Source organism: Orbicella franksi, chromosome 14 (genome assembly GCF_964199315.1).
Source record: "Orbicella franksi chromosome 14, jaOrbFran1.1, whole genome shotgun sequence".
NCBI classification, from domain to species: domain Eukaryota; kingdom Metazoa; phylum Cnidaria; class Anthozoa; order Scleractinia; family Merulinidae; genus Orbicella; species Orbicella franksi.
The window spans coordinates 1291168-1363256 of record NC_138158.1 but is presented as its reverse complement, the minus strand read 5'-3'; the positions used below and the strand labels follow the sequence as shown (position 1 = coordinate 1363256).

At 38.1% G+C, this 72089-nt stretch overlaps 3 protein-coding genes and 1 long non-coding RNA gene across 4 annotated transcripts; 1 reads left to right on the top strand and 3 right to left on the bottom strand.

Moving 5' to 3' along the window:
- Positions 1 to 22216: 22216 nt before the first annotated feature.
- Positions 22217 to 26784, bottom strand: LOC145468588 (uncharacterized). The gene is made up of 5 exons (XR_014042232.1): positions 26757 to 26784; positions 25846 to 25975; positions 23469 to 23571; positions 22892 to 22973; positions 22217 to 22254 (listed from the first exon to the last, which is right to left on the bottom strand). It is a non-coding gene; the product is annotated as an uncharacterized LOC145468588 (long non-coding RNA).
- Positions 26785 to 27781: 997 nt separating this feature from the next.
- On the bottom strand, positions 27782 to 40794 carry LOC145467964 (uncharacterized). Its single transcript, XM_081451616.1, has 10 exons — positions 40746 to 40794; positions 39365 to 39536; positions 38362 to 38486; positions 37583 to 37735; positions 37015 to 37349; positions 34378 to 34654; positions 32904 to 33238; positions 32160 to 32442; positions 30076 to 30211; positions 27782 to 28323 (listed from the first exon to the last, which is right to left on the bottom strand). The coding sequence occupies exons 2-10, from the start codon at positions 39475 to 39477 to the stop codon at positions 28125 to 28127; spliced, it is 1956 nt and encodes a 651-aa protein (XP_081307742.1). The 5' UTR covers positions 39478 to 39536; positions 40746 to 40794; the 3' UTR covers positions 27782 to 28124.
- Positions 40795 to 44649: 3855 nt separating this feature from the next.
- Positions 44650 to 47828, top strand: LOC145468864 (hemolymph lipopolysaccharide-binding protein-like). Its single transcript, XM_081452556.1, has 3 exons — positions 44650 to 44729; positions 44942 to 45012; positions 47055 to 47828. Exons 2-3 carry the CDS (start codon positions 44949 to 44951, stop codon positions 47483 to 47485), a joined length of 495 nt encoding a protein of 164 aa, XP_081308682.1. The 5' UTR covers positions 44650 to 44729; positions 44942 to 44948; the 3' UTR covers positions 47486 to 47828.
- A 1193-nt stretch (positions 47829 to 49021) lies between these two features.
- LOC145467925 (uncharacterized) lies at positions 49022 to 69349 on the bottom strand. The gene is made up of 14 exons (XM_081451560.1): positions 69130 to 69349; positions 68352 to 68504; positions 67785 to 68119; positions 66342 to 66618; positions 64014 to 64348; positions 63252 to 63534; positions 56645 to 56780; positions 55609 to 55732; positions 54524 to 54611; positions 53504 to 53527; positions 52162 to 52291; positions 51299 to 51401; positions 50723 to 50804; positions 49022 to 49636 (listed from the first exon to the last, which is right to left on the bottom strand). The coding sequence occupies exons 1-13, from the start codon at positions 69224 to 69226 to the stop codon at positions 50781 to 50783; spliced, it is 2109 nt and encodes a 702-aa protein (XP_081307686.1). The 5' UTR covers positions 69227 to 69349; the 3' UTR covers positions 49022 to 49636; positions 50723 to 50780.
- Positions 69350 to 72089: the final 2740 nt, after the last annotated feature.

Below are 72089 nucleotides of genomic sequence, written 5' to 3'. Positions count from 1 at the left end.
AGACTGATAGAGTAGCCAAGACCGCCTTACGCGCATCGTGATTTTGACCAACTTCGGCTCAATTTGCCGCAACTTCGGGGATACTTTCCAGTCTGGGGAACTCTACACTAACTCCTGATGGCCTTGGTTTGCAGTAAAATGGACAGAGCAAAAATTTTTGAACGCTCATTTTCAAGCTTCTTGGCCAAAATATAGCCCCACTTCTTTTTAAGAATGATAGAGTAGCCGAGACCGCCTTACGCGCATCGTGATTTTGACCATCTTCGCCTCGATTTCCCGGAACTTGGGGGGATATTTTCCAGTCCCGAGGACTCTAAAATAACTCCTAATAGCCTTGGTTTGCAGTGAAATGGATAGAGCAAAAATTTTTGAACGCTCACTTTCGAGCTTCTTTGCTGAAATATAGCCCTACTTTACTTTAAGACTGGTAGAGTAGCGGAGACCGCCTTACGCGCCTTGTGATTTTGACAAACTTCGGCTCGATTACCCAAAACTTGGGGGATATTTTCCAGTCCCACGGACTCTAAACTAACTCCTGATGGCCTTGGTTTGGAGTGAAATGGACAGAGCAAAAATATTTGAACGCTCACTTTCGAGCTTCTGGGCCCAAATATGGACCCACTTTACTTTAAGACTAATTGAGCAGCGGAGACCGCCTTACGCGCCTCGTAATTTTAACCAACTTCGGCTCGATTTCTTAAAACTTGGGGGATATTTTTTAGTCCCGTGGACTCTAAACTAACTCCTGATGGTCTTTGTTTGCAGTGAAATGGACCGAGCAAAAATATTTGAACGCTCACTTTCGAGCTTCTGGGCCGAAATATAGCCTTAGTTCACTTTAAGAGGTGCCCTCTGTAATTTTCAACTATGGCCATTTGGACCAGAAAAAATCAAATTCCTCAAACTTTCTCAGATGAATGGTCTAGATAAGTGTTCACAAAAATATAACTTTCAGTTCAATTCGATTCGTATTTTAGCGCTGGGGCCACTATCTTGGTTTTGCCCCTCTGAGAGGGCTTTTAGTGGCCATTTTAGGGCACATTTTTAACAATTTGCCATACAAAGAAAACGATCTAACTCCGGGTAAAAACTCTTTATTCGAGACAAGCAAATGTTTCTTGTTACATTGAGAGGCTGTTTTGGCAATTTGATCATCACCTGATTTTTCTACAGAATTTTAAATTTCTTCCCTTTCGGACTACTCATGAAGCGCCATAAGAAAGGCGAAGTTTAAAGGAAAATATCGCCAAAAGTACATCACTTGAGATCCCAAAACTACCCTCCACTTAAAGAGCAATGTCTCACCTGTAAAAACATGCAATAAAATTTTGGGGCAGTTAAAACTGTAAAATGTTAGAAGAAGAAGTTTAAGCTGTGTTTTTGTCAACAAAGACCGCCGCCCTAATTAGCATAATAACGTGAAAATAACGATGCACAGAGAAAAAAATGATATATTCCACTTATCTCGCGACATGTCGACAACTGGATGTTCCACGATGCCTCATTTTATATTTCCAGGATGAGAAGAAATGGCACCATTAGGTGTTCAAGAGTCTTTATTCGGTGAATTACACATACATCAGACCGATTTCTATGTCATCTCCTAATGTTCATAATAAACTCTTATATTTCGGCCATAACTCTTTTAAGAGTTAAAATATTTATTACACTTGGGGCAAGCTCTTCGTATGGTAAGAAAGGACAGAAGAGGAGAAGAAGACCCTGCCCGCATCGTAGCGAATTCTGAATCAGTGCGTCCAAATTTTGGACGCAAAATACTGACTGGCTGAGATTCTAGAACGTTGATATGGCGACACTTTCCACCTTTCCACCGGTGATCGGTCTCCACCCGTGGGGGACACGGGCGCACCGAAACACCCACGGCCGGAGATTGGGCCTATGTTCAGAGCCACTTGTGCCGAAATTTCAGAATATTTTATTTTGGACTTAAAATAATGTTTGGCTGAGATTGATGCATTGGCATGGTGACGTTATCCAACTTACAGGACCTTATGCTGTGTGGCTGAGCGACCCACCGCGCAAAACATTTTGTCCTCCCTCGCCCCAACTTTCACGCGGTCAAACTAAAGGCACTTTTGCCTTCCTTTGCTTGATAGTTTTGTGAACACTTTCAAACACTGGTATGACTATTGCAGCTTATGATCGAAGGTAAGCATGACGAGTTTGATTTCAACGAAGGTGGTATAAACTCGTAAAGTGATCTCAAGCTGTAGTTATTCTTTTTCACCACGGTTTTTGCTAGGGTAAAGTATTTTCTGCGATTGTAATGCTCGCCCTTCTGATCGATTTCCACTCGTGTCGTGTGATCTCAATGGCTCAGGTATAACTTTGATTATTTCTTTCACGATCCGCACCATTCCACTCCTGGAGAAAATAAATACAGAGTGGGATTAAAGTCATCCAGCCGAGGGGGGCGGGGGGACTCCCATATGAAAAGGTCGTACTCTTCCTTTAGTGCAAGGGGTATAAACCCGGGGTTGCGGGGGAAGGGCGGGGGGGGGCTGCTCCAAATGGTATCGTTTTTCAGGCGTATTGATCATAAACAGGGTATCGATTTTGGCCACTTGTCATCATAAATAGGGTGTGGTTTTTGCACTCTAGTCTTGAATTAGGTATGTTCTTTTAGAAGAAGCTACCTTTTCATCATTATCGATAAGACCATCGACAAAAGCCTTCATAAATTATGTTTGAGGCAACTGTGTCAGCCACAACAGTCATAACTATGATATCCAATTTTGCTCAGGCCCATAAATAGGGTAGGTAAAACACAGATTTTGGTCATAGATAGGGTAAGGGTTTTGGGAAGCGGGCTGCACACCCTCACCCAATTCTTCCAGAAGTACCCCCTCCTCCCCCCCCCCCCCCCAGGGCGGGCTCCTTTGCTGAGCAGGGGTTGGAAGTAAAGCTTATTCCATTTAAAGTGGTACTACGGTTATCAGTTGAGTAAGGCACATCAAAAGTTTGGCGACCAGGTTTCAACGTTCAACTTGTGTTGTTGTTACGGGCAACTGGCTTTATTTCTAATAGCAACCTGTCAACCATTGACATCATTGGCAGCAAAGCACACGAAATTGCAAGTGACAATATTTTTACCATTGGAAATGAGGAAAGTTGCCTGTGGCAACACCGTAATTTCAAGTCTAAAACTTTATCACCAAAGCTCCGTCGTGCCTTACTTAACTGATAAGCGTATTACCTTTTAGGGGTCAAAATAAAACTCAAGCCATTCCCAGGTTGGTCTCCTTTAAGGGTTCAGTCCAAATTTTCTGACGAGCATCCTTGACCTGTCCCCTCCGGGTCATACAGATCATTGGACAGGTGGCAGTTTCCCCTTGAAAAAATTTTGAGCAGAAGTAAAACAACAGTTACATGTATTGCCATAAAATAATTATTATTTTTATTATTAATAATTTAAAGGTAATAAATTCATTCTTGTTGATTTTAAAAAAGTAGTAACCGAGGATGATTTGTTAAACATATTCTTGTGATGCAAATTGAAAATTATGGAATAATTTATTGGAATACACAGCAACACTATAGTGGTGAAATGCTGGATGCAAAAAAACAGAAAAAACTCCTGAACTGGAGAAAACTGGAAACATATTCTCCCAACCACTGCATGAATTTCACCTAAACTTCTGGAGTTTACGGGTCAAAACAGCTCTAAGTGTACCTTAGTCAAACACAGTCTAATTTATTATAAATTTTATACATATACACAAATATATATTAATAGTGGTGAAATTCCGGATGCACAAACCAGTAAAAACTCAATCAGAGAAAAACTGGAAACATATTCTCCAAACCACTGCACCTCACTTAAACCTCTGGGTTGAGGCTATGAAAACTCTTGCATGTATATGATTAATCATTGATGAATAAAACTAAACCTAAGCAATAACAAAACAATCCCAAGTACTGTACAGAACGGGCCAGCATCAAGGGAAGAATAATTATCTTTCAAGGATACATGTTATAAATAACAATGTAAAAGGACATTAATATCATGACTAGTGCATCAAAGGTTCATGTAACTTAGCTGGCTGCCAACACCTGAGTGAGATTGTGAAAACTCAAAAACCCAGTTACCCTAACCTTTACCCAAATCCCTGGTTCTTTTCCCTGACCCAAACCCTAATCCCTGACCCATACCCTGGTCCAGACCCAAATCCCTAACTCTAACCCATTAGACCCAATCCCTAACTCAAACCCTTTCCCTTCACCAAGTACCAAGACCAAATTCCTGGCCCAAACCTTAACCCTAATCCCAATAACCAAAACTCCTTGCCCTTGGAACCCTAAACCCCCAACAGTCCCAATCCATCCCAGGTCCCCAAATTTTGAGTTCTCACAGACTAACTTTCATGTCTGTCCAGCAGGCTAGTCATAAAAATTCATGGCCAATTTAATTTCTTTACTGTAAATATTTGACTTCTTATAAATGACAAAAGTAACTTGAATCAATACTGCAAAAAGCCTAGGGCCTAACAGCTGACCAGAACTTGTACTTTACTTTGGATAGTTAAAAAGAAATTTTCTCTTCAGCAAAACAAAGTTTAATTTTATTCTTACTAGCATTTTAAAACTCATGAAAACTGCCAAGTATCAGGTAGACTTGAATTTTAAAGAAGATTTAAATCATGCAAAAAGGTTTTTGATTCTTTTTTTTTTTTTCAATGCATACTGGAACATGTAGAACTCTCCATGAGTTACTAAGAGCATTAGTTGTTGTTCAGGGTTATGTTATGATCAGCTTAGCTTATGTTAATCAAGAAGAGTTCATACTGTCCAGATGTTTCCTTTCGAACTTCTAATGATAATAATTAATATCAATTGATTAATCTTGTGGTTTAAAATTTAAGTCTACCTTCGATTTAATGATCTTGATATTCACTACGCAGACTCAGACAGAAATCAAGTTATTGACATAATGAGTTCATCTTGTCCAGTTTTGCCAACAAGCTTAATTGTCATGTCTGTATCAGTTTCTTTTCAGAAGACAAATCTAATCACATACAGAAGTGGGTCTTTAACATCAAATGAAATTTCTAATTTATAAGAACTCTTCTGAGCTATCCTTATATATCACAAAGAATAACTTTCAAGAGTCTATTCAAAATTATAGCTTGCAGGAAGCTAAAATTTTTGAATAGAAAAAATTCATCAAGCTATTATTTTGAAATAATTGCATTCAAGCTATCATTTTGTTAATGATAGCATTAGGCTATTATTTCTTAATAATGCTTGACTGTTACTGTTAAATATTAGCATTTTAAGCTATTTATTTGACTTTAAATAAATAGCTTTGTTGCTATTATTTGTAGAAAACAAGAATATTAATTTTTTAGAATTTTCATTTGATGCACAACATAAATCTTTATGTGACTAATTGCTGTCTACTGAAAAGAAATAGCATGACAAACATAATTAATAATGAAAATAAATTAAAAATTATAAGTCCTCCAGAACGCTTTGCATTGTCTTGATTGTCTGCCGCCATCTTCAGTGAGTCATCATCAAGTTGCTTGTCCTTTGTGTGATCCAGTGATTTGCCTTTCTCCTGTCCAGCAATCATCTGTGATCATTGACTGAAAATAACAAAACGAAAATCACCATATTTGCACACGTGACTTTTGTTAGTGAGTAAATTGTTCTCAGACTCATTTCTTGCAAATGGGCATAAAATCATGTAACTAGGACTGCCTGTAAAACATATAATGTTTCTGCACAGGAATAAATTTCTTCCCTTGCTTGAGAAATGTTAGAAACTGTTGATTATGGAGATTTTAGCATTCAATTATGTGTACATATGCATCTACATGTACATAAAATTTAGAAGGTCTAAGTAAACAATGTTTACGAGTCAAAAAGTATATAACTGTTAGCAACATAAGGGAAAGTATCAAAACAACAAACAGGTACTTACTCTTCATATGTCATCCTGCACTGTGTCACCAACACCATGATTTGCATAATAGATTCAGCTCCTGCAAATTTTGTTGTTTGACCATGGCCTAAGAAGAGAGAGAATGTCGTTACATTTGGACGCCCTTGCTGTCCTCTCTAGTTTATTGTGGCATCTGTGATTGAGTGTCGATCAATACCCTCAATTGATACTCTCGATGGACACTCAATCGACACCTTGGTTGACACTCAATTGAGATCTTGGTTGACAGTTGGTCGGGAGTAGACTAATTTCAATTGATGCATATATGTTGGTCAACACTCAGCCGACTATCATCTGGCTGTTGATTCAGTGTCGAGTAAGTATCGGTCGAGATGTAAATCAAGGGTATATATATATCCAGAGTTTCGTTCGACACTTAACCACAGGTTCCTTTGGTGCACATGATCCATTCATGCTTGTGCTTGTGTTTCAATTAATGATAGCTGAAAATTAGTTTTGAAGGGATCCTGCATGTATAATAATCATAAGGACCTATTTTTGTGAAGAAAAAATATTTTAACTAAAGGGCTTCAACTACATGTAAAAGAATACAACCTTTAGAAATGGAAAGAACATTCAATGCAATTAGCAACATTGTTGACATTCATGTAGCTTGACTGACCAGGGACATTTAAGGAAAACTATAGTGGTTTGAATGTTTAACAAAATTTTGAGGATTTTATATAAAAGTTGACAGTACATGTAACTGGAGATCAAAGTCTTGCTCTCCAACAATTTTCTTTTAATAATAAATAATAGCCTGTCTTATAAACATTTCTTGTCTCTTTGTGAGCTCTGACATTGTCATAGTGTAGGCCAGGAAAGGTTGGGTAATTAGTGATTAATGATAACCATTTTTAATATACTGTATTTTTTACCTTTCAAGATAGCTTGCTCATGTTAATCTTTCTTCAATTCCTTTCAGGTTGATCCGACTGGGCTGCTGTTCTATTGCCTCTTGTGACTATGGCATCATGATGAGCTGCATAACAGGTACACATCTGGAAATGCTTGTATAAGCAGTCATCTCAGACAAATTTTTACATGGAGCTAAAATGTGCAAGAAAACAAATGTTACTGACAAGGTATCAGAAATGTAATTTTCATTAGGTCTGAATACCTCATGTCTGATTATCAATAAAGACTGCTATTCGTTTGTTAAATCTGAAATATATAAAATGCTAGTTCTACAGATGACATTGTACAGTCTCTTCTTGACTTTTAGACTAAATCAAAATATTTCAATGAAAGCTTTCAAAGCAGTTGGAGCAGAGTGGTTTTTGGCACTAACTTTTATAATTACTTAACGCTCCTCCTATTTTATGTTGAGGCCAACATTTTTATTAATTTGGCCCAGTAGTAGGTGAATAATTGGTCAGGAACATAATTTACTTCTATATAGCTAAGAGCAGTGATATATATCACGCATGCATTAGAATGGGTTTAGTATGCCTTGTGGTTAGTGGTACTGTCTTAAACTTGTGTAATATTAGGTGATTACTAGCTAGCTGTTATGACTGGGATGTAGAATTCTTGTATATACACTGTACCTGGCTTGGCTGGCTTTCAAACTTGACTGCACGGTATAGGCTTGCATCTAGATCCACTGTTCTGGCTGGCCTGTTAGTGGATGGTCCAACTTGACTGCAGTGTATAGGTTAACATTGAGGTCCGTGGTCCTAGTTGGTCCTGACTGCTTTGTTTAGTCAGATCCATTGTCCTGGCTGGCCTGTTACACGGTCCTAGTTGGTCCTGACTACTCTATGAAGACAGATCCACTGTCCTGGTTGGTCCTGATGGTCTGACTTGACTGCTCTTTATGGGCTGACAGATCCACTGTCCTGGTTGGTCCTGATGGTCTGACTTGACTGCTCTCTTTGGGCTGACAGATTCACTGTCCTGGTTGGTCCTGATGGTCTGGCTTGAACGCTCTGTATGGGCTGACAGTTCCACTGTCCTGGTTAGTCCTGATGGTCTGACTTGAACGCTCCGTATGGGCTGACAGATCCACTGTCCTGGTTGGTCTTGTTGGTGTGAGTTGGCTGCTCTCCATGGGCTGACAGATCCACTGTCCTGGTTGGTCCTGATGGTCTGACCTGACTCTGTAAGGACTGACAAATCCTGCTTGTGGTTGACAGTTGCTGAGGACTGGAACTCTATAGCACACAAATTACTTTTCATGATAGTACAGTTATATGAAATAAATCATGCATGTGAACAGTGACTGAAATTCAAAGCAATGAATTTCACCCTCAGTTCACATGATTTATTTCATAGTGATTTATCATGTAGTCATCTTTTCATAGGTTAAGATGTTTGTATCTTACATGCTCCCAGTAGCTTTGAAGCTCTGATTGAGCAGTTCAACTGCAGTCCCTTTTCATGGGTTTGAATCCCATTGAACCCTTAACATTTTTCCTTTTTAACTACTTACCTTCTTTTGTTAACGGAATTTGCTTGACATTTCCTTTCACATGATTCTTTTGGTGTCAGAAGTAAACAGGCATCACATTTTTATGAAAATAAGTTTAAAAAGATTATTTGAACAACTCTGTTCCTTTTTTGTGATTTTAAAAATCAAGTTTTTCCAATAATTGACTTGATCCTGAAGTGACTAACACATTGTAATTTGCATGGTGAGGTGTACAAGACTGCAGTCTTTTATCATGGGTTTGAATCCCATTCAAGCCTAAATTTTCACTTTTGTTAAACACTTTGCTGGCTGACCTGTCACTACATAATAACGTAATTCAGTTCAAACTCTGGAGAAAATTCTAAACAGCAAACAATTTTCACAGTATCCATATATAAGTAAGACAATTTTTTAAATACATAACTGGCCTCAAACACTCCCAGTGGATTTGTCAGCTCAGCACTTGAAACCAACAACCTCTGAAAAGGTTATGGGTTTGAATCCCTTTGTTAGCTTGAATACATTTTAATGTTACTTGCTTTCTCAAAAAATATGACAATTTGTTTTGAACTTAAAATGTTCCAAAACGAGAGAAGAATGACTATTTATGAGATGCAGAGAACTGTTGAGAATAAATAAAAGTAGATCAGTGTGGCAGATGGGGTTTGACTGATAGGAGGCGGAAAAATCCTACCAGAAAAAGAATTGTGTAGAGTATAGACAAGCAACAACAGCCCAAATCACTGAGAATAGAGAAAGGACAAAGATGATGATCGATATGAGACAACAAACCACAACCTGACCTCAAGTCAAGAAAACCATCGTGTCCCAGTTTGCTGGCTAAAGTATGCCATGTTTATTGAAGTTTTCAGCAGCATGATTAGCTCAAGGAGGCAAGGAAATAAAGTTGGTCAGAGAAAATTGGTCTGCAATTTGAAAACTAATGAAACTTGAGGATAAATGTGCACCTTGAAAGGAACGATTTGGAGGAAGATGTTTGAGTATCCAGAAAGGGAACAAAACTGTAGACCAATTCTTTGTGAGGTTGAGAAGAGTGAAATCTCAAAAATAACAGAAAATTTATAATCATCAATTCTTGATATGTCAGGGGCATGTGGGTGTTCTGTCTAGCAAGAAACTGAATAGTATTAAACCTGAGATACTGCTGAGAAGAGAATAGCTCAGTATTTTTAGCAAACATTGTTTAAACCTGTATTCAAATATTGTAAGAGCAGGTAAGGCCTCAAAAGGGGAGATCCAAGTTTTGATCAGTCCACACTGGAGCCAAGGGGTTGAAATTCTCTTGCATGCAGATTAGTCGTGACAGGTATTTACAGCAGATGGTAAATAAGAGCAGAATCACACAATGCAATATAGTTTGGGGGTAGAGTATCTTCCATATTTTTTTTCCGTTGACTTTCCAATAGGGGAATGTGTCATCAAGTAGAGAAAGGTTTCACAAGATGATTTCACTGAAGATTACTTGATATGTCATTCAAAGGTGACATCCAAATTGTATCCAAATGTAGATTGTATGTGATTACACTCCAAATATATTGTTTGATTTACTTGAAATGGCAAACCAAGAATTGTCGTCAGTTATGATGAATACCTCCTTCACATGGCTGCAAGCAAAGTCAGCTTGGAGGGGGTAACCAATGAAGAGAGAAAAGGCTTCCCAGGCAAAATACATCATCGATGCTTCTTAAAATTTCATTGAGAGATGATTTAGATATGGAACTGAAAGCTAAATCCTGTATGTGGTTGCAGTGGTACATTGTAATTAGTGGAGTCTTCATCGCAAGAAGAGATGATCAAGTAGTGTTAATGCTGCAACCAATGATGACAAGGATAATGCAGGAGTGAACTAGGAGGAACAATGTTAACTTCCAGGTGCTCTAATTCTTTAGCCACTTGAAGAAATGCAGGTCAATAGAACTGCTGTTGGAGGTTCTGGGGGCAACAAAAGGTCCCACCCTTCGACTCATCTTTAATTTGATGAATTACCAGGAAGAAAACTACAAGATTTCACAGGCCTGGGGTATATTTAGGCAAGGATCCCAGTGACCACAGGTTCAAGCTGTGGCATATGAGCACTTTCCTATGACAGCAGGGGGTATTGTCCTAACTTAAAGGACAGGTCTTTTGTGTCGCTGACACAAATAGCTTCTGGCTTAGCCATGAAGCTAAGCTAGACAGCACTGAGAAACAAGCAAGCATGCAGACATTATGTGATGGAAACCAGTTTATGATGGTGATGTTTCAGTGGTGGACAGTCTTCTCCCATTTAATTAAGCGGGTCCTATTTCTATCTTGCTTTATCTTCTTCCAAAGTTCCTTTCTCGGTGATCTTTCCACCCAAGAAATGTGCAGGTTGTTGTGAGTTTGTTATTTATTCGATGTGAGACAAAATAGAGGTCTTCCAGGTCACTCAAGACACTCAAGCACCATTATTAATTTGCAGGTTTCTTTTTAAGATGTGCAGCTTGTTCTTTAATAACTAATGTAATTAAATTAGATTAGGACTCCACAGCAGTCTAAAATAATCTTCGAGTGCAACATGAGGTCCATATTTACAGTAGTTCCACCATCTTTCTGTAATTTTGCTGATGCACACTTGATTAATCTCTACCCAATGTCTGACATCTCTAGCAAGCTCCTTGCCATCTGGAACGAGATTACTGTTGTTGTCCAGTGGCCCCACTTTTGTAGAAACATATCATAGCTGTTTACATTGTAGTGAACATTGCAGTCAAGGGTGATGTGATGTGATATGTGATGGTCAGGGCCAGAGCCAGTCAGAGCAGTGTGGTCTGGAAAATCATGGTCCAAGTTGGCTTTAAAATACTGAACTGAATTATTGCAAGTAGTGAAAGTAACAAATAAGCCATACCTATGCACACTGTAGTTGAGTGTAAGCACAGAAATCTCTGTGGTTCAGTGGAGGCAGCTGCATTGTGATTGTTGTTGGTAGTCTTTGAGCAAAGACTTGTAATCAAAATTAGAGTGGAGGTCATGTGGGCATGGAGAAATATTTGCACTTCAATTCGCAGAACACAAGCTGCTTGGTTGCAGTATAAAAGCCTGGTATCCACCAAATTTTTTGTAGATTTGATGATGAAGCACTCGTTGAAAGCATCAGCAAAGCAAATAGAAATTTACAGGGGAATGAAAACACAGTCAAGAACACCAAGTTCTACAATCTGTCAGAAAGATCAAAGAACCACTTAATTAAGCTTCAGCATTAAATGCACATAGTTGTTTTGTGATGATTAGAGCTAGGCCAAATGAGCTTTCTCAGTCTGTTGTAGAAATGAGAGTAACTGCAGAGTTTTTCTGGGCAGTTTTTATTCAAGCACAGAATTCTTTGCCCAGCTTATAATTATAACAACTCCTTTAATGTGGAAGAGTACAGAGCTAAATGCAGTGTTGACACAAAGGTTTGAGGCAAGCAGATTTAAAGTTAGATTGAGTCTTAGTCTCAATTGTGTTTGCTCCTTGTTAGGCACAGGTCTTGTACCAATGTAGCTCTTCTCTGTACTCTGTTGTTTGCAATCTGTGAGTGTGTCTCCATGATTGTTTTGGTCTTGCTGGCTGATTTTGCCATCTCTTTTGACAAGATCATAAAGTAATTTTGATTTTGCTGCCAATGTGCCACATCACATCCTCAAGGTGCAGAATTCTGGCCTCAGATAGCCATACAACATGCAGAAATAGTTACTGGTAATGATACCTGGGACAACCAAGCTCTACATTGTCAAAGAGAAAGACTTAGAGCTCAACAGCTGCTTATATATTAATTACTGGACTCCCTTGTGTGTTGGTTGCATTCAGATGCAAGCTGATAAAAAAAAGGCTGTAAAAGGACAGAGATAGATACTCATGCTACAAGTTGTTGCATTCTGTTGCTCAAAGGTGCACCTTTACATTGTTCCATATAGTCTCACTGGTAATATTTGGAAGCAGATCATCAGATACTGAGTACATTTATTACATTATTTGCATTTGCACAAGCATACTTAGCTACTGCAGTACAGTATTATGGCCTGGTATCCATATATCAGATGTCACCACAATTTACTACATCATCAAAAGCATCGACAGAGCACAGACTGATAGCACAAGAAGTCACAGAAAGACTTTTGGCGCCAATTAATGTTGCAGTGGAGGTCTTATTTGTCCAGAGGTGAACATTTTTCTGTGTCAACTTGATCACTAAATTAGCAATGTAGTCCATCCAACGATACGTGAGGAGTCTGGTTAATTGTTGTGGTATATGTATTCCAGAAAGAAGAAAAATTGTAGGTTGTAAAGAATCACACTCCTCTAGTGTACTGTCTGGGTGGCAGAGTCCTGAAAAGGACTGTTTTACTGAGCCTGTTAAAAGACTTAAGTTTAAAGTCTTTGTCAGAGGATTGGAAATTGATGTCAGCTCATTTGAATGTACAACCAATTCAAATCATGGCTAGAGGCCATCACTATCTGTAGTCTAATGGACTGTGAACAGGGACATACAGGGAGAAAAATCAAACCTTGAAAAAGTGTGATTCCTGAGAAATAAAAGGCATGATTACATATTGGACTAATGTAGCAGTCCCTGCCCAGTGACACTGATGATCCCTTGCACAGCTTCCAAAACATAAACTAATTGTTCATCAGCGAGTAGAATTGTGTTAACATCGATCACCCCATGACTCAACATGACAGAACATTGCATCAAGAGCAATGTCATCTCTGCATTAAAAGTCTTTGGGTTTAAGGGCACAGTTTAAATAGGACCCTGCAGTATGCAGTGGTCGTCAAAGAACACAATGCTTCCCTCACTAGAATATTATTTCCTCTGCATGTTGACAAACACGTCAAGATGACAGACAAACTCTGTCAACTGAAGAGGCAGTGTACCATTATTGACAAATAAAGCAGCTGGACAATGAAGAATCATTTGATAGGGGTTATGAATTTACTATAGGAGAGTAAATTCTATAACTGCATCCAAATCACCTTGAGAGACTTCTCTATTCCAGCAGAGTAAAAGAGTGACTGCATAGCATTCAAAAAAGCCCCTCATCATCAAACACGATAAGCAGTTCTGTTTAGTCCATCTTTCATTTCACTATCAGTCCTCACTTGTTGCTTTTGAGATGTGACCTGTTGCTTCCTGTCGGGTTCCTTTGAAATGCACATAACTGTTTAGTGTTGGTGTGTCATCCTTCTTTGCTACCAGGTTCTTCCCAAGTTTGCGGCAGAACCAGTTAAGCATGGATAAGTTTCTCCACCGAGACCATTAGTACTATTGCATCTGGAAGTCATCTGTGTTGTTGGCTGGTCAACCTCAAGGTGTTTGTTCCTCAGATTATCCTGCTCCTAGCAAAAGTTAAAACTACACACTGTTGAGGCATAATGTGGAATAAAGTTTTTTAAAACAATTTTGAAGTGACAGACAATTATCCTGGTGCAATGTCTTTTGCACACTGCAGAAAAATGTTGCCCGTTATTTTTTTTAAAACAATTTTGAAGTGACAAACAATTACCCTGGTGCAATGTTTTTTGCACACTGCTGAAAAATGTTGCCCATTATTTTTCGCATCAACAGACAATTGGGCATATAGCATCCTTCCGAAAGGAATAATCAGTGTAATCCATTATTTTTTTCAGTCATACTGCAAAACATTGTCTATAATTTGAGCTCCATAACAGACAATTGGCTTAAAAGCATCCAAAGGTATTATAATTGGCCTTTTGTATTTTCTTTGACACTGGAAAAGACATACAGAGTCGTATTATGCACATCACTCGGCATCATACAGGGTAGCCTCTACACATCACTGTGTCATCAATGAGGGCCCTGTTGTTTTAAAATAAGGATAAATGCACTGTTGTTTTACGCTGATAAGCAACATATGATCAATTTGAGCTCCTCAACAGGCAACTGTCTTGTCAATAGCTAGTGGTGGCGTCAGTTGTACCTGATAAAAATAACAGTCAATAATTTATTAGTAGTGATAACTGATAAATGAATAAACTCAAATTTTGACCTCCTATGCCCACAATCGATGGTGAAAGATGGTGTAAAATTTGATCTCATTTCAGACAATTTACCTTGAATATATCACGTCAACAATATTTTGTAAATGTCATAAATAAGGGCATGTAATTTGGATCCTTCACAGACAATTGATCTTGAGTGTTTTACATCATCTTATGTGCTGTTGAAAAAAATGGCACCCTCAGGTAATTTTTTTTCCAATAATTCATCCACAGACAATTCATAAAGCCTCATTTCCCAGATGGGAAAAGGACCTGATCATGATGATGACATTCTGATGATGATGAAAGAACTTAATGGCTTAAAATGATCCATGTTAAAAAAAGAAAAAAGTCAGCAGCTAAATGGCAGAATTTATTTGTGTCCTTGCCTGTTTTTTTAGGTTGCATTGGAAGAGGCTCTTTCCTTGTGACTGGTGTCACTGGCTGTGTCAAGGCTTCCTGGAAACTTAAATGAGAGCAAAAATGTTATCATGTTCATGTTCCTATTTACAAGTACACATGTATGACTTACCACCCAAACACACGATCCAAAATTCTCCTGGACACTGACAGATGTTAGCATCATGTAGACAATTGTTCTCTCAAACTTCCACAAGTTTCTTCCTCATGGCTTCTGTGATGGCATTGCCCTCAGGACCATGTTGCACAGCTACACCCATATACTAAACTGGAGATAATGCTCCCGAAAATGAGCCAGCCCTCCAAAGTGGGCCAGAAACACCTTGATTACTCACCTTATTTTTAAATTTATTTAACTGTGCGTTGGCTGCAAGTGCACCCCCGAAAATGGGCGAACCCCCGAAAATGGGCTCAGTAAACTTTCCAAGTAACTTACCATTTGCCAAAGGAGCTGAAATTGCAAATGGTTAGTACTTAATTTATCTTGTTTTGCATTGTTCAACAATGCTTCACACCATGCATTATTGCTGTAAATTAATGTTAGCTATTAGGCTAAAAAAAGACACAGAGACACAGTTTTGTTGGATTTATTGTTTGAAATATGTTACATGTTTGCTACATTATCCCACATTAAAATGGCCGTGCCCCCGAAAATGGGCTCAGTGCGGAGAAAATACTTACAATAGTCGAAGGTCCTGAAATTGAAAATGGTTAGTACTTAATTTATCTTGTTTTGCACTGTTCAACAACAATGCTTCACACTATCCATAATTGCCTTGCATTAATCTTAGCTAATAGGTTTAAAACAATGACACAGACACACAGTTTTGTTGGATTTATTATTTAAAGTATGTTACATGTTTCCTACATTATCCACAGGACCTAATTAAGGGGATGCGCATTCCTATGTGAAAAATTTGACATCCTAAGAAACCTCAAGTGTTCTGTGTCAGTAAATGTCGACACCCCGACATGAACACTTAGGGTGCCCCGGATGGTACATGGGGGTTATTAGCGGCTTGCTAACGAGTTATAGTCGATACCAAGCCTTTGTTTGTAAATTAGCGCCAATTGGTGTTCTGAGTCGAAAGCCGAACCAAAAACTGAATCCGAAAGCGAAATTTGTCGTCCTTAAATTACACCACGTACCTGGTGCCAGGGTGTAGAACTTGCCCTACCTTACATGGATTGCTCTTAAACACCAGTGCTCCTCCTCCTCTCCATGCTCATCACACGATTGGCGATAATTTAAGTTATGAAAATTTGGCGGGCAGCTGAAACTGCCATGTCAAGACAATTGGCCTAAAGTGTCAAGTGAAAACAACTGTATGGGCCATTGTGGAAACTTGAAAACTGACCTTTTTATTTGTGTGATGTTGATGTAATAATTTAGCAGACAGTTGACAAACTGCCACAACAAGACAATTGGCTTAAACCCTAAAATGTACACAATGGCCCAAAATTTTGACTGACAGTTGTGAAGCTGTCAAAATATGACATCAGACAATTGGCCTAAATGTATGCAAACGAACTAAACTGAAGTGTGTGTTTTGTCCCCTATATTCCCTCCTAAACTGCTTTGTATTCCTGGCCTTAACTATTAGCTACAACCAGAGTCAAGCCACTAAACTGCATAGGAGTAGGAAAACAGCCTTCCTCCTTTCAGCTGAATGACCTGAAATCTCCAGTTATCTACTTTTGAGTCATGTCTGGTTGAACCTTTAGGCCCAAATGGTTTTACTGATGAAAAGTTTTTTGAAAAATTTTGGTCGAAATAGTTTCACTTGATCACAGTCCCTGTCATCAAGTAAAGCATGGAAAGAAAGTTTTTATTGCGCAGCTAAGCGGGAGACGCAGTCATGAAAATGTCGAGCCAAAGTGGATGCCGAAAATATCCACATTGTAGAGCCAGTGTCCAGTTGAACAAAGTCGAATCTTGTCCGAATAAATCCTCGAAGCAGACCCAGCATCGAGTTGAAGAAGAGTCGAATCTTGATCGAAATAACCTGAAAAGGAACCCAATGGACAAACCTTAAGGGAGGAACCACCCAAAACCTTGGGACCCAACTAACTAATCTAACTACATTAAGTTAAGCCGAATCAGAGGTTTGTTGACCTCTGGCCGAAATTTAGTGTTAAGGTTCATCCAGAGCTTTACAGTATTTTAAAACCTCCCCTACCAACCCACAATCAATGTTACCAACCAACTGCATATGTTTAGATATGCAAAAAAGTCTTCCTTCAGAATCTTTGAACTGACTCGTTCCCACTCTCCTCGTCTGAGTAAATTGTAAGTAGTAGTAGACAATGGGAAGGAGGAAAGAGAAGAGGTTACTTCATCTTCCCCACCCTTCCATTATCCTTGCATCTTATGATGTCCCCATCAGAGTTGATCGGGTCAGAGTCAGGCCTTGTCTTGCACAGGTGGACTGTATGGTGCTGAAGTGATGGACCAAGCCTGTTCCTCCTCCAAGGTCAAGAAACACTAAAACAAGGAAAGATAACAAGAACTAATTACACAAGGTATGCTGGTAACAAGTTTGCTCCAGAAATTGCAACACATCATACATACAATTAAAAACAGCTGACTGGATAAATCCTTTAAGTTCCAAGTGGAACAAAGGATGTGACTCCTGGCAAAGTTTATAAGTGTCCATTTTTTTTTTGTTCTACGTGGGAAAGGATATCACCAAGACTGATGTCACAATTTTTATAAATTTCGCTCTTTGGAATATTACAGTCTATTGTTTGTTTTTTATTATTGTGATTATTGTTATTGTTATTATTATTATTATTATTATTATTATTATTATTGTTATTGTTATTATTATTATTACAGTAAAGTGATTTTGGAATCAGATTTGGTTACTGTGGATTAAAAAGACCAGTCAAACCCGTAAATTGAATTACTCGCAAATGTTTCAGCGGACTTTCAATGGGTTTACTATTCTAGTCACGAAATGTTAGGAAAACGTAGGTCTCGAATATAATGTAAGCTTCTTTGCACCTATAATTAAAAACACATTTCTCGATACAACAACTATTAAGTCAGTTTATTTTTCATTGAACGATGATCCAGTTATTTCCTTCAAGATTATTTACCAAGTCATGTTTGTCTCATGCAGTTCGCAACAAAATATTCAGAACGCGAGTGTGCCGAGTTACATGAACTGTAAAGCCGCCGAAGTAATTAAAAGTAATTAACTCTACGTACAGAAATTAAAGTTTTTGAAAGAAGCACTTTGCTTAACTCAAGTTTAAGGATTTTAAAGGAAATGGTAATTATCTGTACAGCAAACTGTTGTTGAAGTCGGTGTTAGAAACTCGAGTGTCACACAACTTATTTAAACATTTTCAGGCCGTTATTTACAACTTAAATTCAAGATCCCATAAAACCTAGGCACGATTTTAGAAAAACGGACCACTCATTTGCATCTCACTTAATTTGAATGATTCTTTTTGATATGTTAACAAGTGGCCCGGTATTGTAAAATCGCTCCAAAACCAAATACGCTCATAGTCCAAAACAGAATATTGTTTACGTAGGTGCTAACAAGAAATTTGACTATAAATCGTAAGTCGCATCTTCGGATAATTATGGCGACTTTCTAAGGAATTTCACTTTTCCCTAACTTTTAATTGCGGAATTTAGAAGCAGCAACAATAATTTAAAGAAAAGAAAAGTAATTTACCTTTATAGAGCGACTTGGAAAAAAAAAATCTCATTCCGCGAAAAACGCATAACCACTTGAGAAACATTTTGGTTCAGTTTGGCGGCAAACGTCGCGCTTCGCGCGGGAACTCTCTAGCGTTCCTCATTTCTAGAATAATAAGGGAACTTGAAAGAAAATTTTGCGTATAAAAATAATTCCAGCTACTTTTTTTTAAATTTAGCTCAAGTGTAACAAGTGAATTTCGCCTACCTGTCGATTTGTGAACTGTCAACATGGTTTTTAATCCGGCATGGCGAGGGCGAGTGTACAGCAAATTTGTGTACGGAGGTGTACGACCAATGTTCTCGTTTTCTCTGGCAAACTCTGCCTACAAATACAAAATTACAATTAATTACTAAAGAGGAACTAGTTCGTACGTATACTTTTTTGAGGAAAACGTACGTGAACGGAAAACGAGCTTTTCTTCGCCCCGAATGAAGCAACATTAACTCGCAAACATGTGTTGATTTTTGAAACATTTTGTGGCCTGAAACAATAATACACTCACATATTTATCGCAGTTAGCTTCTCGTAACTGCAAGAATGTTGCTGAAGCTGGTTACACCGTCAATTAAGTCGGTAAAGAATAGAAATTCCGAGCTTCTTCAGTGAAAAAAATTCACTTCCTTCGAGGTGCATGTTTGGCGGGGAATGAAATTTTGAAAGCAGCGCTTTTTTCGGCCGCACATCACGTGATAAACTACTCTGCGCTGATTGGCTTGTTTCGTTGCACGGGCTTTCGTCGACTACGTCATTGACTGTCAGTGACTTTCAATTTGATGAAAAAAGCCATTACGCAGTTTGAAAACTGTAAGTTTAAGATGTTTTAGAAGATATAACTTCGAATTCTGTGAATATTTCCCGTTTCTTCTCGCCATTCAAGATTTTAAAGTAGACTTTCAAGGACGACGAGGACCCGCGAAATTGAGTAATCCTTAACACCTAGGTTAAACGTTATTTCTTATTGGCTTCCTGACCCACGTGGGTAAGGTCTGGTTTCTGATTGGCTTTTTTAATTGCACTGGCCTTTAAATGGTTTTGCTCTGGGTTTCTTGGGGTTTCTTATGGGAAAACACTCGAAAATACCGCACAGCTAAAGGTTAAATGAAGGTTACAGGTTAGCCATTTGTCCTCTGCAAAAGCCACATCGTGAAATGTTTAAAATTCTGCATTTATGTAAGCTATATCGCTCGATTTTCTGTCATGTCTCGCAGGGGAAAGGTGCCCGATAGGTGAAAAAAAAAGAAACTCTTCCACACCTCCCAAACACGCAGGAATAACGTTCCCTTATTTAAGGGCTTATTTTATATTTCGTTAGAACATGCTTAGGAGACTTCTGTAGAACTTCCTTGTGTTTAATCACAGTATAATGTAACGTGTTTACGGAGTTAGACAAATCTTCCGTTTAGCGTACGCTTTTAGCAAGTGAAAAAGACCCAGCTGGGAGAGGGTCCCGCTCATGGGAAATAAAAACTGAGATGTTTCTTGACCGATGTCCGCTCACGGGGGGTGTGCGTAAGGGGTAGCCTGCGTGTAACCGTAACCACGCTACTCGTAGGCCGCGTAAAGGGATGCCAAAAAATTTTGAAGCGTAAAATTCCTTACTATCATAAGCCCCCGTCTTCTCTCTCTAACAAAATAAACCTCCATCGAGTCCACGGTGCATTTTTTTCACACAATTTTTTTTCTCTCGATTTTGTAGTCGTTATCTCATCGCCTAGGCTCGATTACCAGTCGGCGTTGTTCGGGAAATGGAACTCGCGCTAACTTAGAAAGAAAAGAAGAAATGGCTGTGGACAAACAAGTCTTCCTGCTCTCATCAGGTTCTCCTGTGATTTCTAGCCCGCAGCAGGTGGTTTAGCGGGGCAGAGCTCCGATACTCAAAGCGCGATACACGAACACGGAGCGAGCGCTTGTGCTGTGCCCCTGAAACCATCTGCTGTATGATGCGGCCGGCTAAACGTCCGTCACATTATGCGGGCGCGTCTCGGCCGCTTCTGTTCTTGCGCACGCCTTATGTCATCACATGCGTTTTGTTTCTGTCCCTTTTCGCTTGACGGACTAATAAAAAGGCAGAACGGGTTGTAAGGTCCACAATGTACAATTCGCTGGCATACACTTTTAAAGTACTTGGACGGAAAAGTCACACTCTTCCCAAGTATTTTGTTTACATTCCATGCGAGACTGAAAAAGACCGTGGATTTAAGGAAATGGAGCCCTGGGGACCAGGGAAAGAGCAAATATTTGTTTTTTTTGTAATAGTACCTTTAGGGCGCGGTGGCTTTGTGACCCCTCAGTCTCTATATTTAACAGCACAGGGGTTGTCTAAGCTTACAAACACCATATGAGCAGTACATTACATAATCTTGAAGTGGTCCGAGACTGGATACTATGTTAAAAGCCATGTTGTAATTTATCACTCCAAGTTTCCCAGCACTTTTTCACCAACCTCCCGGCAGCTTCCAACCAATTCTTGTCTTAAAACTATGTCCACTTTTTCGAGTCTAATAACGTTTTGTGTTGTACCTTGGTCTTTTTTGCGGACTGAATATCAAGATGGACTACTGTTGGCAAGGTCCTACAGTAAAAGATATTAGATCCCAAAGGTTGAATCTAGTTTCAAGATGGTGGAATATAAGTAATACCGATCCGAAGTTTGACATCATACTCTTTTTCGACCCGTGAAAGAGACGTGATTCTATTAGCAAGAGATGAAGGTTTTGGCGACTGTGGTATCTTTTGATATCAGCCAAAAACTACCAAGGCACTACATAACAAGTTATTGGACCCAAATATTAGACGTCGTGGCAAGTTGGCACTACGTTTACGAGCCATGACTCACATGTTAGGGATTATATTTCCATCCAATGTTTAAGAGACATGGTTCTAATACCAAGAGATGAAATATGCGTTCGAAAAGCATTCAATGTTATATTGTTTGGAAAATAGCGAAAGCATTCCTAAAAAGTTATTACCGTGTGAAAATCCATAGTTATGCGTGCTTCTAAGTAAGTCTTGATACGTAAACCATATTACATTTGTGTTGTTTAGTTCTGCAAGTGCGCAAATGATATTTTCCGGTTGCGTGCGGGGTTAGAAAGCTAGTGATTGCAGCAGTTGTATAAAATCAAAAAGGGAAACAAATTGGTAGTGTACTTCTAGCGGGGGAATTGGCAGCAGGAGATTCTGTAGTGAATTGGAAGACAACTTCAGTCCGCCGGGAAATACGCAGTCGTTTCGGTGGGAAACAGTCCTTTCCACCATTGCTGCTCCAGACATTCGCGTTCTGGACTAGGTATATAAGACACGAAGCCATCAGGCATGCGCGAAAGAGAGTAGCTCTGGGGTCGAGAATGTCCTTTCCAGTGGAAGGTTTTCGAATGTTGTCAAATGGTACACACTCATCCCTTCTCATTTTGTTTGCTGGTTTTCTACACACATGGTAAGCGCTCAAGATATCTAAAGTCCCTTCTTATACCGAGCAAGTTTCAAACTCACTGAGAAATAACGATTTCACTGTAACCGTCTGGGAATCCGTGAAACTTAAGAACTGGACTTGAATAAGTCGTAAAAGAAACTTCAATCATAAATCTTTTATTTATTTTTTTTCACTCGTTTCCTCTCATTGCAGATTATGCGCATGCTTTTTGTGCTCCGTTCCCATTCCGCTGACCGTTATGAACCAGACGGCGGGCTGGACGCCTGTGCCCTAGCTACAAAACAAAATGCAAAATCATTTTATTTAACTGATAATCAATAACTGTCTCTATTAGTTCGAACTTTAATCAGCTTACAGCATTATACAGCCAACTTTCCTTGAAACTATTATTAGTCCGATACTGCTTCATTTACTCAGTTAATGTTATAAAATTTATCTTTGGCCACCAAATTTCCTACAGATAGATGAAAAACGCGAAACCAATACACAGTGGAAATCAAAAGAAAAAATAGGACTTGAATTAAGTAGGAATGTCAATTCTATCTTCGAAGTGTTGTCATAATGTTTTTTGATCAATACTTTCATGGTAATTCAGACCGCTAGCTAGGAAAATTAAAACCCAAATTGGCTGTATTCGAGAAGTGAAGCGTGTTCCCATAACAACTTGAGTCTATGGAGCCAACAACAAGGGGTCGGGTGGTAGCTCTCGCAAAGTCTCATACGAATGGCTTGATACCCTTTGAGAGGACAATAGACAAAACAACAGAAACAATGCCCTTAACCTCAAAACAATAACAGCTGCTAGCAAGGAAAAAAATATTACAAGCTTACGAGAGCTAAAACACTTCTGACAACAAAAACAAAAAGTAAATACTATTTTGACTAGTTTCAAGTCAGCTGATCTGACCTACCTCGATAATTATTTAGATTAAATGCGGTAGTCTTTTTGTTGAACACTGCAGTTACCGTCTCCTTTCCCTTTGTAACCTTTACCTGATACACAAGCAAAACAAATATTACTCGGCGACCCTTGGAATCAATAAAACGGGGTAGAGGCAGGAGTAAAGTTTCAGTTTAGGGCTAGTAGATCATGCAGCGGGCCATTTTCTTTGGTTTTAAATTACCACGCTAAATGAGTGGTTGGCTTAAAATAGCGAAGCGACAATTTCTGGTCCGGGGGATCATTTGCGGTACAATTTGGGGATGATTTGCAGTCCCGAGATCATTTGCAGGCCCGTAAAACTCGTTCGCGCAGATTTTCCCGCGCTTCGGGCCGACTTCATGCATTTGCTTCGAGTGTTGATTGGTTAATTGGACTGGCTACCTCCTTCATGGTTGCTCAGAGGGATGTCATCGGTTTTGGTTTTACAATACACAATTGAAAACCGCTCTAAGCAACCTTTGTAGGGACAAATTACTTCAAGTGCCAGTGCCTGAACTTTTTGAACTACGTCACTAAAGATACTTTTACGGGAAATATCACTGTACCTCTTTAAGAGTCCAATCAATTATTGTCGCTGTTCTTACCCGAATCCATTCCATAATACCCACATTAATATCCCTGAAACTACCTTTGATGACGAGTTGGTTACTAAAGGGAGTAAACAAGAGAAAATTGGCGATAAGAACCGATTTTTATAGATTTGTCCTCCCTGTAACCGTAGGGGAGGTAAATTTGACGAGAGCTATCATCGGTAGTCCCAGTTCTCGATCCCAGTGCTACTCGTTTTAAAATTGCCGACCACATGACCAAAAGAAACGGAGACTCTGGGGACGAGAAAGAGGACCGGAATCGCATTTTGTGGGCGCTGCTGGAATTCTTTTTACATCAATAAATAAATAAGTAAATAAATAAATAAATTAATAAATTAATTAATTAATTGACTACTTCCCCGATGGGGCTTTTCAGGGCCAAAGAAACCAAATGATGAAACAAATAAAGATTTTAAGGAAAACGACCAATTTTTTAAGTTTAAAAGACATGTTTCGACAGAACTTCTGTCATCTTCAGTTGAATGAATGATTACAAAGCAAATTGAATAATAAGTAGACAAAAATGCTGATTGAGACAAATAGTAACAACAGAACGTGAAAAGGTGTATATTAAAAGGATAATTTTAGATTTACATGGTGTAATTGCTGATTGAGGCAAGGTAGTTCTTTTTGAATATGGATAGCGTCCTTTATCTTGAGTTGAAAGCTGGTAGTGGCGTGATCTAAAATATGAAAGCAGTCTATTGAACACAATGAGCGACAACGTTCAGAATTCTGAAGATGTTTGAAGATGTGAGAGGCCTTATCAACGGCTAAGTGCTCACGTACGCGTGTGAAAAAATGTCGGGAGGTTTCGCCGACATAACAGGCATTACAGCCCGCACATGTAAACCTATAAGCCACACGTGAACGAAGCCCGCCGGGGATAGGGTCTTTCACACCAAAAAGGTTACCTATCTTAAAGGAAGAAAAAGCTAATTTCATGTCTAAATCATTACAATAGCGCTTGATTAAGTGTCGAATCTTCTTCTGAGTGATGACAGAGAAATGGCCTATGTACGGCAGCTTAAAGTAAAACGTGGGCGAGGTGGTAAGGGGTTAGCCCCGGGGACAATGATTGCTATGGGTCCCAGTGATGTAATGGTTAACCACTTTTTCAATTAAATGGGCAGGGAAAAGGTTCTTTTTGAGAATTTCAGTAAGCTTGGTCATATCCTCGTGTAACCCCGACCAAGTGTTGTTGATCTTGTAGGCCCTGTCAACAAGAGTCCTAATGAGACCTACTTTAAATGAGTACGAGGTGAAGCTAAAATAATTAGTTAATAACCCAGTGAAGGTTTTCTTACGGTAAACCCTAGTTAGGAAGGAATTAGTGTCACTATTATCAATAAGAACATCTAGAAAGGGTAATTTGCGATTAAGTTCTTTTTCCATAGTAAACCTTATGTTGGGGTGCCTAGAGTTAATGTAGTCAAAAAATATAACAGCATCGTGCTCCGAGTGAAATAAACAAAAAGTGTCGTCAACATACCTACGATAAAATAAAATTTTAGAATATTGAAAATTTTCCAACCATAGTTTTTCATGATGCCCCATAAAAAGATTGGCTAATACGGGAGCAAGGGGAGACCCCATGGCCACACCGTCAATTTGGTCATAGAAAGAACCGTTAAATAAGAAATGGGTCTGGGCGGTGGCTACAGTGAAAAGGCTTCTAAGTTCAGACTTACTAAACTTGAGGTCAGGATTGCCCTCGGAAATGTAATTGACCGCCAGGTCAATACATTCCTCAAGAGGTATGTTAGTAAAGAGACTTTCAACATCGAAGGAAACCATAAATTTACCAAACATAGATAAAGATTGAATGTCCTGTACAAAAGTACTACTTATTGTTCAACTTGCTTTGTAATCATTCATTCAACTGAAGATGACAGAAGTTCTGTCGAAACATGGCTTTTAAACTTAAAAAATTGGTCGTTTTCCTCAAAATCTTTACGTGTCTGCTGCTATCTAGACCTTATGAAACAAATAATGCAAATGAACATAACATAGTTGCAAATCCCAACTGGAAGGAGGCAGAACACTTGGCTATTTACAAGCGTTGCCGAAGAGTTGAACTAGGGTCTACTGAAAAACAAATCCAGCTTAGTGGTCAGAGCGCCCTAACCACTCGGCCATGCCGTCTCCCCCTTCTTCACCTATAAAAGGTATCAGTTCTCTCTGATTCCAAACGTATTGTGTTCCCAGCTGCCAGGATAAACATTGATCAATTTATTAAACATGCTAAGCTATACCAGCCCCCCACCCCCCCCCTCCAGCCCCCCGACCGGGGCCCGCCATTTCGGCTGAAGACATGATGAACATTTCATACCTCTCTGTCGCTTTGTTGGTCAAGTATTTGAATTTAGTTTCTTTGCCATCTTCTCCTTCAATCACAACAGCCATTGACAAAATATTTTTAGTCTCTGTGTCCGATCCGTAAACTTTGATCGAGTAGGAAACTGTTGAAATAAACAGAATGAACATGAAAGGAGCATGCAATGAAATAAGACAGGCTCCACATGCATCTTTTCTAGAATGATACGTACATATATGTATGGGTAATCGTAGACATGGAACTTCGAGTGTTCACCTCGATATCTCACGAGAGAGCTGCACTCACTCGTGAGACATAAAGTTGAACACGAGAATAGAAATTCCATATCTACAAGCAACCATGTATTATTTTGTTTATTACATAAACATAAAAATAACGACGTTTTTGACGATTTTTAGAAGATTTCCGACCAGTTTCCGAAAATTTTCTCCAAATGATTCCTAAGCCCACGCACGTTTCCGAAGACATTTTCCGAAAATTTCCGAAGATTACCGAAATTGCAGAAGGCTTTCGAGGAACATCTGAAGATGTTTCGATTAACACCAACAAATTTAAGTACGATGAAAGGGTCAAGGATGCCTTGATATCAAACATCACGTCATTGATATCATTACAGTTAAATTATCATAAGTTTACACACGTGTTCAATTTCGGCTTTTCTCAGGACTGGAAATCCTTGTAAATCACCGAAGTTATTATAATAAATACAGTTTTAAGCCGTTGACGATCGAAAGCTTTCGACTGAGAATTTCAGGTCCAAGGCCAAAACACAGCGGTTCTGAACGCAACGGCTTCTAAGTAGCTCTAAATACCCTCATTAGAATGGTTTCTTAACTTTATCTCACTAATTTCTTTCATCATATTTAAATTTATTTATATTTTTTGCGTCATTCTCATTTACTTACCGTATGGATTAAGCCAGGCTCTAGCTGCAAAGCAAAATACGAGATAAGTTTATTAATTTGACTTCGTATAGCTGTTTGTGTTACACTTTAATATCACTATTATCACTCAGTGCGGTCAAGAGAGCATGAAGGCTCGATTTCCGCCACTCTCTCGAGTCTGGTCTACGTTCCTCCGCGAGAAGAGACGGCTGGACGCGTGAGCGGCAACTTTCGGAGGAGGGGTAAGTAAGTAAGTTTGATCCTTTATTTAAACACGATGAGATTAAAAGCATTACATGCTTGAGGGGTCATGTGTAACTGACTAGTATCTAAGTAACCTACATTGAAGTTAAAGTGGATAAAATATATCAAATGCATAATCACACTTCAAAGTAAATCCAATACAATGCGTAATATATAGCGGGTAGGCGTATAATAAATAAGCGAGGAATGAACAATCGTACAATTTTTTAACTATTACTCGTGGTGTAGTCCTTAATTGCACTCGCTTTCATACGATTTCCTATACTATAATAATAGAGTTCAGAAAATTATCATAGGGTACTAGGAAACCTTGGGCATAGAGTGGTTTTAAATTGAGTGTCCTAAAACCAAACCCAAACCAATTACTTACCAATTAGACTACTATGGATGCATTGGAAAGTTTTAGCTTGAATAAGGTCTAGTTTTAAGAGTACACATGGGCATTAGATTTCTAGAACAAATGATATTTTCCAGCTGTTGTTTTGGCGTCAGGACGTACCAGAATACCAGCGGATGTTGGAGGGCCATACTGGAATGGTTTCCTTGAACACTGCAGTTCGCGTTTCGTCTCCCTTTGTAACCTTCACCTGATACAAAAACAAACCAAATATTCTTTAAGTGACATGTTCTGAGCATTTGAGTGACACAAAATTAATGGCTAGTTTAGGGGTAATTATTTGTATTACTCTTACTGCAGATACCAGGTCTAAACACGCGCATATTTTCCGCTTGTTTGTCAATATAAACCAGTCTTTCGACCACAGTGGCAAACGTAAGCGAGCAAGCATAAATGAAGTAAGTAGGCAGGTAGATAGGTAGGTAGGTAAGTGAGAAAGTAATGTATTGTAGGTAATTTATGTGTCATTCATAAATTAGTAAACGCATGGAAACAAAGTAATAATATATAACTGAGCAATGCATTGTACTAAATGTATTTTAAGTATTATATGTCGTGTATGGAATGGAATTTAATAATAACAAAAACAGTCGTACTCTGCTGTTCCTCTTTCCCTGGCCGGGGACATTGTGTTATTTTCTTGGGCAAGACACTTTACTCTCACGGAACCTTGCGATGGACTAGCATCCCATCCAGGGGGGATTAGAAATACTCCTGGTCACTTCATGCTACTGAAACCAGGATAAGCTCCGGCCTGATGGGCCACTTGGCTCGTATGCAGACTTTACCTTTTGCCCACCTACCTCGTTAAGGTTCCAGGTATCACTTCCGAAAAAGCTGTTTTTGACTCTTCTTGGTCTTATCTCAATCCTCTCCACAGTGCCCACATCAAGATCATAGAACTCTGATACAATCACGTGTAGGTTGCTTAAAAGAATAAATCAGCTGACGATAGATCTAAACTCAAATAAGTTACCTATATTCTAAATTTTACTGTTCAAAATTATTCTGTTTGCCGCAAGTTCAGGGAACTACCATATATAAGCAGTCTCAGTTGAAGGCATTCCTGGTTGAACAAGTCCAGATATAGAGAGCTGAAGTAGGGTATCAGTTTTAGGGTCAGGGGCCCCGTTTCTCGAAAGCCCCGGAAACTTTTCGGGCCGGTAAAGCCAGTTTTAGTTCATCTGTATCTAAAAACGGAGAAGTGTATACGGCTGAAACTCCTTGTATGAAGGGAACCTCTCTTCATATTAAGAATATGTGAATAAAACAGCTCTGTAATCGTTAGGTTCGAGATTTTGCTATGGCTTTACGGGTCGGAACAGAGTTTCCGGGGCTTTCGAGAAACGGGCCCCAGGTCTGAAAAAGGGAATCGAAAGTCACTATACTCTGGTCTGAATTAGGGTAAGGGTTTCGAGGAACGCACTGCACATCCCCACCTAAACTGGGGGAGACCTCCCCGGGTTTGTCTACTATAACTTGGAACAATTAAACCTTTCCTCAGAGGGAAGTATTGGCTGAAAAAAATCACGTGACGGAAAGGGTTGTAACAACGTGTACCTATCCTTCGATATAGAGAGTTTAAATGAGGTATCCATTTTAGAGTCACGTCCGAAATCACTTGTTTTGGTCTGAATTAGGCCGGTAGCAGCTTCAACAAACGCACCGCACTTCCCCACATAGGTTCTCTGGATGCCCTCCCGGTTTTACCCTCGTGGTACCATTAGTTCTCTTCTGAGAGGGAAGTTGTTGCTAGAAACCCAGCCTAGGGAAAGGGCTGTATCAGATGCTAGGAGAGTCAGCAGTATCTCAACCGAACCTGACATTCGAGGAGAAGAGATCTAGACGAACTTGTAAAATATTCTTAGACACGTTAAACTGTTCAATCGCTGTAGTTTGACATAAGAACTGTTATATCGAACTACTGGGATTTAGCAGTTTTGATATCGTTTCTGAGACTTGTTTTTAACTGGGTCTAGTGTGTATAAAGACGTGATGTCTTGTTCTGCTCGTTAATTCCAACACGTTCCTAAGCTCAGCATTTAAAATTTCTAATGAAACCTGACATTTGGTTTCAGCCAATGTATTTGTAAATATTTGAATTGCCAGGGGTGATCATTCAAAAGGGAAATCTTAGAAGGAAACAGAATTACGTTTTGTGGACGCGGGTCGAATTTATTTTCGTCCTTACTACGATTGTCAGTTGAGAAACACGCGACGAAAGTTTGGTGACCAGGTTTTAACGTTCAACTTGTGTTATTGTCCCGGGCAACTGGCTCCGTTTTCAGTGGCAACTTGTCGACCTTTGACGTCACTGGCAGCAAAGCGCATTGTTACCATTGGAAACGAGGAGAGTTGCCCGTGGCATCACCGTAATTCTAAGTCCAAGAACTTCGTCACCAAAGCTCCGTCGCGCCTTACTCGACTGATAATTGTAGTAAGAGATAGCAATTCTTTCTGCGAAGTCGTTGGAAACATATTTTGTTCCAAACATTACACCCTAAAAGATGCTAGAATAATTATATCTCTAGTCTCTATCGTTAAACGACACAAAGCTAGAACTAAACGACACAAAGCTAGAAAAGATGACCACGAAAAGGTACGTCAAACACTCCCGTCACTGTGACATGTCCCCCCGGACCCTGAGCACGGAGGAACACAAAGGATAATATATCATACTTTTCCCTGACTAGTGTTGTCTCGTGCAAGACATGATCCGCAGTTTTCTGTTTCCCTTGTCCTTTGATCCTTGCAGTCAGTTCGTAGTCACTTCTCACATGCGAGTCCGGGGTGTAAACCTTCACCGTGTACTTAACTATTGGAAAAAAAAATGTTGCTATGAAATTTGTTAGTAGGCGCATAGAAACTAGCTAGAGTACAAATACATTTCTTTTATGTTTGCATAGTTAAACTGGAAGGTACTCGCCTGCCAGGCCCTGTTAATATTTTGAATTTTTGGATTGAATATTTATCAATTATTCACAAGTACGCATTACATTGGATAGCCAACGAGGAACTTCAAATCATGTCATATCCAAAAAGCGCGACTACGGTGAAAGAATTTTTTTCACTAAAAACGCCCCCAAAATATAAAAATCTAAGATAATATATATATATATATATATATATATATATATATATATATATATATATATATATATATATATATATATATATAAACGCTTTTGACTGTAGAGTATGGTATAATGGTTTACATACCATGATGGCTAAGCCATTGAAAACTCTTAAGTTGCATTATCCAATGATCATTTCTAATTTGTTGATTAAAAACTGGATCATTGGACAATGCATTTCAAGAGCTTTCAATGGCTTAGATATCATGGTATATATACCTCTTACTAAGCGAGTTCGAGGGCCGTACTGTAGGTTACGGACCGAATTTTATCCCATCGATTTAAGGCCCAAGCGCGAAGCGCGCGGGCCATAAATCGAAGTGGAAAAACGAGGATCCGTAACTTACAGTGCGGACCGAGAAGACGAGGTTAGTCAGATATGTATCATATCTCTACTGTGTGTCTGACGGGTTCGGAAACCATTTCTATTCACGCAGAACGGCTTCAAATTTCTGACGCACCTCGAAAGCAAAACGAGCCAATTTGAAATCGTTGTTAAGTCACTCTTAAGTCGTCAGCAGGTTTTAATACCGAATTTCAGAAATTAAAGAACATTTTAAACTTTTACTTGCTTAAAAAGTTAAGAACACTTGGCGAAAAATCACGCAACATTTTGGCAACAAAAACAGCTTTAAATTATAGCGGGCCGTACAGTAGAATACGGCCCGCTAAATTGACCAATCACAGCACGCGTACTTAGTGTCATTATTTTCCCCCAAATCTGTGACACACTCCAGACATTCTTGACACAGCCAAACAATAAATTTTATTCGCGCACTTTACACTGCACATCAATCTTTCACATTAGTAAGATACATTTGCTCCTGCTCTCAAAAGATTCTGTTTTTTCGGGGTGTAGCGAACGCGTTGATTTCCCTCAGTTTGAAAATTTTCCCCCTCTCTCACGTTAATTTCCTTTATTGCGAAGCAAATTTACCTTCAATTCGCGTTAATTTAAGTCGCGTTAATTTCAAATACGTTAATTAACACGAGCGTTAATTTCCTATAATAAGATACTTTTTAGACACTGTCAGGGACTGAATAACATTTTGCCCTGAAACTTAGTCAAGATTTGGAAAACTGAGCGGCACTTCCTCATTCGCCAAAAATCCAATTACTATTCCTATTTTGCCACCACAGGCTCTCCCTACCCTCCCGAGCCACCTAGAGGAGAGATTAATTGCTCATGAAGGCCATTGCAGTGTACTTCCTAATATGGCTGCATTCCTTTGGGGTAATCCTGGTCAGGATCAATGATCCAAGATCACTTGTATCGTGGGGCATTAAAAGGCGATAAATCCTTTATCAGAGTGGAATCATCGGGTCCTTTGATCCACCAAAATCCGAGTGATCTTGGACAATTGTTCCCTGATCCAGAAGATCCAAAAGAACGCACCCTTGTATACAGGGTATAGAAAGATAAAGTTCTTATTCTCTTTTTTCCAACTCCCTTTAATTCACTCTGTCTGCCCCCAAATTTTCCATAAGCTATCATTTTTAAATGCTCTTGGGAGGTCTGCGCATTCCCAAGGCAGTTTCACAACAATAATTTATGCAAAATTTTTGGGGCAAACAAAGTGAATTATGCGCAATTGTGCAAATAGAGAATGAATTAAATAACATTCTTACCAAGGCAGCCAACCAATCGTTTCACGCGAAATGCCAGGAGATCCGCAATGTTGTTATAACTGGTGACCCTCACCGCATTTGTATCTATGACGTTATCTGGCTCAGAGACGATGCCTTTCAGCTGTTGTATTCGTGATGCTTTCTCAGTGTTGTGAATAAGGACACCAATAATATTGATGCTGTTGTCTTCTTTCAACGACTTTGCTGTTTGCTCGAGTGTGGAGGTGTCCATAATGTTACCATTCTCATTCTGTGCGTTCCCGTCTGAGAATATGACTAGAATCTTGAACATTGCAGACGATTTATTAACACTGACATTTTGAACCAAAGTCTTTGGAATTTAAGACCTGCTGTCTTGCAGTGAGTTTCTGGTTTTGTAATTATATAACTGAGGCCAGGTACCCGTTTCTCCAAAGGCCTGAAAGCCATTTTTAGTTAATCGGTATTTAAAGACAGAGAGTTGTATTCGCATGAAACTTGTATGAAGGAAACCTCTGTTCGTATTAAGAATATGTACATAAAACAGCTCAGTAGTCATAAGGTTTGAGATTTTGCTACAGCTTTTCGGGTGGAAAAACTTTTCGGGACCATCGAGAAACTGGCCCTCGGTTTTTATAGTATTTTCCCCAAATTTTCTCTCTTTTTGATATCAACTTTGATAAAAGTCAGAGATAACGCAGATAACTTGAATTTGTTCATCACAAAGTCTGACCAAAAGAGAAAATAGCCAAAAGTAAAACTCACGTGGGCCTTGTCCTCATATGAGTTGGCAGGACGCTTTTCAAACTGTTTCAAAACCATTTTACTCAAGGCAAGATCTAGCAGGTTAAGGCCGCTTCCTCCATGTTGGTATTCGCTGTCCATGTAACTGACTGTTTTATCTGCGCTTCCAAAGCAACTAATTCGCCGCGACGTAGCGTACTTTGCCACAGCAAACTTGAAGTCAGATGACACACTGCGTAGTTTAGGCATCATTTTTTTCAATACGGTTTTAATGTTTCCAACTGTCTTTGAGGAAATACCTTGACTGTCTTGAATCAGAAAAATCACATCCGTCTTGTCCATGCAAAAGTAAACTCCTGCAATTAGACAACATTATCTCTGTTTTGTTTTTTACTGCAGAACTTGTGGACAATCACGAACTGTTCTTTAATCTACTGTTCAACCATGTGTTAATAAATTAAGGTGTGGTCACTGGTATTTTACTTCAATGGGCGCTGGATAAGATATGATGCATAGCCATCTTGTCGCAATGCACCTCTTTCAGCTGTAAGAAATTAAGCCTAATATTTGTTCTTGTTCTTGTTTTGATTTTGCCATTTATAAATATATTTACAACATACCAATGTACAAGACAAGGAAGCCCAGAGAAACCAATTAGGCTTATGCAAAAGACCACCTTAAAGATACATAAGACTTAAAAAAGGAATAAGCACACTAAGAGAAGTAAAATATACTTATACCAAGCAAGATAACTTAAGTTTATAGTTAAACACAGCAATACTAGAGGCATATTGAATTTCAGTGCTGAGAGAATTAACTAATTAGGGGCCTTGAAAACGGAGTGAGAATTTCTTGACATTTGCTCCACAGTAGGAGCAAATAGTGGTAAAAACAGGTTCATTGAAACTTTCAGGAAGGCGATTTTTGCAAAGGTACATAACTTTACCTATTTGAAATTTGATGATGTTTTCAAATTATAGGATTTTGAACCTCACAAAAACAGGATTGGTGTGTGCATTAAAAGTACAAGATTGCATTGTACTCATTTATTATAGAGGATTGATTAATTATACAAGATTAATCTGTATCAATAGCCTTTCGTAACAAGTGGTAGCTTTTGTAGTAAATTCTTAATGCCTGATGTATTTACCGTGTTTTTAAATAAAGATGAAGATGATGAAGTTTCATTGGTTTTCAAACAAAAGATACATTTGCAAAGTATTATTTGGCGCGACTTTTTTAACTTTAGAAACTGCAAGGATTTGGATAACGACAAATTTCGCCCTCAAATTGGTTCGAAACTTAGACAATTTGCTGGTAATCCCATTTAAAAATTCCAAGGAGTGTTCCTGAATTGCCACTTCTCTTCCCCTCCCCCCCCCCTCCCCCCGTACAGGGAGAAACCTACTTAAGAAGGCCATTGTAATTTACTTGCCAGTCCTATACCAAGAGATAAAAAGATAAAGTTCCAACAGAACAAAGGTTAGCTTCTTACCATAAGAACAAGCGAATTCCTTTATTTGAGTTGCTAGGAGATCTGCGATCTTGTCGAGGTAAGCAGAAAAATCGGCTGCTATAGCGTCATCTGGTTCAGTGACGATGCCTTTTAACTCTTGTATTCGCGGTGCTTTCTCGGTGTTGGGAATAAGGACACCAGCTATTTTGATGTTGTTATCGACTCTCAACATTTTGGCTGTTTTCTCAAGCATGAAGGTGTCCATAATGTCTCCATTCTCATCCACCGTGTTCCCGTCTGAGAATAGCACTAGAATCTTGATCAAAATTGGAAACGAGTTTGTGAATACGAAGAATGAAAAACAGAATTGACAACTTGAATGAGAGACTTTCGAATTAGAGACCCGCTATCTCGCAATATGTTCCTATTTTGTAATAATATAGCTAAGGTTCGGGTTTTATAAAATTATTCTCGAATCTTTTATCTTCCCTATACCAATTTTAAAAAAGGGAAGACTGAGGCTATGCTCTTTGGAACTGCGAAAAGAATCAATCTTCAGGGAAATGAGCTTAATATCTCTGTTAATGGGGCATGTATCACTAATGTCGTTTGTTTACAAGTACTTGGGCGTTGACCTAGACCCAAATTTGAACCTTACATCACACTTTGATTGAACTCACTAGAAAGCACCAGGCAGACCTAATCTCTTAAAGTCAATCCGTTCGTCGATTGACCAAGAATGTACTGCAACAATCTATAAAACAATGATCTTGCCTATTTTTACATACTGCAGATCACTTGGTCTTGATTGGTCAGACACGCGAAAAAGTCTGATAAAGAACATTGAACAACGAAGTTTGAAAGTTATTGGTAACAGCAATCTAAAACTTCCATCAGCAGAGAACTTAATTAAGCGCAAAAGCAGTCAGTTTGTCTTCGACTGTGTTCAAAATAATGTTTGCACCCCCTTTAAGACCTACTTTGAAAGATCACTTCACTCTAAGAACACAGGGAACAATAGTTTATCAGTGAAACTACCTAAAGTTCGCCTTGAATTTGGGAAGAAGAGCTTTCACTATCAAGGAGCCAAGATTTTTAATAAACTACCAATCAAATCTTAAGGCCTTATGTGTCCGATGGCGCGATGAGGACTGATGATAATGACCAATCGAATTTAGACCCATAACTTCAAGATTTCTATTTAGCATAAGCTTTAGTGAGCATTTTTACTAATTTTGCACGCCTTTTTTTTTTTTACCTTTGTTTTTACCTTATTTTCACTATAGTTTCTTTTACAGGACCTCTCTGATAACAGTGTTGAATACACTCATGGGTCATCCTGTTTAAATATTCGTTATTATTATTATTATTATTATTATTATTATTATTATTATTATTATTAAAGATTCGCACAGCTATTGATGATATTGAAGCTGGTTTCGTCATTGGCTCCGGGCAACAACAAGTTGCCTGGGGAGGCCAAGAAACACCCCTTGTTTGCTTTTTCTCTTCTTTCTACATCTCCAGCACCTTTCTAAGAATTCTTGCCGACCCCAACAATGCACATCTCTGGATCAGTCCAACAGGAATGTCCACCTCAATGGCTCTCAGATTGTCCTTCAATCTCAGTGGTATTGATCCCAATGCCCCCACTACCACTGGAATAGCCTTTGTCCTCACACCCCACATTTTTCGAACTTCTCTTGCTAGATCTTGATACTTTTCAACTTTTTCATCTTCCTTCTCTCTCACCCCATTATCCTCTGGAATTGCCACATCTATAATCTGACAGCTCTTGTCTCTCTTGTCAATGATCACCAAATCCGGTCTCCTAGCCCCTATTTCATGGTCTGTTCGCACACTGAAGTCCCATAGAAGTTTGTAATCCTCATTTTCAAGCACACTGTCTGGAACATGGTCATACCATCTCTCCTTTCGTTCGAACCCACATTTTCCTGACAGGTCCCAATGGATTGCTCTAGCCACGTTATCATGTCTCCTTTTGTATTCTTTTTGTGCCAGTTTCGAGCACGAACTTACAATATGGCTAATGGTCTCGTTACCCTGCTTACAGATCCTACATTTCGGGTCATTCTGTGACTTGTCAACCATCGTTTTAATATAGTTTGTTCGTATTGCTTGATCTTGTGCAGCAATGATAAGAGCTTCTGTTTCTCTCTTGAGCTTTCCTTCTTTTAACCAGGTCCATGTTTCCTCACTTCTTTGTCCTTCACCCTGTCTTGCAAACTGTCCATATAACGGCTTTTCTTTCCAGTCTTGAATATTTTCAGTTCTTCTCCTCGCTTTAAAGTTGGCAGCTGTTTCTCTATTCTCATCCCCATCCCTCCTGATTATTATTATTATTATTATTATTATTATCATTATTATCATTATTATCATTATTATCATTATTATCATTATTATCATTATTATCATTATTATCATTATTATCATTATTATCATTATTATCATTATTATCATTATTATCATTATTATCATTATTATCATTATTATCATTATTATCATTATTATCATTATTATCATTATTATCATTATTATCATTATTATCATTATTATCATTATTATCATTATTATCATTATTAAGAAAATTGAGATTTGAATTTGGTGGTCACACAGTTTAGATCAACTCGTAAAAATGCTAAAAGTAAATCTCACCTTTGCCGTGTCCGTTTTTCTGTCGCCAGGACGCTTTTCAAACTGTTTCAAGACCATTTTACTCAGGGCAAGTTTTAACCGGTTACGACCGCTTCCTTTGTGTTGGTATTCCTTGTCTATGTAACTGATTGCTTTATCTGCGCTTCCAAAACAACTAATTCGCCGCGAAGTAGCGTACTTTGCCAGAGCAAATTTGAAGTTAGTTGATTCACTGCTTAGTTGAGTCAGCATTCTTTTCACCAAGGTTTTAATGTTTTTAACTGTCGCTGAGGAAATACCTCGACTGTCTTGAATGAGGACAATCACATCCGCCTTGGTGTTGCAAACAGGACTGTCTGTAATTAGACCGCATTATTAGCAGATCAATTGAATAGGTTTAAACATGGCATAAATGTGGCCTAATTTCTTCCTTATAAGTCAGAAGATGTATTTTTGTTGACCGAACTTTCCCGCACTCATTCGGTCTTTATTGTATACCAAAAGTCTACTATGAAATAGAGAAAAAATGTATTCAAAGTTTCGAATGAATTACGATGCAAATCACTTAGTCCTGGAACTAAAATGGTACCTGTGATATTGCATTGCTGATGTGAGATGTTGTCAGTATCAATCTCCCTTTTATAGATTCCCATACACCGAACCATCTCCATGTCGCAAAGACATACAGCATGCCTGCACTTCTTCTCTTTCATAAGGCTTGCAGAATAGTCACTCACTGGAGCTGCATTGACAATTAGGTAAATCTTACTAAGCATGATTACCAGTGAGGCAGGGTTGTTCAAAGCCCGATTAAGCTAATCCAGAATTAGCGAAAATTTTGATTTCAGTTTTGCAACTTTTCGGTGAGGTTTACTGTTTTTATTGTTCGAGGTAAATTTATCTCAACTCAAGCAGTAAAGTGCGAACCGTACGTAATCATGCCCTGCTTAAGAACAATTTTTAAACAATTTTTAGTCTCATTTTACAAAGGTATTTTCACTTATGTGTTCTTCTTTATCACTTTGAGCTAATACTTTTTCTCAGGACTAAACAAACATTTTATCCTGAACAAACCTCTCGAACACAACAACAATTCATCAAGTTTGGAGGCAGGAAATCATGGTCGGGACAGTGTCTGGATATCTGATCTTAATTAGCATAGATTTTACGATTTTATTTCTCCGTTTTCTCCTTAGTTCTAGTTTCCATTAAGAAGGTATATCAAACATTCAAGACAGTGTTTGACAACATTTCCAAACACCTCGAAGCTCTAAAAAAGTACTCCCTAACGCGTCGTATTTTCAACTAACTTCTCGGGGTTTGGAAATGTGGTCAAATACGGTCTTGAGTGTTTGATATGTTACTCACAACACTTGTTGGTATCTTTGTTGTAGAGGAATTGTTTCACCTTAAACCTAAGTCCTCCGACAACATTACACTTGTCCGGATCTTTATCAAGGTCTTTCTCACAAAAATCATGAACTTTGCAGCAGCTGATGAAAATAACCAAATAAACAATGAACGAGAAAAAGGAACAAAAGGGGAAAAGAAACTATAGGGGGAACCAAGCTAAAAGGAAGAGAAGGGAACAGAAAATGTAATTATAAATGGGAATATATGACACAGGAATGATTGATTTGAAATCAAACCGTGAAGTTAAACAGACACCAATAAGTAATTTGCGCGCGCTTAGAGGAAAACGTCAGGGTTTTCATATAATTTCTAAGATGCTTACTTATGCTTTTAGTGGTCAGCACTACTAAAAGCAAAAATAACAGTGAATTTTATGGCACTTTTTTCTGTGAAATTGCCTTAAATCTGGCAGAGTAGTTATAATAATTTGGTTTGCTTGGCGTCAGTTTTTAAACAAAGACAAAATATACCAATTTGCCAAAAAAAAAACCAAAGAAATTCACTGTAGAACCCCTATTTTATTTAGTGTTTTAAATTTAATCAGACCAGACTGTCATGTTATGATTTTAAAAATGGAAGATCTGATCGAACGAGGTTCAGACTAATCTAACCTGCCATACTCTGTAAAATATCAAGCTCTGTGAAGGAGATATAATTTACTCTTATAGCGTCGTTGCTTTTTGAGTTTCATTTGTTCTCTAACGCCTTTTGTTAAGACTTTATTATAAGTCCAATTCTCGAATATGTTACAGGATTTTAGGTCAATTCTCGAGTATATTATAGGATTTTAGGTCTTAAATTTCAAGAAGCGTTGGTAGTTTTAATTCTCAATTTGTAAGTTGCAAGAATTCATCTAATTCTAATACACTTTTGACTATTTTTATAGAAAAGGTGCAATATAAGTAATAAATGTTATTGTTATTGTTATTGTTATGGTGTGGAGGAAGTCCATACTTACTAATCAAAGTTGTCCACGTATTTTCCATGTCCACGTGGACCACACCAACAACCGTAAGTGAAGAGATTACAAACGTTAGTTCTCCCTGTCGCTCTTTGAACCAATTTTTCCATTAAGAGATACCTTGGTTGTTCGGGTATACCAGGACATGCTCTTCTCTCTCCTCTCCCCTCTGAAAAATAAAATTTATAATTCTGTTCTAATATTTTGGGAATACCGATACAGAGTCGATTCCTTTCTTTTTTGAAGAAAGCTGATTTAATTGTTTTTGCCAGAAGATATCGGATTTGAAATTTGAAATAAATGTAATTCACGAAAATCGGATAGAAAGTGAGTAACTTTATTTGCGTGTCAAATTCATCAAACACGATAGGCGTTACTTAGGGACACGCTGTAGAAACTACTAAAAATAACTAAAAACTTACACCAGCTACTAGATAGTTAATAAAAATGCTAATAGAATCCTTCAACATACAAAAATCACTAAAACTAAAACTAAAAATCACTAAAACTTACATCATCTGCTATATAGTTACTAAAAATACTAATAAAATACTTCCATATACACCAATGTAAATTTTTAAAAAATATAAAACAAATGAATGCTAAGAATAATATAAAACTAGTACTAATAGAAAACTGTGTATATAAAAGTGTATGTAACTAACTGTTACATACAACACATGTTTGACAGCCGCTGGACTCTAATAATGTTAGGTCGTTTCTTATTTCTCTAGACAGAAAAGGTCTAAAAGGTCTTCTGTCAGACACAAACTAAATCACGTTTCTTTTCTATCTAATATGGCATTTTATCAGAGAAAAGTGATCAGAAAAATAGAGGTTTTGGTTTCTGAAATGAAAAGGAATCAACATTTTACTCTGTTTTTCCTGACATTAGCTGACAAGACACCATAGATGAAAATCTCTTACACATAATAGTAAACTGGTATGTAAAAGAAGACGTTTCTTGAGGGAGAATATCAGCAAAACATTTCGGTTCAGCGACAGTGCAAAATTAAAATCCGCACTCCAAGCACGAAGGTAGCGCATTGAAAAAAATTATCATTCGATGCACTTTTCATCTTCTAAATCTGTTTTGCTGCAAATAATATTCGCTTATGCGTAATTCTAACCACGCTCTTGAGTGAAAAATAGCAGATCGCTTCCTTGAGCTGATTTAAATATGAAAAAAAATTGTTGATCCAATGATAAAACAATTATTGAACTCGGTTATTGCAAAATATCGTGATTTATCAGTGTCTCGCAGATCAAATAATTGATCTGCTCGCCACTGACAAATCACGATATTTTGGTCAACATCGTCCAATAGTTGTTAAACATCAGCCGGCCAGCCTGGCCTACAGAAACCATCAAGACTTACCCTCTGTCAAACTTGTTTCTTTTAGTCGATTATGTTTGATAGATGATGCTCCACCTTGTGAAAGAAACCTTTTCGTATCAAAAATTTTGTAACGTATTTATCTCTAAATAGGAGGTGAAACAGGATTATACAATATTTTTAAAATCGTTAGAGGATTCAAAAATAAATAAAAAGATCGTAAAAAAGTAGAGTAACAGCAATTTTTGAGAAAAAAACAAAATTTTTCATTTTACAAAAGTAAGTAAGTAACTTTATTTCAACTCGGGTTGATGAGGCATGTTTCGACATTCCTATGTCATCTTCAGTAAATGTTCGACCGTTGTACATTTGAATTTGCATATTTTGTAAAATGAAAAATGTTTCCTCTTTAAAAATAAAAAGATAAACTAGTTGATCTATTAACAGAAGCAACCTTCTAAGTACTACCCATGTGGAGGAATGCCACGATAAATAGTTTGAAGGAGCAAATGGCGGCTCAAAGGTGGCTCAATGGTAATGCATTCTTAACAATTTTCCACACCATTTTAGGCCCAATACCGCTTATTACAAGTGCACAAAACTCTTATAAGTCACATATCTTTTTATTATCTGAAACATGTTGCTCCAGAAACAAAATTTTAATTGAAAGATGTTTTAATGGAAAACACAAATTACAAATTAATTATTAAACAAAAAGCAGTTCGGATTTTCTGTGGTAATCTTAGTTTTTCTCCTTTCATAGAACTTGAGATTTTACGAAAATATTTCCCAAGTTAGATCGATCCGAATTTCTTCCAATCAAATCTTCGAAATATTTTTTAATATACATATGCACCAAATTAAAAAAAACAACAGGTAAATAAGTACGTAAGATCCTTTATTTTAACATGATGAGATTCAAAGCATTGCATGCTTTAGGGGTCATGTGTAACTACTCAATACTTAATTAATGTGAAGTGTGGATAAAGTAAATCTACAAGTTAAAGTGGATAAAATATGCTTAATCAGACTTGAAAGTAAAACCAATACAATACAGTTTATAATTTAAAATAATTTAAAATAATTTGTCATACCATAACGTAAACTCATTAGAAGGATTCCCCATCCCACCAAAACGGCGGAGACAATCTTCATCTCTGTCCTTCGTAAAGAAACATGATACAAGCTTAGTGACCTCGCGGTACAGTGTCAAATAGATATATTCTTTGTTTGACGCAGATTTCTGTAAGCGTAACACAGCTTACGCAGTAGTGTAATATCGCTTTACTGACGTGAGTTCTAACGCAACATTGCTAATATATATGTTTTTCACAGCGTATAATACTTCAATAACAAAGAGTTGAACGTAAAACTGATGATTTAGGAAGGTGGCTGGCAACAGTTTCTAGTACTTTTCCAACAACATTTTCGAGTCCCTGGTCAAACGTTTTCACTATACGGACCGGCCCTGGGGCCCGTTTCTCGAAAGCTCCTGAAAATTTTCGGGCCCGTAAAGCCATTTTTAGTCCAACTGTATCTAAAGATCGAGAAGTGTATACGCCTGAAACTTCTTGTATGAAGGGAACTTCTCTTGATATTAGGAACATGTGAATTAAACAGCTCTGTAATCGTAAGGTTCAAGATTTTGCTATGGCTTTACAGGCCCGAAAAGTTTCCAGGGCTTTCGAGAAACGGGCCCCTGAGTCGGTAAATAACTTATTTATTTCCCGCTCTCTCTTATCGCTTTATTACAAAATTATGGCACCTTTAAAGCAGTCGCCACAAGGTATTTTTTCATGACTACATGACTGAGGCGCAGTTAGAGTCCATTGATGAAATGATACCTAAGTGTGATATTCAAACTAAATTCATGAACTTTAGATTAGCGGTGACTTGTTAGCTTCAAGAAGAACTTTAATTTTACGAAGTTTCGTGACTGCACAGTCATTTTAAGCTTCCGATTTTGAAACTGATGTAATCTGTTCTGTCCACCACAGGACATCGCGTGTCTGTCTTGACCTTTAAGGTACATTTCATTAATTGCCACCGTAACACAAAGAAATAATCTGAAAATGTTTCTTATATAATTAGAGCCAGTTAAGATCAAGTCTTTTATGTCAAACTGGACAGCCTTTTATTCGTACAATTTCTAAATTGTTATAGTCAGACATTGAATCATCTACTCGAGTTTGTGCTTCAGTGGATGAGATATTGATATTTCTAAAGGATAAACATCACTTTAATTTGATTTGAAGAAAGGTGTAAAAATATACTGAAAAAGAAATATCTTTATGAAAGAATCCAAATTGAAACATACCTTTGGATAAAAAGCAGGAAATATTAATTTGTATTGTGAGGTTCTCCGTTGGCGATGTGTTCCTTCGAGTCTCCTATGCTCGTAAAAAATAAACCCAGTTCACAGAAAATAACCATATTAACAGGGAATAGCCAAAAATTCGCCCTCACCCTTAATTTTTAATGATGTGAAATGTAAATAAACAGTTAAGCGTCAAACCTGAACCTGCAAAACGAAGCAGGAACAAATATTTTAACTGATCCGAATTCCTGTTCTCTGTTGAATGTTTTTGTGATGAAATAAGCTCTAAACGACGAGAATTTCAGCTCGTTTTTTTTTCTCGAAAGCTCTTGTAGACAAAAATTACTTTCTAAATATCAATTTCTCTGAAATGTGTGGATCGACGATTATAAATATAATCACCTTTCTAAAATACTGTTGAACCTCCCGTAACCGACCACTCAAGATGTCACGCCTAGGTAGTCGCTCAAGGGAGGTGGTCGCTTATGAGAGATTAGACCATATTGGGTAAACATTTTGCCTCCTTAACATGTGGTAACTGAAGAGACTTACCCCATGTTTTAAATGTTTTATTCGTGTGAAAAGGCAATTTCGAGAAAAATGCGGTACTTCCCATTGAGAAATTTCCGTCTCTTGTCGAACCCAGGAATGCGATAATGTTGCAACACCTTATTATCCTATTTCTGCTCTGTTTTTTGTCAAGTGGTCTTGAAAACAAACGAAAATTTCAAACGGTTAGCTCTAAAAGTCGTCGCAGTCGCTTACGAGAGGTGGTCACTTACAAGAGGTTCCAAATGTAGTGATTTGACTTGGAAACTTTTGCTATTTTGGAATACTGGTCGCTGAGGAGAGGTGGTCGCTTGAAATACGTACGAAAAAAATGTTTCATGACATCCCCAAACTAAGACAGAGATTAAACTCAAATGCGCAGCGCAGTATTGTTAACGAAATAGAGGTAAATAGAAGGTAAAGGGAGAAACAAATCATATATAATAAATGCTGATGAAGGCCAGATATCTCAAAAACCGTAACAATTAGTAATTCCTTTGTTCAATTTGAGAAAATGTTACGAATGATACACAGTATCGTTCGACCAAATATTTTGTATATAAAAACTTACGATCTCAACAATTCTTTCGCGGAATTCACTTTAGTTTTAAAGAAACAGCTAGTTCATGATTTGTTTAGTCGGGCGTCCATGCTTTTATTGACCAAAAACGAAATATATTGACCTGTTAAGAGTACAAGTACCTGCTTATTTCACGCCTACCTAGTACATATGAGCCACGAAACGCTCAATCGAATACTAATTATATATTTTTTAAAATAAATAAACCTTTTAATTGAACAGACTGCGGCAAGAAGGGAATAAACTTCTAGCGTAACTACGTTATTATTTAAGGGAGACGAATTTAAATTAAAGGGTCTCAACTCGTTTAAAAAATTAACGACTTTTCCCTGAACAGACTGCTCTCTTCACTAATTAGTTTGTCTTCCTGCAAGCAGCGTGGCAAGACACGAACCTAGCCAAGCATACTGTGTCAAACTTGTAAACAATTTTGTCACTTATAAAAAATTTATTGTGGAGCTAAGATAGAGTCCTAAATTCTACTGCACCTTTGTGTAAGTGTAGAATATTAATTTGTTTACTACACCGTAGTAAGTTTTAGTCTTAAAGTCGAGAAACTGGCTACGGTAAATTCTCCAACGTAAGTTGCAGGTCTAACGCCTCACTTAGCGTTTGCGTTTTTGATGATAGACTTTTATTTACTTGTAATTTGCTAAATTTGTTTTATTTAACTTGGATTGCTCTATCGGTGTCTAGTAGAATACCGTGATGCTTTTAACTGGCATAACTTGAAAGTTAGAAAAGAAAGATGCTTTTTTTGTGTGTGTGTAATTTCAACTTAATCTTTTTCAGGTTGAAGATGAAGTCAGTGGTGATTTTCAAGTTCATCCTGATGTTCTTTCTTATTTCACATCTACCAAAAGGTTAGAACTGTCGAATTGTTCTTTATTGATTTAAATGTTACGGAGAATTTCGTCTGATGCATATGAAACTCAGTTATTCGCATAAATCCAACTGTTACAATCAATGTAGCCGGAGCGTGAACAAGGGAATTGCCGTCCATTACATGAATTCCAGTTCAACTAAAGAATTTTAGTTAAAATATCGAATTACTAGATCTTACTAGTTTTAGCCTGACCACCATTAGAAAGATTTACCGATATTTTTTAGTTGCTTTCAATATAAAAATTATTTTACTCATCCTGGTTGATTATCAGATGACTGTAACGATCTCAAGTGTTACCTTTACTGTCTCGGATCCAACGCACGCTCGACGAATAATTGAAAATTATAAATCGGTTTCCTTTGAAGACTTTCCAAAACTTGTGTTGTATCGTGAATGTAATCTGCCACCTGAAACAGAGCAAATAATGTTAAGTATTTCACCTGTTCGAGAACGAGAAAAGGATGTAAACAAATGCTTCTATCCATATATCATGTTAGGACGATATTCCAAAATTCTTATTCCAAACTATACCCAAGTACCAACTGGACAAGTTACGGGATTGTGAAGAAGTCACTCGGATGACCGACAAAATTGACCGAAGTTCGTGTCTTATTGGTTTTCCACATACTTCCATGCTATCTGGTACACAAAATTTTACTAACTTCAATTCTACTTGTGGATTTGCAACAAAATTTGTATGTAATTTGTATGTATGTACAAGTTTAATTTCAGATTTTGATATTTGAAGGCGACTCTAAATTTCCTTTCTATTAAAGTCTGTTCTTGATTGTTGGAAGAAATGCATGAACGAGTTGATTGTAAAACAAGTTAAATTAAGAAAAGTATCATATAGAATGAATAGAGCAAAGTGTTTCTTCCTTAATTAGTTTTCTATAATTTTTTTGTTTGGAGTACAATATCGCCTCGTATGAAAAACTTTCGTTCTAACCAGTAAGCTCCTCGTTTAAAGATTCATCCAATAAAATAGTAATCTGCGAAGTACCATTTCTTGTTAGATGAAGATATTTTAATTTCATGGCAAGTAAGGACAGCAAAGACAGTTTAATTCACTTACAGCTTACCTTTCGTGTATTCAAATCGCCTGCTAGTTTGAATTTGACCCGCGCACGTCAACAGTGACCGACAAATGAGCCTACGTGTTCCCAGGGAAGACTTCCTCATATATCGCACCTTCGTGTTTAAGATCACTCCCGGCTTCAGAAATCCCAGAAGGATCTAGAAATGGACAATCACACGACGCGAAGTTTACTCACGTGCAGAACCCAGAAGGCTTTGCACGCACTTTTGTCCTCCACGAGAATATCTACGCAAGCGCATGGTAACATCATACGGGGAGGAATTGGGTACAAATATCTAACATAACTTGAATGAGACTATCCGGGGAGATTACCCCTTATCCTCTCTCGCCAGGGGAGGGGGTCATTTTTAGTAACCGTCTCCATTCCCCGACTTTCTATTGTAATGATACATGTACGTAGTAAGAAATTGAGAAACCTTTTCACGGGTTTTGATGCCACCTTGTTTGGGGGGGTAAACATGAAAAAAGTATGGTAAATGTGAGGGAAAAATAGAGAATCTAATGTCTAACAACCCAAGAAAAATTCGAGTTTTGAAATGTTTATGAATTAAAAACAAACGATAACAGGTTAAAGAACTTACTGGTCAAATTTTAAGGAATAGCCTAGCTAGAAATGCCGAGATTAAGGTTTTCATTTTTCCATACATTTGTTTGTAACGCCGTGTCAGAATTTCTTGGAAAATTTAGATAAATTTGCATGAAAGAACTTAAAAAAGAAATTCATCGCTCTGTGCTCTTCAAATTTAAAGAAAAAGACCTTCTGCTGGATAAAAAAAAAATCTTCAGAACCTCAACGCTCAAATTATTGGGCATCCAGCTTTTAACTTTTCCCATACATTTAATTTAATTTTTGCTGTGTTTTTGCAGTTACCGCTTGTTTCTAATTAAAGTTCTAATGACTATGTGATGAAACATTCCAGCTGTGGACTGTAGCGCCAGCAATGTAAACGACTGCTACACTTTCCATGACGTTGACAGTACATGGGACGAAGCCCGTGACGCGTGCCGTGACATGGGAGCTCACCTAGTTACCATGGAGACGACAGACGAGTGGAACAAAGTGAAGGGCTTGCTCGCAGAAAAAATTAAGGAGGCCGGTAGTTACACTCACTATTACATTGGACTCCGTAAAGAAAGTGGAACGTGGAAATGGACCGACGCAGGATCGCCTGGTGTCACTGTGACAACAGACGACAGTCGCTGGCAGGAATTCCAGCCTTCTGGTGATGCTGACCCAAGGCAAATTTGTGGGGAAATCTGGTATCCCAGTGCAGGGCTTAAAGGGCTTAATGATATCCTATGCAATCATAAATTTAAGGCTTCGCGTGGATACATCTGTGAAAATTATTAAATTAAACCAAGGTTAACTGAGTTGACCTAATCAATTAATTGTCGAAATCAGTATAAAGGGGAGTAAATTGTAAGCTTAATAAAGCGAACTGAATAAAAATAAACAAAAGAGTTTTGATTTCTGCGTTTATTTGGTTTCTTCTTGGCCAAGGAGAAAGCGGTGTATGTGTCAAATATTTGCCATGGAAGAGAAGATCAAGCATTCTATCGCCACTAACTTCTGGTCCTGTTTTTCCTTGCAAATTTCCATGTATATGTTGAATGAAAAGATATTCTTTTTATTAATATATCAGACGGTGAACGAGGGAGTTGTTTATTTTGTTCTCGCTAGTGTTCAGAGTTCTCCAGTTCTCGCACAGTTCTGCCGTATCGAGAATCATGCGCTCACCAATACAATAGAACATAGGTTTGGCAACTCTATTGACCAATCAGAGCGTGCTTAGTATATCAGTTATTTTATAAAGGTAAATTACTATAAACAACTTTTACTGTTATGTCTTAAAAGGCAAAAATTTAATAATCCAACAATTCATTCTTTCAAGTACTACCATTTATCCTTTATTTTTGATTCTTTACTTTCATGACAATTTATGTGCATCTTTTTTTTTAAGCTATTCTGTGCTGCTGCTGTTCCTATTCCGCTTCCCTGTTTTTCACGCTTTGGATTTGGTGCCCTGCTTTTTGCAGTTCTCCCGCAAAACGAAATGCGAAACCATTTTATTTAACTGAAAATTAAGAGCTGTTTATCTTATTGCGAAATTTAATCGACTTAAGTATTACATAGCCATCGTTCTCGATACTATTACTAGCCCGAAACCGATTAATTGACTGAATGCAATGTTAAAAGCCATGTTCTGATTTATTAGTCCAAGTTTCTCAGGGCTTTTTCTCCAACCTCTCGGTAATTTCTAACCAACTCTTGTCTTAAAACTATGTCCACTTTTTCGAGTCTAATAACGTTTTGTGTAGTACTTTGGTCCTTTTTGCGGACTGAATATCAAGATGTACTACTGTTGGCAAGGTCCTACAGTAAAAGATATTAGATCCCAAAGGTTGAATTTAGTTTCAAGATAGTGGAATATAAGTTATATCTGTCCGAAGTTTGACATCATACTCCTTTCGACCCGTCAAAGAGACGTGATTCTATTAGCGATAGATGAAGTTTTTGGCGACTGTGGTCTTTTTTGATATCAGCCAAAAACTGCCAAGGCAGTACATAACAAGTTATTCGACCCAAAAATTAGACCTCCTGGCAAGTTGGCAGTACGTTTACGAGCCATGACTCACATGTTAGGGATTATATTTCCATAAAATGTTTAAGAGACAGGGTTCTAAAACCAAGAGGTGGAATATGGGTTCGAAAAGCATTCAATGTTATATTGTTTGGAAAATAGTGAAAGCATTCCTAAAAAGGTATTACCGTGTGAAAATCCAGTTATGCCTACCTCTAAGTAAGTCTTGATTCGTAAACCATATTACATTTGTGTTGTTTAGTTCTGCATGTGCGCAAATGATATTTTCCGGTTGCGTGCGGGGTGAGAAAGCTAGTGATTGCAGCAGTCGTATAAAATCAAAAAGGGAAACAAATTGGGGGGAATTGGCAGCAGGAGATTTTGCAGTAAATTGGCAGACAACTTCAGCCCGCCGGGAAATACGCAGTCGTTTCGGTGGGAAACTGGGAAATGGAAACAGTCCTTTCCACCATTCCCGCTCCAGACCTTCGCTTCCTGAACTAGGTAAGACACGAAGCCATCAGGCATGCGCAAAAGAGAGTAGCTCTGGGGTCGATAATGTCCTTTCCAATGGAAGGTTTTCAAATGTTGTCAAATGGTACACACTCATCCCTTCTCATTTTGTTTGCTGGTTTTCTACACAGATGGTAAGCGCTCAAGATATCTAAAGTCCCTACTTATACCGAGCAAGTTTCAAACTCATTGAGATATAACGATTTCACTGTAACCGTCTGGACGTCTGAGAAACTTAAAACCTGGACTTGAATAAGTCGAAAAAGAAACTTCAATCATAAATCTTTTATTTATTTATTTTTTCACTCATTTCCTTTCATTGCGGATTATGCGCATGCTTTTTGTGCTCCATTCCCATTCCGCTGACCGTTAAGACCCAGACGGCGGGCTGGACGCCTTTGGTCTAGCTGCAAAACAAAATGCAAAATCATTTTATTTAACTGATAATCAATAACTTTATTATATCTCTCAGTCGGTACGCGCACTGTGATTGATTTTAAATTTTAAAGCTGTTTTTGTTGCTAAAACGTTTCGTTACTTATCGCCAAGTCTTCTTAACTTTTATAGCAAGTAAAAGTTTAAAGCTTTCTTTCACTTTGAATTGTGTATTAAAACGTACTTACGACTTAACAATGATTTCATATTGACTCGTTTTGCTTCCGACGTGCGTCAAAAATTTGAAGCCGTTACGCGCGCGTAAAAATAATTTGTTCCCGAAACCATCAGACATACAGTAGAGATATAATAACTATGTTACTAACCTCGTCTTGTCGGTCCGTACTATAAGTTACGGATCCTCCTTTTTCCCCCCTCGATTTATGGTCCGCGCGCTTCGCGCTTGGGCCATAACTTACAGTGCGGTCCGTAACTTATAGTACGGCCCTCGAACTCGGTTAGTAAGAGGTATGTTTGTCTTGGGTCGAAATTTAATCAGCTTATAGCATTATACAGCTACCTTTCCTTGAAACTATTATTAGTCCGAGACTGCTTTATTTACTTAGTTTATGTTATACAATTTATCTTTAGCCACCAAATTTCCTCTAGATAGATGAAAAACACGAAACCAATACACAGTGGAAATCAAAAGAAAAAATAGGACTTGAATGAAGTCGGAATATCAATTGTCTTCGAAGTACTGTCATAATTTTTTTATCAATACTTTCATGGTAATTTATACCGTTAGCTAGGAAAATTAAAACCCAAATTGGCTGTATTCGAGAAGTGAAGCGTATTCCCATAACAACTTGAGTCATTAAGGAGCCAACAACAAGGGGTCAAGTGGCAGCTCTCGCAAGGTCTCATACGAATGGCTTGATACCCTTTGAGAGGACAATAGAAAAAACAACAGAAACAATGCCCCTAGCCTCAAAACAATAACAGCTGCTAGCAAGGAAAAAATATTACAAGCTTACGAGAGCTACTACACTTCTGACAACAAGAACAAAAAGTAAATACTATTTTGAATAGTTTCAAGTCAGCTGATCTTAACCTACCTCGATAACTATCTAGAGTCCATGCTCTAATCTTTTTATTGAACACTGCAGTTGCCGTTTACTCTCCCTTTGTAATCTTTGCCTGATACACAAGCAAAACAAATATTACTCGACGACACTTGGAATTTATAAAACGGGGTAACGGCAATAATGCAGTGTTAGTTTAGTGCTAGTAGATCATCGAGCAGATCACTTACTTTGGTTTTAAATTACCACGCTAAGTAATTGGCTTAAAATGGCGCAGCGACAATTTCTGGTCCGGAGGATCATTTGCGGTACAATTTGGGGATGATTTGCAGTCCCGGGATCATTTGCGGGCCTGTACAACTGGTTCGCACAGATTTTCCCGCGCTTCGGGTCGGCTACACGCATCTGCTTCGAGTGTTGATTGGTTAATTGGACTGGCTATCTCCTTCCTGATTGGTTAGAGGGATGTCATCGGTTTTGGTTTTACAACACACAATTGAAAACCGCTCTTAGTGTTAACCTTTGTAGGGCAACATTACTTCAAGTGCCAGTGCCTGAACTGTTTAAACGACGTCACTAAAAATACTTTTACCGGAAATATGACTGTACCTCTTTAAGAATCCAATCAACTGTTGTCCATCCTTGTACCAGAATCCACTCCATGGTACCCACGTTAATATCCCTGAAACTGGCACTGATGACGAGTTGGTTGCTAAAGGGAGTAAACAAGTGAAAAAAAAACGATAGCAACCGGTTTTTACAGATTTTCCCTCCGTGTAATCGTGAGAGAGGTAAATTTGACGAGAGTAATCGTCGGCAATTTTGAAAGGAAGCCCAGTTCTCGACCCCGGTACTACTCGTTTTAAAATCGCCGACCATGTGACCAAAAGAAACGGAGGCTCTGGGGACGAGAATGAGGAACCGGAATCGCGCTTTGTGGGCGCGGATGCAATTTTTTTTACATAGTGAAATAAATAAATATCTTAATTGACCACTCTCCCAATGGGACTTTTCAGGGCCATAGAAACCAAATGATGAAATAAATAATGCAAATAAACATAACATGGTTAAAAATCCCAACTGGAAAAAGGCAGCCACTTGTAGTTTTCAAAGCGTGGCCCAAGAGTTGAACAAGGGTCTACCGAGAGACAACTCTAGCTTAGTGGTCAGAGCGGAACTTGAACCTGCGACCTCCGATTTCAATTTTTTTTCAACTCCGGCGCCATAACCAATCGGCCACGCTGCCTCCCCCCTTCTTCACCTATAAAAGGTATCAGTTCTCTCTGAGATATCATTCCAGACGTATTGTGTTTCCAGCTGCCAGGATAAACATTGGTCATTTTATTAAACATGTTAAGCTATACCAAACCACGAGTTTTATCCACAAACAGGTGCGATGATAACCCCCTAGGTCTCCCCCCCCCGACCGGGGCCCCGCCAGCTCGGCTGAAGACATGATGAACAGTTCATACCCTTCCGTTGCTTTGTTGGTGAAGCGTTTAAATTTAGTTTCTTTGCCATCTTCTCCTCCAATCCCAACAACCAGTGAGAGAATATTCTCAGCCTCTGTGTCCGATCCGTAAACTTTGACCGAGTAGGAAACTGTTGAAATAAACAGCATTAATATGAAAGGAGTATGTAATGAAATGAGACAGGCTTCACATTTATCTCTTCTAGAATAGTATGTATATGCATGGGCGCGTGTAGATATGGAACTTCGAGCTGCGCTCACTCGTGAGATATATAGAGGATATTACACGGTGGCGAGAAGATACGATTTTTGTATTGTTCTTGCCACAAGAACATAAAATTCATATGTTCGAGCTAACGTGTAATGTTCTATATGTTCTGTTCTATATATAGACATACTGATGACAGCGTTTTTGACGATTTTCCGAAGATTTCCGACCACTTTCCGAAGAGTTCCGAAGATTCGCCAAAACTTGTCCGAAGGTCACACGAATGTTGCCGAACATTTTCCAAAGATTTTCGAAGATTGCCGAAGACTTTCAAGGAAGACCAGAAGATGTTTCGATGATACACCAACGAATTTAAGAACAATTTTTAAGAGACAAACTTGATATCAGTGAAATCATCGATATCTTCACTAGTGAGGATATGGAAAACACGCCACTCGAGTCCCGGATGTGGTTTCGTATGAATTTTACGTGTGGTGTATTTTCCAGTAAAACATGTACACTCGTGTCTATATAATAAAAAGTTAAACACGAGAATAGAAATTCCATATCTACAAGCAACCATGTATCCTTTTGTTTATTATATAAGGATAAAAATAACGACGTTTTTGACGATTTTTGGAAGATTTCCGACTAGTTTCCGAAATTTTTCAAGTATTCTTCAAATGATTCCTGAGCCACACGCACGTTTCCGAAGACATTTTCCGAAAATTTCCGAAGATTACCGAGGTTGCAGAAGACATTCGAGGAAGATCTGAAGATGTTTCGATCAACACTAACAAATTTAAGTACAGTGACAGGGTCAAGCATGACGTGATATCAAACATTACGTCATTGATATCATTACAGTTAAATTATCGTAAGTTTACATGAGTTCAATTGCGACTTTTCTCAGGGCTGGAAATCCTTGTAAATCACCGCAGTTAATATAATAAATAAATTTTTAAGCCGTTGACGATTGAAAGCTTTCGACTGAGAATTTCAGGTCCCAGGCCAAAACACAGTGGTTCTGAACGCAGCGGTTTCTAAGTAGCTCTAAATACCCTCATCAGAACGGTTTCTTTCATCATACTACAAATTTATTTATACTTTTTTTCGTAATTCCCATTCTACTTACCGTATGGATTAAGCCAGGCTCTAGCTGCAAAGCAAAATACGTGATAAGTTTATTAAATTGACTTCATATAGCTGTTTGTGTTGGTCAAGAGAGCATGAGTAGGAGAATTATTCTCCCACACTGACGTCAGCCTTCTCTGATGAAGGCTCGATTTCCGCCGCTCTCTCGAGTCTGGTCTACGTTGCTCCGCGAGAAGAGACGGCTGGACGCGTGAGCGGCAACTTTCGGGGGCGGACCGTACAATGAATAAGCAATAAATGAGCAATCGTACAATTTTGAGAGAATTTTTTAATCCTTAATTTCACTCGCTTTCATATGATTACCGTATACTAATAACAGATTTCAGAAAATTATCGTAGGGCATTGGGAATCGTAAGGCATATATCAAAGATGTGCAAAAAGTATTATTGCAAAGTTAAAAGCGTACTGTTAGAAAAGTTCAAATATGACTTGAAGAACGGTTTCTTCTATTTTGACGTAGTATCTTAATATTACATTTGGGCATGGACAGAAAAAAGACTTTCCAAAGAGGAAAAAACATACGGCAGCTTAGTCTTTTTCGTTCTTATTTTTGTTTTTTTAAGGTGTTCTTTAATTTTTTTTGTGAAGGTGAATTAATCAACATGACACGAGCGTGGGACAAAGAAAAATTCTGAGTCCCCGACAGGAATCGAACCCATGACCTCCCGAACACCGGGCGGGCGCTCTATCCACTGAGCTACGAGAACTCATGGAGAGCAAAGTCATTTGACTGAGTTCATATATGACAGGTGTCCTGCATACTGCTAGGATCAACACTATCAATTCATTACCGAGCTTAAAATTCATCATCTTTATTAACTTTAATTTTTTTCTTTCGTTATTTTTTTTTTCTGGTTTTGTTGGCCGTTTACTGGTCTATGGGTGCGTTGGAAAGTTTTAGCTTGAATAAAGTCCAGTTTTCAGAGTACGCATATGCATTAGATTTCTAAATTAAATATTATTTTCCAGTTGTTGTGAAGTTTTGGCATTAGGACTTACTGGAATACCAGCGGATGCTTGACGGCCATGCTGGAATGGTTTCCTTGAACAATGCAGTTCGCGTTTCGTCTCCCTTTGTAACCTTCACCTGATACAAAAACAAACCAAATATTCTTTAGGTGACATGTTCTTGGCATTTGAGTAGGGTAAAGGTTAAGTCTGCATACGAGCCAGATGGCCCAGATGGCCAGAGCTTATCCCGGTTTCTGTAGCATGAAGCGACTAGGAATATTTCTACTTCCATCTGGATGGGATGCTAGTCCATCGCAGGATTACCCCCAGCATTAAACTCGCCAGTACACATGGGTACACCTGGGTGGAGAGAGGCACTGTGAGAGTAAAGTGTCTTGCCCAAGAACACAACACAATGTCCCCGAACCATGGCTCGAAGCCGATCCGGAGTCGAGCGCATTACTCATGAGACCACCGCGCCTCCACAAGTAGCACAACATTAATGGCTAGTTTAGAGCTAGATGTTTGTATTACTTTTACTGCAGATACCAGGTCTAAAAATGCGCATATTTTCCGTTTGTTTGTCGATACAAACCAGTCATCCACCTATGGTGGCAAACTTAAGTAAGCAAACGAGTAATTAAGCAACTAGGCAGGTAGATAGATAGAGGTAGATAGCTAAGTGAGGAAGTATTGTATTGTAGGTAATTTATGTTTTGTTTGTTCAAACCTTAATTTTTTTCAGGCTTTAATTTACAATTAGCTTAAGTTGTGTGCATAACTGCGATGATCAATCATGTCTTCATAATTTTTTCCGCAGTTCAAATATACTGATGATCTTTCATATATTCACTTGTATTCTTCATCATATAAGGGTATATTACGAACTCACAATAATTACGATCAGCTCCCAGTTGGCTTGATAGCTCAGTTGCTAGAGCACAGCACCGGTGTCGCAGAGATCATGGGTTCAAATCCCGTTCAAGCCTGACTTTTTTTTAGGCTTTAAATAATTTCACAGTTGCTTAAGTTTTGTATATAACTGCGATGATCAAACATGTCTTCATATATATTTCTCCGCAGTTCAAATATATGATCCTTCATGTATTCACTTGTAAATTACATCGCTGTACCTCGTTAAGGGTCCAGGTACCACTTCCGAGAAAGGTATCTTGGACTCTTCTTGGTTTTATCTCAATCCTCTTCACAGTGCCCACATCAAGATCATAGAACTCTGATACAATCACGTTTAGGCTACTAAAATAATAAAACGATTGACGAAGTCATCGATATGCTAAAATTTACAGTTCAAATTTCTTTGTCTGCTAGAAAGTTCAGAGAACTTCCATATCTAAGTAGTCTCCATTGAAGGCATTCCGGGTTGAACGGGTCCAATATAGAGTTTAAATAGGGTATTCATTTTAAGGTCAAGTTTGAAATTCATGTTTTGGTCTGAATTAGGGTAAAAGTTTCAACAAACGCACCGCACATCCCCGCCTGAGGCTCTCGGAATGCCCTCACGGCTTTGCCTTCTACTGCTTGGAACCATTAGTTCTCTCCTGAGAGGGAAGTTGTTGCCAGAAACCCACCCTAGCAAAACGGCTGCATCAGATATCAGAGTCACCAGTATCTCAACGGAACCTGACATTCGAAAAGAACAGATCTAGACGCACTTATAAAAAATCTTAGAAACGATGTAAAAACTGTTCAATCGCTGTACTTTGACATAAAATCTGTTATACCGAACTACTGGGATTTAACAATTTTGACATCGTTTCTAAGACTTCTTTTTAACTGGATCTTAGAAGGAAACGGAATCGCGTTTTGTGGACGCGGGTCGAATTTATTTTCGTCCTGACTACGATTATCTGTTGAGAAAGACGCGACGAAAGTTTGGTGACCAGGTTTTAACGTTCAACTTGTGTTATTGTCCTGGGCAACTGGCTCCGTTTCCAGTGGCAACTTGAAAACATATTTTGTTCCAAACATTACACCCTAAAAGGTGCTAGAATAATTATATCTCTAGTCTCTATTGTTAAAAGGGAAAACGACTAAACGACACAAAGCTAGAAAAGATGACTACGAAAAGGTACGTCAAACACTCCCGTCACTGTGACATGTCCCCCCGCACCCTGAGCACGGAGGAACACAAAGGATAATATATCATACTTTTCCCTGACTTGTGTTGTCTCGTGCAAGACATGATCCGCAGTTTTCTGTTTCCCTTGTCCTTTGATCCTTACAGTCAGTTCGTAGTCACTTCTCACATGCGAGTCCGGGGTGTAAACCTTCACCGTGTACTTAACTATTGGAAAAAAAAATGTTGCTATGAAATTTGTTAGTAGGCGCATAGAAACTAGCTAGAGTACACATACATCTCTTTTACGTTGGCATAGTTAAACTGGAAGGTACTCGCCTGCCAGGCCCTGTTATTATTCTGAATTTTGTATTAAATATTTATCAATTATTCACGAGTACGCATTACATTGGATAGCCAACGAGGAACTTCAAATCATCTCATATCCAAAGAGCGCGACTACGGTGAAATAATTTTTTTCACTAAAAACGCCCCAAAAATATAAAAACCTAAGATGATTATAAAAAAGACGCTATTAACTGTAGAGCATGGTATGATGGCTCACATACCATGATGGCTAAGCCATTGAAAGCTCTTAAATTGCATTATCCAATGATCATTTTCTAATTTGTTGATTACAAACTGGATCATTGGATAATGCATTTCAAGGGTTTTCAATGGCTCAGCCATAATGGTATAGATACCTCTTACTAAGCGAGTTCGAGGGCCGTACTGTAAGTTACGGACCGAATTTTATCCCATCGATTTAAGGCCTAAGCGAGAAGCGCGCGGGCCATAAATCGAAGGGGAAAAACGAGGATCCGTAACTTACAATACGGACCGAAAAAAAAGAGGTTGGTAAGATATTTATTATATCTCTACCGTGTGTCTGACGGGTTCCGGAACGATTTCTATTCACGCGGAACAGCTTCAAATTTCTGACGCACCTCGAAAGCGAAACGAGCCAATTTGAAATCGTTGGTCAGTGACTCTTAAGTCGTCAGCAGGTTTTAATACCACATTTCAGAAATTAAAGAACGTTTTAAACTTTTACTTGCTTAAAAAGTTAAGAACACTTGGCGAAAAATCACGAAACATTTTGGCAACAAAAACAGCTTTAAATTTTAGCGGGCTGTACAGCAGAATACGGCCCGCTAAATTGACCAATCACAGCGCGCGCACCTACTGTCATTATTTTCCCCCAAATCTGTGACACACTCCAGACATTCTTGACACAGCCAAACAGTAAATTTTATTCGCGCACTTTACACTGCACATCAATCTTTCACATTAGTAAAATACATTTGTTCCTGTTCTCAAAAAATTCTGTGTTTTTGGGTGTAATTAACACGAGCGTTAATTTCCTATAATAAGATACTTTTTCAGACATTGTCAGGGACTGAATAACATTTTGCCCTGAAACTTGGTCAAGATTTGGAAAACTGGGCGGCACTTCCCCATTCGCCAAAAATCAATTACTATTCGTATTTTGCCCCCATGGGCTCCCCCTACCCTCCCGACCCATCAAGAAGAGAGATTAATTGGAAAATTAAACGAGACTTACCTGTAAGTTGAAGTTTGATATGGATTCCATCCCATCATCACGAAGTGTAAAGGGATCACATGAGATTGCACCATCCAATCCCAGAATTCAAAATTTGAGAGAGTGAACAAATGCGACACATAATTGGTCATAAAATCCTAGGTGGGTCCAGACAGAAAATATACAGGGTGGGCATGTGACCCCTTTACACTTCGTGATGATGGGATAGAATCCATACTAAACTTCAACTTACAGGTAAGTCTCGTTTAATTTTCCAATTCTATCCCATCATCCTCAGTGTAGGGATCCCATGAGATGTTGAGAGACAACATTTGTGAACCCAAATATTCGAACTCAACAAGTTTAATGACCAAGAGAACTATCAAACAGTAAAGACTGTATGATCATCATTGACATAGAAACTACAGTTTTCACAATGAACTATTTAAAATAGTAGTAGCATAAGTGCCCTATTTTTGCACCTCTTTCTGATAATACTGCACAAAGGTACATTCACTGGACCAGCCTGCTGTACGAAGAATGGTTGCCAGGGGAACATTTTTAACCCAACGTGAAATTGTACTTTTACTAACTGACCTATAGGGTCTCACAAAACTGATAAATAGGTTTGTTATCTCGCCCCGAAGAGGTTTTGTCCGAGTTAAATACTGCTTTACATCTGAAACTGGACAAAGCCGTTGATCAGGAGAATAAGCTGGAAATTCAAGTTCATAAAGATGATGACCTGGTCTGCTTTGTTTCAACTTGTCTCCTATAGAAACTTTAACAATGGAATCAGTAATAGACATATTACGAATATCGAGTAAGTGAACAGTTTGTATCCTCTGGGCTGATAAGAGGGTTAACAAAGTCACAGTTTTAAAAGTTAACATTTTAAGGTCCAGTTTTCCGTTTGGAGATTGGCTTCTGATAAAACTGAGCAGCAAAACTGGATCCCAGGTAACTGTGTATCGTGGAAAAGAGGGCTTCCCTTGAAAACCCCTTTCATGAACTGTTTGGTAAGGGGTAGTTCCCCAAAAGGAACTCCAGCTTGAGGAGGTAATACTTGCGATAATGCAGATCTGGCAGTGTTGAGCGCACTGTAACCTAAGCCCTGTTCAAACAATTCAGCCAAGGAATCCAGAGCCTTTACGGAAGAAACTGAGCAGGGATCAAAAACCCTTTTTCTGCAAAAACTGTACCACTTTTAAGGTAGACCTGGTATTGTTTTTGAGTGGTTCCTCTCCAGGAGTTGAGGATAACTGCTGAAGCTTTCTCTGAAACTCCTCTTGTTCGCAAAGAATCCCGGACAACCTGCATGCCATTAGTTTTAGCTTGTTGTGGAGTGGGTGTCTCAGATGACGATTTGTTGGAAGTGTCAGTAAATAAGGGGAACATGGTAGAAGAACTGGATGATCTACTAACATCCGCAGCAGACGAGGAAACCAGATCTGAGTGGTCCAAAGTGGGACAATGATTATACCGTGTGATTGATCCTGCTCTGCTTTCTGTAGTACCCTGTTGATTACAGCAAAAGGAGGAAACGCATAAAAATTTTGCTCCTTCCAGGTAATTGAAAAAGCATCAATTGCAAAGGCCTCTGGGTCTGGTTTCCATGAGACAAAAGGTCTAAACTGAAAATTGAGTCTTGATGCAAAAAGGTCTATTGAGGGTTTACCCCAGAAAGAAGAAATGAAGAAATCTTGTTAAAAACAAGTGGGTCAAGTTTCCATTCAATGTCTTGATTTGCTATCAGCTATGACATTAAGTTTTCCCGGGATGTGTGCTGCGGTAATCCACAAGTTTCTTTCAATATACCACAGCCACAAATCTCTTGTTAGCTGATTGCATGAAATAGTTCTTCTGCCCATGTTATTAATGTAAGAAATTGCGGTTGTATTGTCAATCATTGCCTTGATATGACAATTTCTTAGACTAAGACAGAAAGTTTTAAGTGTGAAAAAACAAGCCAAAATCTCAAGATAATTAATGTGGTTTGTCTGTTCTTCCTCTGAAAAAAGACCTCCAGTAGACACATCATTCATGACCCCACCTCAGCCAGTCAAGGATGCATTAGAGTAAATAGTGACACTGGGGCCGCCGTGGGATACCCGATTGAAAGTGGTATGTGCGCATGTTATCCACCAGTTTAGATCAGACTTTGATGTGTCTGAAAGAGTCACGACAGCATCAAAATTACCATTGTTGGCTTTTAAGGCCATTGTTTTGTCAAGCTCTAACTGTCTATAAAATAGTGGACCATGCATGACACCTGGAAAACTGGAGACCATTAAGCCAATCAGTTCAGACACTTCCCTAATTGAGGGTGATTGTTTTCCAAGTATTTTTTTAGCTTTTGTGACTAATTTTGTAGCCTTGCCTGGTGTCAAGGAGACAGTCATGGCAATTGAATTCAAAACAAAACTCAGGGAAGTGATTATCTGTCTTGGTTCAAAAACAGATTTCTCTTGGTTCAAAATGATCCCAAGATCTCCAAAAAGGTTGGTGGTGGCAGCAACATTAGTGTCACAATCTGCAAAGGCGCCTCCTTGAAGGTATGAGTCATCAATGTAACCCACATTTTCAAATCCGTGGGATCGTAGCGTAGCATAAACAGGTTTAAGTATTTTAGTAAATATCCTAGGTGCACTACTTAAACCATTTGGAAGGCAGGTATATTGGAAAAGTTGGTTTTTCCAAATGAATCTCAGATATTTCCGGTGATTTGCATTGACTGGCACTGAATAATAAGCATCTTTTAAGTCAATGGTAGGCATAAAGCAATTTGGGGTCATTAGAGTGATAGCATTCTTAAGATTCTCCATTTTGAACTGGTGATATTCTACTAATTGATTCAGTTGTTTGAGATTCAGAATAAGGCGATGAGAGCCATCTTTCTTTGGGCGTACGAAATCATTAGAAATGTACTCTCCAGTTGAGTGTGTGGTCTTCTCAATGATCCCCCTTTCAAGAAAACATTCAATTTGTTGATCAATGATCTCTACCTCCAATGGATTGAAATTGTACTGGCTGGGTATAAAAAACTGAGTGGGTTGCTCATTAAAGTCAATTGTGACCCTTCTAATAGCATTGAGGATCCTTTGATCTGAGGTGATGGTTTTCCATTTGGAAAGAAAATTTTTCAATCTACCTGCCGTGCATGGATTGAATGTATAGAGTGGGATGCTCACCTGGCTTCCCAATTGATCAGGAGTTACTTTGTGTGTTCCACACGGGCTCCTTTGTGTGGTTTGAATTTTGAAGGTGGTTTCCTCCGTTGTCCTTGGCCTTGGAACAAAAAATGATTTTGACGATTCGGATATGATCCTTGTCTCTTAAAATTATTGGATCCATGTTGGGAAAATGTGCCACACTTTGAATATGATACTCGCTGGCTGACTTTGTTGGTTTCGCTTATTTCCTTGATTGCCTTGGGCAGGTCATCTCCAAATAAAAATTTTGATATTGGAGTTTGAGAGCTGCAAAGTTGTTTATAGTGTTCATTAAGATCTGGTCTGATCAGCTCTCGTCTGATAAGGTTGGCTTCATAAACAGAATGTGAAATAAGAGTCAATGAATCCAAAGTAAACCGGAGGAAACATGATACATCTTCCTTGCTGATATTTTGAGGTTTACTTTTCAAAGGCCAAGAGTTTGTCTGTCAAACTAATGATCGGATGCATGCTCTTGAGCATGCTAGTTTCGATCTTTTGCATTAAATCTCTTGATTTTGAGCTGGATCTCATTTTAGCCCAAATTTCAGGGTTGACTCTTGTACTTACTAAGTTTTCACAATTCTGAGGTCTGTTGTATTTTCCCAGCTTTTCTTTAGCGTTGTCCCCGGACAACATCGTTTTGACCATTTTGTCAACAAGATTTGCTAACTGTGAACTAACTGGATCACTCACAGCTCCTTCCGAGTCATAAATCTTTGACAGTGCAGCGAGAACATTGTCCTCATCTTCTGCTGGTTTGTCTAGCGTCTTGTCCTCACTGACAAGCTTTTCGTTCGTACGCCTCGTCCACGTGGACTGACTGGATCTCGTCATCAATCTCGTGCTCATCAGCATCTGATTCGCTGAGCTCATCTCTTTTCCTCTTCCGGGATGTACCGCTCCCAGAGGAGTGCATAAATTCTTTCACAGTCGATACCATATCGGTAATCGCTGTCCCTGACGAGGCTAGAGATGCTGTTTGGTGTTCTTGGAGTGTTTTAAGGCCTTCCATGACCGCCTCATGTTGAGTGTGCGAATGAGCACGTGGTTTTCTTGTAGCAGAAACGTTCGGCAACGTGGCCTTTCGTTTGGAACTGCTCCCTTTTGAAACCTGTGGTTTGGGTACAGTTTTTTCCCTCTGCAGCTCCGGTCAAGCGATTCAACAGAGGTTAAATCCTCCAAATCTTCCGAACGAAAAACGTTGTCTTCGTTCTCATCTGCCATTTTGAACCCTCGGCGTGGAGCCGTACAAAACACCGTGTGTTTGTCGTCGAACGAAGGAAAACAGGAGAAAACCGTGGTTTTCTGTGAACCCTATGATAGCCGAGGTCAGATTTTGTGCTTTCTAAGTGTCCGTTGAGCAAAAATTGGAAATTTTTGCTAATGTTTTGAAGAGTTAAATTCGTACACGTTTTCTCTCTAAGCGGGAAACGACGTGCATTGAATTCTGGGATTGGATGATGCAATCTCATGGGATCCCTACACTGAAGATGATGGGATAGAATTACTCATGAAGGCCATTGCATTGTTCTTCCTAATAAGGATGCATTCCTTTGAGGTAATCCTGGTCAGGATCAATGATCCAAGATCACTTGTATCATGGGGCATTTAAAGACTATAAATCGTTTATCAGAGTGGATTCATCGGTTCCTTTGATCCACCAAGATCCGAGTGATCTTAGACAATTGTTCCCTGATCAAGAAGATCCCAAAAGAATGCACCCTTATATACGGGGTATAGAAAGATAAAGTTCTTATTCTCGTTTTTCCAACTGCCCATAATTCACTCTGTTTGCCCCCCAGATTTGTTATAAACTATTATTTTTAAATGCTCTTTTGAGGTCTGCATATAACCAAGAGCATTTATGCAAAACTTTTGGGGCAAACAGAGTGAATTATGGGGAATTGTGAAAATAGAGAATGAATTAAATAACATTCTTACCAAAGCAGCCAACCAATCGTTTCACGCGAAATGCCAGGAGATCCGCAATGTTGTTATAACTGGTGACCCTCACCGCATTTGTATCTATTACGTCATCTGGCTTAGAGACGATGCCTTTCAACTCTTGTATTCGTGATGCTTTCTCAGTGTTGTGAATAAGGACACCAATAATATTGATGCTGTTGTCTTCTTTCAACGACTTTGCTGTTTGCTCGAGTGTGGAGGTGTCCATAATGTTACCATTCTCATTCTGTGCGTTCCCGTCTGAGAATATGACTAGGATCTTGAACATTGAGGACGATTTATTAACAATGACATTTTGAACAAAAGTCTTTGGAATTTAAGACCTGCCATCTTGCAGTGAGTTTCTGGTTTTGCAATTATACAACTGAGGCCAGGGGCCCGTTTCTCGAAAGGCCTGGAAACCTTTCGGGCCCGCAAAGCCATTTTTAGTTAATCGGTATTTAAAGAAAGAGAGTTGTATTCGCCTGAAACTTGTATGAAGGAAACCTCTGTTGGTATTAAGAATATGTACATAAAACAGCTCTGTAGTCATAAGGTTGGAAATTTTGCTACAGGTTTTCGGGTGGAAAATCTTTTCGGGACCATCGAGAAACTGGCCCTCGGTTGTTATAGTATTTTCCCCAAATTTTCTCTCTTTTTGATATGAACTTTGATAAAAGTCAGAGATAATGCAGATAACTTGAATTTGTTCATCACAAAGTCTGACCAGAAGAGAAAATAGCCAAAAGTAAAACTCACCTTTGCCGTATCGTCTTTTCTGTCGTCAGGACGCTTTTCAAACTGTTTCAAAACCATTTTACTCAAGGCAAGATCTAGCAGGTTAAGGCCGTTTCCTCCATGTTGGTATTCGCTGTCCATGTAACTGACTGTGTTATGTGCGCTTCCAAAACAACTCATTCGCCGCGACGTAGCGTACTTTGCCATAGCAAACTTGAAGTAAGTTGACACACTGCGTAGTTTAAGCATTAGTTTTTTCAATACGGTTTTAATGTTTCCAACTGTCTTTGAGGAAATACCTTGACTGTCTTGAATCAAAAAAATCACATCCGTCTTGTCCATGCAAAAGTAAACGCCTGCAAGTAGACAACATTATCTCTGTTTTGTTTTTTATTGCAGAACTTGTGGACAATCACGAGCTGTTCTTTAATCTACTGTTCAACCATGTGTTAATAAATGAAGGTGTGGTCACTGGTATTTTATTTCAATGGGCGCTGAATAAGATATGATGCATAGCCATCTTGTCGCAATGCACCTCTTTCAGCTGTAACAAATTAAGCCTAATATTTGTTCTTGTTCTTGTTTTGATTTTGCCATTTATAAATATATTTACAACATACCAATGTACAAGACAAGGAAGCCCAGAGAAACCAATAAGGCTTATGTAAAGGACTACCTTAAAGACTTAAAAAAGGAATAAGCACACTAAGAGAAGTAAATTATACTTATACCAAGCAAGATAACTTAAGTTTATAGTTAAACACAGCAATACCAGAGGCATTTTGAATTTCATTGCTGAGAGAATTAAATAATTCGGGGCCTTGAAAAAGGAGTGAGAATTTCTTTACATTTGCTCCCTAGTAGGAGCAAATAGTAGTAAAAACAGGTTCATTGAAACTTTCAGGACGGCGATTTTTGCAAAGGTACATAACTTTACCTATTTGAAATTTGATGATGTTTTCAAATTATAAGATTTTGAACCTCACAAAAACAGGATTGGTGTCTGCATTAAAAGTACAAGATTGCATTGTACTCATTTATTATAGAGGATTAATTAATTATAGAAGATTAATCTGTCTACATAGTCTTTCGTAACAAGTGGTAGCTTTTATATTAAATTGTTAATGCCTGATATATTTACCGTGTTTTTAAATAAAGATGATGATGATGATGATGATGATAATAATAATAATAATAAAGATCTTTCAACAGGGAGCCCACTTCACATACATGTGGTTTTCAGTGGGGCCCTGCAAAAATAAAATTGCAAAAGCTAAAGAAATAGTAGATTAAAAATAATAATAACATTTAACCATTGTACTAATAGAAATATAGAAAACAGTTTAAAAAAATGATAATTAAAAATTAAGAAATACCCCTAATTTGACTTTTAAAATTAAAAATACTAATACTGTTCCTAACTTCATCGGGTAAAGTGTTCCATTCATTAACGGCATTGTAAATAAAACGCTTTTGTCCCCAGGAGCGACGGGATGGAGGCTTACAAATTTTGTCTTTACTTCTCGTGTTATACCCATGAATATCTTTAAAACTACAAAAATTAAAATCCCAGTCAATTAAACCATTTAAGGCTTTAAAAATTAAAATCATGCGATGAAAACTTCTTCTTCTCTTCATGTTCTCCCAGCCGAGCTGTACAAGTGCCTCTGTAGCAGATGAATGCATTGGCTCGTCAAGAACAATCCTCGCAGCTGTGTTTTGCAGTACTTGGATTTTATTCATCAGGATTACATTGTTTTTGTCTCCCCATGTAACATCCGCACAGTCTAATAACGGTATTATGGTCGTCTTAACAAAAAGTTCCCTGATGTTCCTCGGAAGAAAACACTTAATTCTTCGTAATAAACCCAATCTTTGCGACACTTTGGTACAGAGGTGTTCCACATGGTCTGACCAAGTCAGATTCTCATTTATGATGACGTCCAGATACTGATAAGAACTCACTCTATCCAACTTCCTATCCATGATTGACAAAGTGACATCATTAAATGAATTCAATGATGATGATGTTTCATTGGTTTTGAAACAAAAGATACATTTGCAAAGTATTATTTGGCGCGACTTTTTTAACTTTAGAAACTGCAAGGATTTGGATAACGACAAATTTCGCCCTCAAATTGGTTCGAAACTTAGAAAATTTGCTGGTAATCCCATTTAAAAATTCCAAGGAGTGTTCCTGAATTGCTACTTCTCTTCCCCTCCCCGCCGCCCTCCCCTCCCCCCGTACTGGGAGAAACCTACTTAAGAAGGCCATTGTAATTTACTTCCCAGTCCTATACAAAGAGATAAAAAGATAAAGTTCCAACAGAACAAAGCTGAGCTTCTTACCATAAGAACAAGCGAATTCCCTTATTTGGGTTGCTAGGAGATCTGCGATCTTCTCAAGGTAAGCAGAAAAATCGGCTGCTATAGCGTCATCTGGTTCAGTGACGATGCCTTTTAACTCTTGTATTCGTGGTGCTTTCTCGGTGTTGGGAATAAGAACACCAGCTATTTTGATGTTGTTATCGACTCTCAACATTTTGGCTGTTTTCTCAAGCATGAAGGTGTCCATAATGTCCCCATTCTCATCCACCGTGTTCCCGTCTGAGAATAAGACTAGAATCTTGATCAAAATTGGAAAAGAGTTTGTGAATACGAAGAATGAAAAACAGAATTGACAACTTGAATAACAGACTTTCGAATTTGAGACCCGCTATCTCGCAATATGTTCCTATTTTGTAATAATATAACTAAGGTTCGAGTTTTATAAAATTATTCTCGAATCTTTTATCTTCCTTACACCAATTTTAAAAAAGGGAAGACTGAGGCTATGCTCTTTGGAACTGCGAAATGAGGGAAACGAGCTTAATATCTCTGTTAATGGGGCATGTATCAACAATGTCGTTTGTTTACAAGTACTTGGGCGTTGACCTAGACCCAAATTTGAACCTTACATCACACTTTGATTGAACTCACTAGAAAGCACCAGGCAGAGCTAACCTCTCAAGGCTAATCCGTTCGTCGACGGACCAAGAATGTGCTGCAACAATCTACAAAACAATGATCTTGCCTATTTTTACACACTGCATATTACTTGGTCTTGGTTGGTCAGACACGCGAAAAAGTCTGATAAAGAACATTGAACAACGAAGTTTGAAAATAATTGGTAACAGCTATCTAAAACTACCATCAGCAGAGAACTTAATTAAGCGCAAAAGCAGTCAGTTTGTCTTCGACTGTCTTCAAAATAATGTTTGCACCCCCTTTAAGACCTACTTTGAAAGATCACTTCACTCTAAGAACACAGGGAACAATGGTTTATCGGTGAAACTACCTAAAGTTCGCTTTGAATTTGGAAAGAAGATCTTTCACTATCAAGGAGACAAGATTTTTAATAAACTACCAATCAAATTTTAAGGCCTTATGCGTCCGATGGCGCTATGAGGACTGATGATAATGACCAATCGAATTTAGACCTATAACTTCAAGATTTCCATTTAGCATAAGCTTTAGTGAACATTTTTACTAATTTTGCACGCCTTTTTTTTTTTTTTTTACCTTTTTTTACCTTATTTTCACTATAGTTTCTTTTACAGGACCTCTCTGATAACAGTGTTGAATACACTCATGGGTCATCCTGTTTAAATATTCGTTATTGTTATTATTATTATCATTATTATCATGATTATCATGATTATCATTATCATGAAAGTCAGAGAAAATTGAGATTTGAATTTGGTGGTCACACAGTTTAGATCAACTCGTAAAAATGCTAAAAGTAAATCTCACCTTTGCCGTGTCCGTTTTTCTGTCGCCAGGACGCTTTTCAAACTGTTTCAAGACCATTTTACTCAGGGCAAGTTTTAACCGGTTACGACCGCTTCCTCCGTATTGGTATTCCTTGTCTATGTAACTGATTGCTTTATCTGCGCTTCCAAAACAACTAATTCGCCGCGAAGTAGCGTACTTTGCCAGAGCAAATTTGAAGTTAGTTGATTCACTGCTTAGTTGAGTCAGCATTCTTTTCACCAAGGTTTTAATGTTTTTAACTGTCGCTGAGGAAATACCTTGACTGTCTTGAATGAGAACAATCACATCCGCCTTGGTGTTGCAAACAGGACTGTCTGTAATAGACCGCATTATTAGCAGATCAATTGAATAGGTTTAAACATGGCATAAATGTGGCCTAATTTGTTCCTTATAAGTCAGAAGGTGTATTTTTGTTGACAGAACTTTCCCGCACTCATTCGGTCTTTATTGTATACCAAAAGTCTACTAAGAAATAGAGAAAAAATTTATTCAAAGTTTCGAATGAATTACGATGCAAATCATTTAGTCCTGGAACTAAAATGTTACCTGTGATATTGCATTGCTGATGTAAGATGTTGTCCATATCAATCTCCCTTTTATAGTTTCCCATACACCGAACCATCTCCATGTCGCAAAGACATACAGCATGCCTGCACTTCTTCTCTTTCATAAGGCTTGCAGAATAGTCACTCACTGGAGCTGCATTGACAATTAGGTAAATCTTACTAAGCATGATTACCAGTGAGGCAGGGTTGTTCAAAGCCCGATTAAGCTAATCCAGAATTAGCGAAAATTTTGATTTCAGTTTTGAAACTTTTCGGTGAGGTTTACTGTTTTTATTGTTCGAGGTAAATTTATCTCAACTCAAGCAGTGAAGTGCGAAGCGTACGTAATCATGCCCCGTTTAATAACAATTTTTAAACAAGTTTTAGTCTCATTTTGTCGAAGGTATTTTCACTTGTGTTCTTCTTTATCACTTTGAGTTAATACTTTTTCTCAGAATTAAAAAAACATTTTACCCTGACCAAACCTCTCGAACACAACAACAATTCATCAAGTTTAGAGGCAGGAAATCATGGTCGGGACAGTGTCTGGATATCCGATCTTAATTAGCATAGATTTTACGATTTTATTTCTCCGTTTTCTCCTTAAGTCTAGTTTCCATTAAGATGGTATATCAAACACTTAAGACAGTGTTTGACAACATTTCCAAACACCTCGAAGCTCTAAAAAAGTACTCCGCTACGCGTCGTATTTTCAACTAACTTCTCGGGGTTTGGAAATGTGGTCAAATACGGTCCTTCGTGTTTGATATGTTACTTACAACACTTGTTGGTATCTTTGTTGTAGAGGAATTGTTTCGCTTTATACACAATTCGCCCAAAAACATTACACTTGTCCGGATCTTTATCAAGGTCCATCTCACATAAATCGTGAACTTTGCAGCAGCTGATGAAAATAACCAAATAAATAATGAACGAGAAAAAGGAACAAAAGGGGAAAAGAAACTATAGGGGGAACCAAGCTAAAAGGAAATATGGAAATATATGGTACAGGAATGATTAATTTGAAATCAAACCGTGAAGTTAAACAGACACCAATAAGTAATTTGCGCGCGCTTAAAGGAAAACGTCAGGGTTTTCATACAATTTCTAACATGCTTACTTATGCTTTTAGTGGTCAGCACTACTAAAAGCAAAAATAACAGTGAATGGCATTTTTTTCTGTGAAATTGCCTTAAATCTGGCAGAGTAGTTGTAATAATTTGGTTTGCTTGGCGTCAGTTTTTAAACAAAGACAAAATATACCAATTTGCCAAAAAAAAAAAAAAAAAAAGAAAAAGAAATTAACTGTAGAACCCCTATTTTATTTCGTGTTTCAAATGTTAATCAGACCAGACTTTTATGTTCTGATTTTAAAAATGGAAGATCTGATCGAACGAGTTTCAGACCAATCTAACCTGCTATACCCTGTAAAATATCAAGCTCTATGAAGGAGATATAATTTACTCTTATAGCGTCGTTGCTTTTTGAGTCTCATTTGTTCTCTAACGCCTTTTGTTAAGACTTTATTATAAGTCCAATTCTCGAATATATTATAGGATTTTAGGTCAATTCTCGAGTATATTATAGGATTTTAGGTCTTAAATTTCAAGAAGCGTTGGTAGTTTTAATTCTCAATTTGTAAGTGTTAAGAATTTATCTAATTGTAATACACTTCTGACTATTTTTATAGAAAAGGTGCAATATAAGTAATAAATGTTATTGTTATTGTTATTGTTATGGTATGGAGGAAGTCCATACTTACTAATCAAAGTTGTCCACGTATTTTCCATGTCCCTGAGGACCACACCAACAACCATAAGTGAAGAGATTACAAACGTTAGTTCTCCCTGTCGCTCTTTGAACCAATTTTTCCATTAAGAGATACCTTGGTTGTTCGGGTATACCAGGACATGCTCTTCTCTCTCTTCTCCCCTCTGAAAAATAAAATTTATAATTCTGTTCTAATATTTTGGGAATACCGATACAGAGTCGATTCCTTTCTTTTTTGAAGAAAGCTGATTTAATTGTTTTTGCCAGAAGATATCGGATTTGAAATCTGAAATAAATGTAATTTACGAAAATCGGATAGAAAGTGAGTAATTTATTTGTGTGTCAAATTCATCAAACACGATAGGCGTTACTTGGGGACACGCTGTAGAAATTACTAGAAATAACTAAAAACTTACACCAGCTACTAGATAGTTAATACAAATGCTAATAGAATCCTTCAACATACAAAAATCACTAAAACTAAAACTAAAAATCACTAAAACTTACATCATCTGCTATATAGTTACTAAAAATACTAATAAAATACTTCAATATGCAACAATGTAAATTTTTTAAAAATATAAAACAAATGAATGCTAAGAATATTATAAAACTAGTACTAATAGAAAACTGTGTATATAAAAGTGTATGTAACTAACTGTTACATACAACACATGTTTGACAGCCGCTGGACTCTAATAATGTTAGGTCGTTTCTTATTTCTCTAGACAGAAAAGGTCTAAAAGGTCTCCTGTCAGACACAAACTAAATCACGTTTCTTTTCTATCTAATATAGCATTTTATGAGAGAAAAGTGATCAGAAAAACGGAGGTTTTGGTTTCTGAAATGAAAAGAAGTCAAGATTTTACTCTGTTTTTCCTGACATTAGCTGACAAGACACCGTAGATGAAAATCTCTTACACATAATAGTAAACTGGTATGTAAAAGAAGAACGTGTCTTGAGAGAGAATATCAGCAAATCATTTCAGTTCAGCGACAGTGCAAAATTAAAATCCGCACTCCAAGCACGAAGGGAGCGCATTGAAAAAAATTATCATTCGATGTACTTTTCATCTTCTAAATCTGTTTTGCTGCAAATAATATTCTGCTTATGCGTAATTCTAACCACGCTCTTGAGTGAAGAATGGCAGATCGCTTCCTTTAGCTGATTTAAATATGAAAAAAAAATTGTTGATCCAATGATAAAACAATTATTGAACTCGGTTATTGCAAAATATCGTGATTTATCAGTGTATCGCAGATCAAATAATTGATCTGCTCGCCACTGACAAATCACGATATTTTGGTCAACGTCGTCCAATAATTGTTAAACATCAGCCGGCCAGCCTGGCCTACAGAAACCATCAAGACTTACCCTCTGTCAGACTTGTTTCTTTTAGTCGATTATGTTTGATAGATGATGCTCCACCTTGTGAAAGAAACCTTTTCGTATTAAAAATTTTGTAACGTATTTATCTCTGAATAGGAGGTGAAACAGGAATATACAATATTCTTAAAATCGTTAGAGGATTCAAAAATAAATAAAAAGATCGTAAAAAAGTAGAGTAACAGCAATTTTTGAAAAAGAAACAAAATTTTTCATTTTACAAAAGTAAGTAAGTAAGTAACTTTATTTGAACTCGGGTTGATGAGGCATGTTTCGACATTCCTATGTCATCTTCAGTTGTAAATGTTCGACGGTTGTACATTTGAATTTGCATATTTTGTAAAATGAAAAATGTTGTTTCCTCTTTAAAAATAAAAAGATAAATTAGTTGATCTATTAACGGAAGCAACCTACTAAGTACTACCCATGTGGAGGAATGCCACGATAAATAGTTTGATGGCGGCTCAAAGGTGGCTCAATGGTAATGCATTCTTAACAATTTTCCACACCATTTTAGGCCCAATACCGCTTATTACAAGTGCACAAAACTCTTATAAGTCATATATCTTTTTATTATCTGAA

Bases quoted from the DNA above. Each gene is read 5' to 3' on its own strand.
- LOC145467964 (XM_081451616.1), bottom strand. From the start codon at position 39,477: ATGGAAAAATTGGTTCAAAGAGCGACAGGGAGAACTAACGTTTGTAAT. The intron at 37,736-38,361 runs GTGAGTAACATA...TTGTCAATGCAG, and splicing joins CAAAGATACCAACAAGTGTT to CTCCAGTGAGTGACTATTCT. The intron at 28,324-30,075 runs GTATGATATATT...TATTCTTTTAAG, and splicing joins ACAACACTAGTCAGGGAAAA to CAACCTACACGTGATTGTAT.
- LOC145468864 (XM_081452556.1), top strand. From the start codon at position 44,949: ATGAAGTCAGTGGTGATTTTCAAGTTCATCCTGATGTTCTTTCTTATT. The intron at 45,013-47,054 runs GTTAGAACTGTC...GAAACATTCCAG, and splicing joins TATTTCACATCTACCAAAAG to CTGTGGACTGTAGCGCCAGC.
- LOC145467925 (XM_081451560.1), bottom strand. From the start codon at position 69,226: ATGGACCTTGATAAAGATCCGGACAAGTGTAATGTTTTTGGGCGAATT. The intron at 66,619-67,784 runs GTGAGATTTACT...ATTTTGATCAAG, and splicing joins GAAAAACGGACACGGCAAAG to ATTCTAGTCTTATTCTCAGA. The intron at 63,535-64,013 runs GTGAGTTTTACT...TCAATGTTCAAG, and splicing joins GAAAAGACGATACGGCAAAG to ATCCTAGTCATATTCTCAGA.